This window comes from Hyaena hyaena, unplaced genomic scaffold (genome assembly GCF_003009895.1).
Source record: "Hyaena hyaena isolate Hyena2069 unplaced genomic scaffold, ASM300989v1 scaffold_521, whole genome shotgun sequence".
Taxonomy (NCBI): Eukaryota; Metazoa; Chordata; class Mammalia; order Carnivora; family Hyaenidae; genus Hyaena; species Hyaena hyaena.
In genome coordinates this window covers 659,621-731,255 of record NW_024081153.1, presented here as the reverse complement: position 1 = coordinate 731,255, position 71,635 = coordinate 659,621, and the positions used below count along the sequence as shown (strand labels likewise).

The 71,635-nt window shown below is 47.0% G+C and overlaps 1 protein-coding gene across 1 annotated transcript; it reads left to right on the top strand.

The window, feature by feature from the left end:
* Positions 1–39,675: 39,675 nt before the first annotated feature.
* On the top strand, positions 39,676–69,720 carry KANK4 (KN motif and ankyrin repeat domains 4). Its single transcript, XM_039255281.1, has 9 exons — positions 39,676–39,736; positions 46,363–48,297; positions 49,711–49,822; positions 52,745–52,963; positions 54,303–54,390; positions 56,454–56,673; positions 60,591–60,733; positions 64,523–64,723; positions 67,954–69,720. The coding sequence occupies exons 1-9, from the start codon at positions 39,721–39,723 to the stop codon at positions 68,056–68,058; spliced, it is 3,039 nt and encodes a 1,012-aa protein (XP_039111212.1). The 5' UTR covers positions 39,676–39,720; the 3' UTR covers positions 68,059–69,720.
* Positions 69,721–71,635: the final 1,915 nt, after the last annotated feature.

Genomic DNA, 71,635 nt, shown 5'->3' with positions numbered 1-71,635 from the left:
CTCACTCTTCCACCTCTGCAATGAGGAAATCCCACTGGGGATGTACATCACCTCACTATACTCAGGATTCTGGCACTAGTACTGGGTTCTGCTCGTGGCTTGGGCAAGCTCTACTTTGCGCGATGGTGTCTCTCCATCCGTAAGATAGGATAGAAATGCCCCAACAGTTAGTTACTGTAGTGGCGAAGATGAACTGAGGAAAATGTACGTGAAAGCACTTTGGAGATCTGCAAAGCGCTATATACAGTTAGGAGTTTTCGGGTCTCTTCGCAAAAAGTTTTTCTTCCAAACTCTGTCCAAGGCTAAGACCCTCCCCTCGGTTTCGCAATGCTGCCCCTTCCCACACACCAAAGCCCGCGCCGCGTCAGGAGTCTTTTTTTTCTTCCCCTAGCGAAGGCGGGGACTCGGGTGGTGCTGGCAGCCGGCGACGCCGGCCGCGTCTGGCCAGTCCCGCATCGGCCGCGGTGGGTGTGCCTCACAGGGTGTGTGCCTCACAGGGTGTGCGCCCCGGGCCCAGGCCCAGCCCGCCGGCGAGAGGGCGCCCGAGGGTGTGCGCGCCCCGGGCGACCAGAGTGCGCCAGCCCGGGGGTGCGCGCCCCGGACCGGGACTGTGCACCCGGAGGCTGCGTGCGCCCCGAAGCCGGGGTGTGCGCCGGCCCCAGGCACAGCCGGCCGCCTCGCTCCCGACTTCTGCGGCGCGCCAAGGTAAGGCTCTCGGCGACCCCAGCCCGCGCCGCGCGTTGAGTGGGGCGTGTCAGCTCCCTGCCCCCGCGCGACCCGGGTGTTGGCCCCGGCGCTCGGCCACTCTTCCCTGGCTCCGCCGCCCGCCTCGCCCCCTCCCCGCGCCGCGTCCCCGGCTCCCCTTAAGACACAGGCTGCGGCACGGGCCGACCTGGCGCCCCTGCATGGGGGTCCGCGACAGCGCGGGGAGGGGGCTGCCGGGGCTGCCGGGGCTGCGCGGGCTACCCAAGGGCGGGCGTCGCTCCCCTTCCCGCCCCGACCGGCGCCCCGAGTCCCGGCGCTGGGGAGGGAGGAGACCGGTGGGGAGGGGGAGGCCGCGTTGTCCTTGCGGCTCGGGTGGTGCAGCCCCCGCCCAGCGCTCGCGAGCGGGGCGCTGCGGTCCGGGATGCAGATTGCGGGACTGGGCGCCCGGCCGCCGGCTCCCAGGGCGACCTGAAATCGAGCTCTTAATCTCCTATCTTTAGCAAAAGCCGGCCCCCAGTGTCTACCCTGGTATCCCTTGGCTCCTGGCTGAACTTTCCATAGCTCGCGTTGGGCCACGACCTTGGGTGGAGGCCATGGGGCCGCCCCGGGGGCGAGGGGACGGTGCACTCGCAGCGTAGGGCGCTTTCTTTGAGCCTGCAGGGCACCTGGTGAGATTCCTTCCTTCTCATTGCTCCCTTAAGGTCAAACCTTTGACCCTTAGTACTTTGTCCCTGTAGAGTCGCCCGTTACTTAGCATGGGAGTTGGAAAGGAGAGCCCATGGCTGGTACGCCAGGTCTGAATAAGCGCTTGCTCTGAGCATCTGCGAGGGCTGCAAGAACCAGTGGTTTCAGTTCTCAAGAGACTTAGGGTGCAAGCCTGGAGGGCTAGGAAGAGGCATTTCCAGGAAAGGGAGGAGGAGATTTCCCCCTTCCTGAGGATGACCCTTCGCAGCCTGGGCAGAGTCCTGTTGACCACGTCCAGTCAGATGCAGCCAGTGACCAGGTGGAGGCCTGGGAAGAAAGCATCTTGAATTAAACACAGAACCTCCCTGGGGTGAAACCAAATGTGGGGTCTTTTGAACCGCTCAAGACATGCCACAGAACACAGAGCTACACATGGAAAAGTAGCAGGTTCCACTCTGATACTGCCCTTTCAGTCGAATCCTCCTGCACGTGTCCAAAATTCCTCCTCACCGGACCATAAGGTGAGTTCTGGGGAATGTTAAAGGACACTGAGAATGGGGATGGCTCAGGGCCCATGTGGTCTGTGCCAGGCACCAGTCAAAGTAGTGGGACACAGAAAAGCAGAAAACAGGCACTGTCTGGCCTCGTGAAGCTTGCAGTCCAGTGACCAAGACCAACATGAATCAAATCACTTAAATTTAGAGTTAGAAACAGCGCTAACTTCTTTGAAAGGAAAGGGTCAGATACTATGAGATTCTGTGATAGGTACAGAAGTTGCTCAGTCAGAAGGCTCATAGAAGTTAATTCGTTGAAGAGGATGGAGGAACAGTATGTGGGAAGGCCCTGAGGCCAGTAGCAGAGACCATTAGAAGGACTGTTTATTAAGGGATGACCAGGGGCCTGTATGGTAGGTATCCCATTGCCTGGGCCCATCAGTAATTTCCTTTCTCGGCTATAATAACAGGCAGTTGGAACCCCCCAGGCTGGGAGGACAGAAGGAGAGATGGTCAGGCGGGTGCCAGGCCCGTCCTCACACATGCACTTACTACCAGCACCTTGGTCAGACAGCCCGTGCCCACCCAGGGTGCCAAGGGGCAGCAGTTCTTTCCTCCGGCTGTTCCCTGTTGCCCACTGTGCTCACAACTAACCAAGGTGCCTGCCCAACATTTAGGAAGATTCATGTTGGAAGTGGTGGCGCATCCTGAGACGTTTAAAGCTAGAGTGAACTCTGTCTACGATGTAAAATTCTTTAGGATGGCTTCCGTGGCATTTCCTAATCTGGGCCCTACTGCCTTCCCTGACCCATTTCTGGTTCTACCACTCCCCCATCTCCCCACCATTGCACCCCCCTCAACAGCACCCTCTAGGTTTTAGTCACGATTATACTTCAGGCAGCTCCTGGAACACACATTGTCTTTGCACATGCTGTCCTTTGCCTAAAATACTGTTCCTACATGTTCAACCCATGAGTGCACAGCCAGCTTTCAACTTCAATGTTAACTTTTTAAATGTTTCTATTTATTTGTGTGTGTGTGTGTGTGTGTGAGAGAGAGAGAGAGAGAGAGAGAGAGAGAGAGAGCAGAGGAGGGGCAGAGAGAGGGAGACACAGAATCCGAAGCAGGCTCCAGACTTTGAGCTGTCAGCACAGAGCCCGACGTGGGACTCGAACTCATCAACTACGAGATCATGACCTGAGCCAAAGTCAGATTCTCAATCGACTGAGCCACCCAGTCGCCCCTAAACTTCAACATGAAATGTAAGGTTTCACCACCACCACCACCATTACCACTATCACCACCACCAGTGCCATCCTAGAAGGCCTTTCCTGACCAGAGTCAATGCTGCCTCATCTGTGTTCTGAAGCTTCCTGGACATGCTTCTGTCACAGAGAGCATTAACTGCACTGAGCATCAGAAAAGGAGACCTCTTCTGTCATACTTGTGCCTCAAGTCTAGCACAGAGGATACAGTGAAGGTGTTCAGTAAATGCTTATTGGATAAAAACGGTCTAGGCTAGTATTTCTTAACTTTTTTTTTTTTTAGGGAGGGGAGGGAGTGTTACATATTATATCTTGGAGATTCTGATAAAAATTATGGATACCATACTCGCCTCTGGATGCCTATAGTCTAAAATATCTTCTATACAATATCACTTGATTCACAGCCCTCTCATCACCTACTGACCCCATTTCCAGAACTTTGGACTTGAATTTTACAGGAAACAGAGGCTTAGTGAGGTACACTGACTGCCTAAGCACCCACAGCGGGTTAACAGCATCCCCCCCCCCCATCACTGCACTCCTCCCAACCCCCAGCTCCTGACTCCCAGGCCAGGGCTCCCTCCAGCTCTCTCTGCCTCTCTTAGCCAAGTAGCCTCCTTTCATCCCTGGCACCTTGTGAAGGCCGCTGTTTATGGCTGGAAGATGGATATTTTGGTTTTGCTTCAGTTCAATAGCAGCCTAAGGTGTGACAGGGAGAAAAATCTTATTATGGGCAGAGTTGACAATTAGGAAGACAGATGGGCCATCTCCCTGGCCTGTTTGCTGCCCCTTGCCTGCAATGTTATTACATCTGTTTTAGCTAGAGGAGAGTCACGTGTGCTTCACAGTTATCTGCCGGGCCCTGGATCGGGTTGTGTGGGCCAGGTTTAGAAACGCTCTGGATCACTGGATCACTGGGATCAATGAGATCCGGGACCTAGCTCTGGGTCTTGTCAAGGGCTTCTTCCCTATAGAGCAAACTGTGGGAATGGATGAAGAGAATGGGGTTCTTGCTTCCTGCCCTTGGAGCTCTTGCCGGCCTGCTTCCTGCTTTCTGCAACAAAACATCTATTTCAGGTGATTGGGCCAATAGCTACCTTCTTATCTGTGGATCAGGATTTTCACTCGTTCAGTAATTCACTCACTCATCAAAACTGCACTGAGTCTCTGCTTTGTAGTAGGCACTGTGCTGATTCCAGTTTATGAGGAAGGGTCACCGTTTGAGCAGAGGATATAAGGCTCTGCTCTGTAGGGGGCAAGGAAGGAATAACTCATTCTAATTCAAACCAAACCTTGGGAGGTGTGGTAGGGAGGACAGTTAGGACTTCTTAATGCTGAGAACGTGCTCACTTTTTTTTTTTAAGTTTATTTATTTATTTATTGAGAGAGAGACAGAGAACGGGGAAGGGGCAGAGAGAGGGGGGACAGAAGATCTGAAGCAGGCTCTGCCTTGACGGTAGAGAGCCCGAAGTGGGGCTCAAACTCACAAACTGTGAGATCATGACCTGAGCCAAAGTCGGACACTTAACCGCCTGAGCCACCCGGGTGCCCCTGTGCTCACTTCTAAAACTCTGGTCTCCTGCAAGTTATGTCATCTCTGAGGAGGACTGAATTTTCTTAACTGTAAAATGGGTGTGATAGCAAGCTTGTCTTGCTTATCTCTGGGAAGTGGTGCAAACACAGTTATCACATCGCAGATGGCAGATCCAGTCACTGCTGCATGGGAAACAGGCGCAGTTACACTATAATAGTAGCATGTATGTGTATCAAGCTCTGGCGCACGTAAACCTCAAGACAGTTATAGTCATAACCCCAGATGTACAGATGAGGAAAATGAGGCTCAGAGAGGTTAAATGACTTGCACAGGGCATGGAACTAATCAATGATGAGACTGAGATCGACAGATCTGTCTCTGGATATCAGACGGCCAGCCCCTTGGTGCTGTTCTATATCCGTTTGTGGAAATAGGTGTGCGCTTGAAGGCTAGGGCTTGCCGGGATCGGAGCCTACATCTGTTGCCAACCAACTGTGTGATTTACAGCCAGACCCCTAACCTCTCTGTGCCTCGGAATGTTAATCTCCTAGACCCAGAGTTTAGACTAAGAGGCTTCTAATAGGCCTTCTGTGAACAGTTTCCAGTCTATATGGATAATATTTCAAAGTAGGATTAAAGGAAAGAAGAGGCCATCCCACTAAAAATAGGCCTGTCGCAGTTTCTAGGATAAAATAAATGCTGCCTCAAGATTTCAAGTAGATGGTTAATGTGATATGCAGGCAGTTATAGATCGGTGGTGTCTGAGAAGCTGGCTGAATGTTCCTTCTCCAAGGGAAAGAAATGTATTTTCAAAAGGAATGTCTCACGGTCTTGCCCAAGCACTTCGGGCCTGAGGCCTGGGCCCTGCCCCTCATGTAGATTTCTGGGGACACAGGCATTGTGGGAGAAAATATGAATTCCTATCCTTTCCCCCGTCATTATTTTTCCCTCAAAGTAAATAAAACTTACTGGCTGGATATATATCTGCCTTTAATGTGGCTGTGGCTTTGCCCCCTTTGTGTGGAAGCACCCTTGTTGTCTGCTTTGGTATGTATTTCTAACTGTTTGCTCTGATGTCACGTGACAAGGGGCACAGAAATATGGCGGTGGGGAGAATAGGCTCCACGCAGAGATACAAGAGCAGCCTTTGATGCCCATCCCCCTCCACAGCCTGGTTTCTGCCCTGCAGCCAGAGATGCTGACTCTCAATGAAAACGATTTTGGTTTTCATAGCAGGGTACCAGGCGTCTGGGCTGCGTGTTTCCAGGTGCCCTGCTCATCTCCATTCCTCAACACCCATCCTCTTCGGCTGCAATAAGGCAGCCACCCTACTCTTGGGGAAGGGTTTAGAAGACAGGAACGTCAACTTGGGTAGTGGGTGAAAACAACCTAATATGGTCTGGGTCTACATTATTAGGTGCCATACTGAGTGTGTGTGTGTGTGGAGGGGGTCATTTTATCAGTAATGTTTAAGTTTTTTTTTAATGTTTTATTTTTAAGGGAGACAGAACACAAGCAGAGAGGGGCGAAAAGAGGCTCAGAAGTGGGCTCTGTGCTGACAGCAGACAGCGAGATGTGGGGCTCAAACCCAAGATCATGACCTGAGCTGAAGTCAGGTACTTAACTGACTGAGCCACCCAGGCATGCCTCCCCCTTTTTTTTAACGTTTAAGTTTTTTTTTTAATTTTTTTTAAAATTTTTTATTTATTTCTAGGAGAGAGAGAGAGACATCGTGAGCAGGGGAGGGTCAGAGATAGAGGGTGACAGACTCTGAAACAGGCTCCAGGCTCTGAGCTGGCAGTCAGCACAGAGCCCGACGCGGGGCTCGAACCCACGAACCGCGAGATCATGACCTAAGCGAAAGTCGGACGCTTAACCGACTAAGCCACCCAGGTGCCCCATTTAATGTTTAAGTTTTTTAAGAGATTGTTTTTCTGTATCATTCGTGTGAATTTATTTATTTGTTTTTTAAGTTTATTTATTTTGAGAGAGAGAGAGACAGCGCATGTGCACATGGGGGAGAGGTAGAGAGAGGGAGACAGAGAATCTGAAGCAGGCTCCAGGCTCTGAGCTGTCAGCACAGAACCCGACGGGCTCGAACTCATGAACCACAAGATCAAAGTCGGACGCTTAACCTTCAAGCCACCCAGATGCCCCTCTGGGATTTTAAATAAATAAATAATGAAGGCTATCACCCCTCTGCTCCTCCTCAAAAACAAAAAAAAAAAGGGGGGGGCAAGGAGGAGGGTCAGAGAAGGGAAATGGCTTCATCACGTGCCGGCCCTGTGAGTCTGGGCAAATGACTCACGTTTACTGAACTTAAGCTTTTTCATCTTTAAAATGCTGTTGTTCTGATACAGAAAACAGGGACTCCCTAAAGCTGATTCGAATGAAGAGCAGGGGAGCTGTCAAATGCAGCACTGATATTTAAGAACAGTCCTGAATGGAAGCCAGGCACCCTCGAGGCAGGGTGGAGAAGGTTCTGAGTTCGAGGCTATTCCACCAGTGAAGCTGGTGCCATGGGCTCAGCTCAGCGCCTGCCCACCCCACCCTCAGCCTACTATCAGAGGACCTCTCCTTTGTCACTTAGTACAGGTTCCAGGGAGGATCCTGTTGTCTGAGCTCAGTTCTCTGAATGCAGAGGCTCTCTGTCCAGGCCATGTCTTGGCTGGTCCCTGGCCAGCCTGGGCATGGGTTGCTGTGGAGGCAGGAATCCTCTCTGGACCAATCAGATGGGAGAGGAGGGCAGAGGAGGCTCATGTGTACACAACATAACCTTTTGGGGCAGGAAGGGCTATGAGTGGAGATTCCTGGAGAAGGAGGTGAAGGTGAGCTGGAACCCCAGGATATGCCCAGTACAAAGACTCACGGTGATCTAAGGACCTAACAGACATTCCTCACTTGGGGTTAAGGGCCCCAAGGAGCTCATGTGTAGAATTCAGTTTGTAAATGTGGTTGGGAGAAAAAAGATAACATATTTATTTGGCATTTTCTTTGATTATGTGGGTTGTAGACAACAAATGACAGTGTATTTGCAGTACCTGGGAAGTTGTCACCAACAGAAATCACTAATCTCTTCAGATCACATTTGAGCTGCTGCAGATAACTTGAACTATTATTTATGCCCGTTGCAGCTTTGAAATAACAGCCATTATTACACCCAGTGTTAAAGCTTGTTATTTAATGCATTAATAAAGAACATATATTACTATATTACACATTCATTTTTTTAATTTTAATAATTATATGTCAATATAATTGGTTTTCTTTGTAGTCAAGCTATACATTTTATTTTATATATTCGAAAATGTTCCAAGAAAGGGTCCATTGGCTTTATCTGTCTGATAAAGGGGTGCAAAAAGACCCTCTGACAGGAAGTCAGTAAACTTTAGTTCCCAATTTCCCACCCTCCCCAACCATAATCTTTCATATACGCATCTATCTCTGTCTGATTAGTGCAAGGCATTCTTGGGCAGTAGTAAATTTCATTTACTAGTTTGGCAAATTTGCAAGAGCACATAATTTGTAATTTGGGTAGAAGGTCTTGATGTATATCCAGAGGTTAATTTACAAATTACAGGCACACATGGGCAACTGGTTAGGGGATTCGTCTCAACCCACAAGCCCACCAGCTCATATACTGATTGCTTGGTCCATCCCGTGCAAACAAGTCCATCAAAACAGCCACAGAATGGACAGTTGTATTCTTGAGAGGTTAAGGAACTAATTGATGAATCACTTGATCAAATGCAAGCTAGAGTCCTTAGGAAGGAGAAGGAGCTCTGGGGAAAGAGACTTTGAAGTGGGTTCTGAAAGGGAAGGAATGCAAAGGAAGCAGACAGAAGGAAGGAGGGAGTTGGTGAGCATGTGGGGGGACTGGCCAGATGTCGATTTTGAGGAGGAAGCCTGGAGAGAGCGGGGCCCACTGGAGCACCTTAGAATAGTGGTTGTTTTTTTTTTTTTTTTTTGCTATCTTTTATTGAATACTGAACATGTGCCAGACCCGTGCCAAGCCCCTTAAATATAGAGTTATTCAGTCTTTATTAACTACCCAATAAGCTGTGACTATTATATTCCCATTGTATTGGGTGAGAAGAGTGAGGCTCTAGGAGGGTGAAATACGTGCCGTAGGTCACAGAGGGATTAAGTGGTGGAGCCAGGAGCTCAGCCCAGATTTGGCTAATTCCAGAAGCCAGGGCTCTTAAAAACCACTCTACACAACCAAGGAAGACTCTGGAGAAACTATGGTTGCCATTTTGTTTCAGGAAGAAAGTGCTTACTGTCCTTCTCTGTCTTTCCCCTCATTCTCTCCAGCCTTTTGCCTGTTCTCACACGTTCCCCCCTTTCCCTTTTCCCCTTGCTCCTCTCACAGATGCATATGCATCACCAGTAAGGATAAAAATAGAAAGCAAAAGCTGTGAGGTCAAGCAGAACGGGGTTCTAACACTGGCTCTGCCACCTGGCTAAGACCATGCCGAGCCTCACTTTCTATCTGTGAAAAGGAGGTAATAATGCCTTCTTCATAAATTGGCATGAGCTCTCTTTAGGGCTTCAATGCCAGTTTGGATAGTTCTTTCCATTTGGGTGACTCCATCCTCTACACTGGGTGATGGTCCCTGTCTCCTTGCCACATGGGCTTCTCTGGGAGGGCTTCCCTGAACCCCTCAAACCTGGCCTATGGGCAGCAGGCATCACTACTTACAGCTGTCAGCTCTGGCCTGTGGGGAGAATTCATGAGCGGCACTTGTGAGGCTGTCCCTTCTGGCTGGAAGCTCCCTCTCCCCATCCCAGTGCTCAGGACAGCGTCTCGTCTGGCTTAGAGTCCTTTTCAGGAGAACCTCGGTAAAAGCAAATGAATGGTGTCCTTCGATCCCCCTCTCAGGACCACTCTTGGCACTTGTTCTAGGTCCCGTCACCTAGAGCCTGTCTCTGGGAAACCTCACTGGTTACCTAGACCATCCCTCTCGTCTCACAGATGAGGACCAGCGAGGGCAGGTGGCAAGCCCTGGAGGCACAGGGAGTGAGCTGGGGTGGGCACCCAGGCTCCTGCAGTAGCTCGCAGCCCGGCCCTCACACTAGCACTGAGAGTGTCTCTTCCACGTTGTTAAGCAGGCTGCTATTTGGGGGTGAGGGGACATCGTATAGCACCTGAAATTACATTCTTCTGCAGTTGCTCACTTGCCCCACACTTGTGCCCGCCATGGGGCTGGCCTTCTCTGACCTAATCTTCTCTCTCATTCTACCCCCACGGCCTTGGCCTTGCCAGCTGCTGAATGGGGCCCCGTGTTAGCCAGGCCCGTGGGTGGCCACCTTCGGGTGATGCCTGGTGGTGCCAAAAGTCTCCTGCCCTGAGAAGTCTGCCCACTGGCAGGGCTGAGGCCTGAAATTCCTGGCATTGGAGTCATTCCTTTGATTACTTTGTCTTCTCTAAAGAGCTATTGTTAAAATGCTAGCATGTTACCCTGAAGGGAAGCCTGCAAACTCACCACTGTGGCCTGGTGTGGAAGAGGGGAATGGCCTGGGCCTTGGTTAACTCATACCACAGCCCTGTCCTATAGTTTCTTATCTGTAAAATGGGGATAATAGGAGATTGCATTATAGGTTACCCCAAGAATGAAATGAGATAGTGCACTTAAAGCACTGGGCACATGATAAATACTCAATAATAACCAGCTTTTTCTTTTTCCTTCCTTTCATTCTAAGGCAATATATTATTTATTTAAAAAATTTTTTTTAACTTTTTTTTTTTTTGAGAGAAAGAGAGAAACAGAGACAGAGCATAAGCGGGGGAGGGGCACAGAGAGAGGGAGACACAGATTCCGAAGGAGGCTCTAGGCTCTGTCAGCACAGAGCCGGACGTGGGGCCTGAACCCATGAACCGGGAGATTATTACCTGAGCCGAAGTTGGATGCTCAACCCACTGAGCCACCCACGTGCCCCTAAGGCATAGATTATTTGGTCAGTTTTCTAGCTGAATTCCTGATTCTAATTTTCTAATTAGTTTGTGTGTGTGTGTGTGTGTGTGTGTGTGTGTGTGTGTGTGTGTGTAAGTCTTTTGTTGATTTAAGTAATGTGGTCTCCTTTAAGGTTTTTTTTTTCCTTTCTAATTATAAAATGGCTTTGAACTTCATTTTCTCGTTTTTAAAATTGGGTAAAATCCTATTCTACTGGCTCATTGAGAATTTACTGAGCTAAAGTACCTGCCGATGCCAGGCCTGCCAGGTCTACTCTGTGAGAGCCTGGTATTCTGAGTTATCCTAGAGGCAGGGATCCAAAGCACCTGGCGGTTGGGGGAGGTTCTGGGTGGGTCACTAAGTGAGATGGAAGACAAAGAGGGAGGAGAAGGAGGAAGCACAAGGGACCCTGCTCTTGCACCCCAGTTGCTTGAATGTGGAGTCTAGGTCTCAGGGGGCCTGGGAATACTATCCCGGCTCTGGAAGAGGATGGATCCTGTGACCCTTCCCCAGATCTTTGGCCTTCTAGGCTTGTTCTCAGAGGTTCTGAATTCCCTGGAGGAATGGCATCCTTGGCTTCCCTCCCCGGCTGAACTTTGGTGGAATGGTAGTGGGGAGACCAGAGTTTTCCTTACCCTGATCTCACAGTGGCTGTCAGTAGGTACTGTAAACTGCTCCTTGGGAGGGCAGTTAGGCCTTTGAGAACGTCAACTCAGGCTAGAGTCTCTGCAGTTTCTCCTGAAACCAAGATGGTTCTCTTTGGCCTGGGTCGGGGAGAAGGTGTAACAGCAGGAACAACCTGGCCAAGCCTCCTGGACTGTGCATGCGGAGGGGTTGGGTTGAGCGGCAGTGTCACAGGAGGTTTCTAGCAATCCACAGAGCAGAGAGCCTCGCTTCCAGGGTTCTCTGAAAGAGGATACTCCCCTCTTCCTTGTCTGCCCTGAGCAGTGAGGACTGTGGTCTGCCCTTCTCCCTGCGCTAGCCTGTGAGCTTCTCCAGGGAGCTTTCCTGCGAGCCTCCGGGAAAGGCTCATCCCCACCATCATCCATCATAACTGAAGTTATTCTTCCAAAGCAGAGACTAACCGATACAGAAAATCACTTGCACTGCGGCTGCAAACCAGGAACAAAGAGCAGAGGTGAATGCCAGTTCCTGGGACCTTGAAACCAAGCAGCAACCTGCCACCTGCTGGCCCCACTCTGGTGAGGAGGGAGTGTGAAGGTGGTATAACTTGAGCCTCCCCATGTATCTGCTTTTGGGCTACAAAGGAGCCAGCATCAATTCAAGCCCAGAAATGGGGCTTGGAACCATGCACTTTATTATACCTAACATTTGTTGATTACCTGTGGGCTATTACTATCTCTTCTTTCCTCCTTCCCTTTTGCCTCCCTCCCTCCCTCCTTCCTGCCATCCAATAAATATTTGTTGATCACTTACCCTCAGCTAGGTACTCTGCTAGGCAGGGAGCTTCCAGTCCAACAGAAGAAACAAAGAATCAGATAGCTAACTACCTCTTGACGAGCGCTCTGACAGATGTTCTTACAGGCTGCTGTGGGCACACAGAAGTATAGGGAGGCGGGCCCAGTCCCGACTGGTGTGTGGAGAAGGGAAGATGCTGGTAGGTAAAGCTGTCTTGGTTGAGTAGGAGTTACCAGACAGAGAAGGAAGGAGGAGGAGGGTTCTGGATAGCAGGAACAGACAGAGGTGTAGAAGATGGGCAGAGAGACAATATATGTGGGAAGCTCAGGGTGATCACTTATTCACGGAGTTTTAGTTTTCCGTCCTGTAAAATGAGGATAATAGTACCAAAGTCACAGCTGGCACACACACAAAAACATCCTTCCTTTTTACCAATTTATGATCTACCAGGAAGACTTAAACATGCGGAAATAATGGCAATGAGAGGCAGAATGTGAGAAGTGCCAAAATCAATGGAAATGCAGTGGAGGGGAAGTAGCTTTTGGAAGAAAGCCTTGGAGGATGGGCAATGTTAATTGAGATTAATATTTAGGATTAGGAAGAGCTGGTACCATTTAGGCAGATCCTTGAAGGATGGGGAAGACTCTGGGAGAGAACCCAGGAAAGGGCATCTAAAAGGTTGGTGCATTGTGAACACAGGCACAGAGGTGCTCAGGCACAGGGTGAGGTTGTGAGGGGCAGAGCAGCTGGGGACGAGCCTAGAAAGGTGGGCTGAGGTCACGTCAGTGGCTGATTGGTGGGCACATGGGCAGCACTGGGTTTGCAAATGTGTTTTGACCTCCACAGTGTTTACAAAAAGAAAGATTTAAGTCAACATTTAAAAACCAGATTTTACATAAATCCACATTTTATCTTCTTTTGGAAAAAATCAGGGACTGGCAACACCAGCCTTGAATTAATCCCCACATAGCAGCCCCTGCCCAGAGGGTCAGTGGAGGACATTTGGATGGTCATGGCTGCCCCCATGGCTGGCCAGTAACCCACTGGCCAACTAGCTTGCCTGATATCTCTGCCATTCAACTGACTCTCAAATTCATTCAGTGTGTTCAGAAAGCTCCTGCTGAAGTGCTAATTAATAACAAGGGAAGAGAAAGAAAATTCTAAACCATTAACTTTGTATTTCTTCATCAGGTGAGGGAATGGATTCTACTGCTCGGGAAAATTTTTTTATGGAATAGTGGGTAGGTGGGGGCAGTGGGAAATCTAATGCATGATGGCCTGAAGGAAATGCTCAGAAGTGGAAAATGGGAGCAGACACTGGAAAAGATGGAGATGTTGGCGCCGGGCAGTGAGACATTTGACCACTTCACTCAGCCATGAGCTCTGGTGTCTTTGCTGGAAGGACCAAACACCTGTCCTTGGCAAGCAGTTATTGCATTGTAAGATATTACCACCTTATTTTATTAACCTTTTAAGCTTAAAAAAAAAGTTGGACTCTTGAAGGACAAGGTGAAATGTGTATGCTTAAAAAAGCAATTAAAAAATTGATAAAGAAACTAATGGAAAAGAAACTTTTTCCCATTTTAAAAATCTTTAGAGTGTGTGTGTATGTGAGAGGATTGGTCTTCTGCAATTTGAAAGGTTCAATAAACCCTATTGGGAAAATTTTTATTAAAAATTATTTTAAAAAATCATGTTAGTGAGTGGCAAACAACTAAAATAATATAGAAACGTATGAAGGGGAAAACTGAACTGTTAAGAATTGGTGGTTGGGGTTTATGGGATAGTTTGCAGTGTATTGTTCTAGACTTGGCATTACACCCATATGATGTGTAACTATATCCTTATATAGATGTAGGTATAAATTCATATATATATAACCTGGATAGACATTTATTTAAGTTTATTTATTTATTTATTTTGAGAGAGAGCTTGAGCTTGAGTTGGAGAAGGGGGAGAGAAGGGGAGAGAAAATCCCAAGCAGGCTCCACATTGTCACTGTGGAGCTTGGTGTAGGGCTTGAACTCACGAACTGTGAGATCATGACCTAGGCAGGAATCAGAGTTAGATGCTTAACTGACTGAGCCACTCAGGTGCCCCTATTTATTTATTTATTTTGAGAGAGAAAGAGAGAAAGAGAGAGAGAGAGAGAGAGAGAGAGAGACACGGAGGGAGGGAGGGAGGGAGCATGTGCAAGGGAGGGGCAGAGAGATAATCCCAAGCAGGCTCCACACTGTCAGTACAGAGCCTGACACGGGGCTTGAACTCACTAAACATGAAATCATGACCCAGTGAAACCTAGAGTTGGAGGCTTAACCAATTGAGCCACCCAGGTGCCCCTAGATAGAAACTTTTTTATTAAAAAAATTTTTTTAATGTTTATTTATTTTTCACACACACACACACACACACACACACACACAGGTGAGCGTGGGAGGAACAGAGAGAGGGAGACACAGAATCTGAAGCAGGCTCAAGGCTCTGAGCTGTCAGCACAGGGCCCGACACGGGGCTTAAACCCATGAATTGCAAGATCATGACCTGAAGTTGGACACTTAACCAACTAAGCCACCCAGGCGCCCTGATAGACACTTTCTTAAAAGTTTATTTATTTTGCGAGAGAGTAAGAGGGCATGCACACGCACGTGAGTGAGAGCAGGGGAGGGGCAGAGAGAAAGAGGGAGAGAGAATCCCAAGCAGCCTCCCTCCTTGCTGTCAGTGCAGAGCCTGACTCAGGGCTCCATCTCCGGAACCATAAGAGTCTAAATCTCTAAGTCTAAGTCTCCGGAACCTGAGTCTAAATCAAGAGTCAGACACTTAACTCACTGAGCCCCTCAGGTGCCCCTGGATAGAAATTTTTTAATAAAAATGAGGTTTTACATACAATTCTGCTGTTTCTCTCCTAATATTCTATCTTGAATATTGAAGGTCATTACATCACTTCTATGCATATGTAAAGAGAATCTGTGATGGAAAACACTGCCAGATAGATTTTGTTTTGAATCTCCACTGTGCCCCCTCTGAGCCTCAGTTTACTCCTCTATAAAATGGGGATAATAATTCCTTTCTTCAAAAGTTAAGATGAGAGTTAAACACAATGCAAATGTTCTCAGCATAGCGTATTAGATACTTGGTGATAGAGCCCACTGCACCACTGAGAAAAAGCAAACCCTGCTTACATTTTCCATTCTTTGGATGGAATTGGGGGGCAGTGTGAATTACAACTTTTCACAGTGTATGTATTTATTTTTAAAAATGTTTTTATTTATTTTTAAGGGGAGGGAGGTGCAGAGAGGGGGATAGAGGATCTAAAGCAGGTTTTGTGCTCATGGCGCAGAGCCCATTGTGGGGCTCAAACCCATGAACCATGAGATTGTGACCTGAGCCAGTCGGTCATTTAACCAACTGGGCCACCCAGGTGCCCCTTCACAATGAATTTTTAAAAATCCTTTTTTCAGGGTGGCTCAGTCGGTTAAGCATCTGACTTTGGCTCAGGTCATGATCTCATGGTTTGTGAGTCTGAGCCCTGCATCAGGCTCTGTGTTGACCTTAGAGCCTGGAGCCTGGTTCAGATTCTGTGCCTCCCTCTCTCTCTGCCCATCCTGCACTAGCACTCTGTCTCACTCTCCAAAATAAATAAACATTAAAAAATATTTAAAAAAAATTTTTTTTCGGTGCTGAGTAACATTAAAATCTCAAGCAGTTCATTAGCAGATGCATTCAGGTTTTGATTAGGACTTTTTCTCTGGAGTCACTTTTATTTATTCAACTGCAGGAAAATTCCTGAAGCCAGGTATGTGGATAGGAAGGTAGGTCTGATAGGAATGCTGTGACCTGTGCCTGCCCTTCTTAGGGGTGCCCTCTTGACAGGGGGTAAAGTCAGCCCTTCTCAGTACAAGGGGGGGAGGGGTCAAATCTCGTCTTTGAAGTCATCCCCTTCTTGCTACCTACTTTTCATTTTTCACTTGTCTCTTTCCCCTTCCAGCTCTGGACTATACCCATGCCCTGTCTTCCCTCCCAAAGGTCTCCCCTTAATATGTTTTACTTGTGCAAACTCCAACCCTAGATTAAATGTTACTGTCCCATTTCTCTGGTCTTGCCTTGCAACTGATGGATTCATTTTAAATCCATGCCCTTTGACCTCTGCTGCTACTTGGCCTCCCTCGTGTTTATCTCTGTTGTCTCATCCAGTCTCCCCAGTGACTGTTGTAAACCTCGTCCGCCATCCTCTGGCTCCAAATCCATTCATAGGCTCTGCCTCCTAGCACTTGGTCTGTTTCCTGCCTTCCTGGGAAGGTGGAGGTCATGTGGCTTGAACTCTCCCCGCCCCCCACCTCATGATTTCTCCCCATCTTTGTTCTCCTCTCCCTTGCCAGAGCCCAGCCTTAACAGCCTTCCTTTCCCGCCTCCAGAAACACTCTACTTCAAACTGGCTGTGGACTGTGGAGCCAGAACTTCTGGCTTTGAATCTCAGCTCTGCCTGCTGGTAACTTGGGTGAGTTACTTAGCCTTTCTGGGCCCACTTTCTTCATTGCACGATCTGACTAATAAAACCGCCTCGCTGCTGTGGTTCCGGGGAAGATGGAATTTAGCTCTGCTGCCTGTTTTAGCCGTGCCCGGTTACGCGTCGGTTCGTATGCCCCTTCTCTTCCTTGCATCCGTCCGTCCATCGCCCTGGCTTCTCCCCCGGGGCCTGCAGACGTGCTCACCTTCCTCCGAGCTCACCTTACACCTCCTATGAGCTGCTGTCCATTGCTCTCCTGAATTCCACGGAAGCATCAAAGCCTAGCCGCACCTGCTGCTTCTACCATCTTGTCCACGACCCTTGGCATCTTCCCTCACTCCTCTGAAACAGCCCGAGCTCACTGCTTTCCTCAAGATTTACCCACTTTGAATTTCTGGGCTGCACGCCACCCTGGTTTCCCTTCCCGTTGGCGTCCCAAATGTGACTTTCTTCAGGAGTTTCCCTCACACTCCTCCTCTGCTCGCTCTCGCTTCCCACCCCCAGTACCCACACGAACCCGCACCTCTCATCTTTGGGTCTCTCCGCAGTCCCGGGCCCGTCTTTTCCACCGTCCGCTGGGCCACACTCTCTGGGGGACCCCTCTCTGTGGGTGCACCCCTAGTCATGCCCAAGGATGAACGCCCATCCCCTTACTTCCAAATCTCTTCCTTCCTGACCTTCCTAACTCACCGGTCATCCCAACCAGTCTAGTTACCCGGGTTTGAAACGCTGGGGCAGCTGACGCCTCCCTCTCCTTCCTGATCCAGTGCCTGAACAGAGGAAGTGTCCAGCAAACAAACGGTAGATAGCCAATGGATCCCACAGGTTGCCAAGTCCTGCTGTTTTCTTTCTCTCTCACTTATCACCTTTCAACTCCTACTGCCGCCTCCGTGACAGACACTTTATATACTTCGTCCCAGTGAATCTGCATAACCTGGTAAGGAGGAGATTGTGTTTTTCCTGTTTTATACATGTGTGGACACCATGGCTGGGCGACTTAGGGAACTTGCTAAACACACAACGGGTAAGCGGCAGAGCGGGGATTCGAACTTGGACCCACCTTCCTCCAAGTCCACACTCTTAATCTTTATCCTGTCCTCTAGCAGGTCTCGTACCAGGCTATGCTGTAAGCACTGACCAAGCACTGAAGCTGAGTACTACGTATGTACAGGAACACATTTCTCTTGTGCCTATATTGTTTGTGTGTTGGTGTTCTCTTTACCCTACTGCTACCCAAACTCATCGCTGGTTTACTTCAGCGTCTGTTCCTTGACCCTTGGTATTAGCTCCTGAAAGGCTTGACTGAGCCCACATCCCTGCTGTGAAATGCAAGGGGCCTAGAAGTAGGAGTGTGAACCTATCTTCAGATAGGGCACATGTTGCCCTTTCTCTGGGTCTCAGTCTCCTCATCTGTACAATGAGAGAATTAGACCAGTTAAGTACAAAGCCTGTCTGGCTCTCATGCTCCATGAATGGTTTCGTGGTCCTGCTTCCCAGGGCCTACTGTGTGCTCAACACCTGAGTAGTATTGCTGGGCAGTGCACAGAGAGCATCAGAGGCATTGTGCTGGCTGTCAAGGAGATGACAGAGTTATTCTGGGAGACAAAGAAAACATTCAGGAAGCTGCCAACAATGTAAGACATTATGTAATTATGCAATCTCAGATTATATACATTTGTGATGGTTCAATAAAGGAGAAGAAAAGCTGCTGCTCTCTTAAAAGAATGCATAAAACGAGCAGTTAGTGGAAAGCATTAAGTCTGGCTAGACTTCTTGTCAGACCTGCTATATTCTTCCCTCTCGAAATCATTTGTTCAGTCCGTCAATACTTATTGTCCACTGACGGCAAGGCTCTGGGGATACGCCCCCCAGCCACCACACCTCCCCGCCTCACTCAGTGCAGTCGGAGTTATATCCAACACCCAGTTTTCACCTGGTTCCTGTCCTGCTGAAGAAGCTTTGCTGGTTGCCTAGTCTCTCACAGATTAAACTGAGCTGACCTCCAGCCCCACCCTCCCTTCCTCTGCCCCCGCCCTGCAATCAGGGCCTGGTTTGCTGGCCATTCCCCAAGCCCACCACACATACTTTCATGCTGAGTTAGAGAGCTGCTTCCTCTGTCTGCCTGGTTAGCTTGTATTCATCCTTCACAGCCCAGCTCAAATACCATGGCTGCAGTGCTCTTGCGGTCCTTCGTAATCCCTTCGCCCACCTCTGTGACACCATATGGCCTTGATTAGGCTTCTGCCTCCCATTTTTTAAAAAACTTAAAATGAGCAGGGGAGGGGCAGAGAGAGAGGGAGACACAGATTCCGAAGCAGGCTCCAGGCTCCTGTCAGCACAGAGCCCCACACAGGGCTCGGACTCACGAACTGAGAGATCATGACCTGAGCCAAAGTCGGACGCTTAGCTTAACCGACTGAGCCACCCAGGTGCTACACTCTGCCTTCCATTTTGGAATGTGACTTCCTTAAGCAATCTTTATTCCCTGTCTTATTCATCTGTGAATCCCCTATGGCTGAACAATGATTTCTGATGAATAGCTGACTGATCTTTGAACAGGAAAGGCTCCCCTTGCTTGTCTCAAGCTTCTGGGCTCTTTCGCTCGTGCCTTGGGGCCCCTAGAAAGTGGCAGAATGATTGAGAAAGCATCACTGTCTCTTGTCTCCACACAGTAGTGGGGAGAGTCGGCCCAAAGGGCCTCATTTTGGCCCTGGAGGGGGCTTTTAAAAGTAGCGGTGGAAACCACACGTGGCAAAGGGCTGTGGTGAAGGAGGCATTTGTGTTGGGCTTGGCAGGCAGACCGTTCTGTGCTCCAGAGCACAAGTGGGTAAGTATGCTGGGCAGGCTCTGTGCCGCGCACACCCGCCGAGGGGCTGGGCCCCAGACGCCTTCTGCCCTGGGAAGAAAAGGAGGCATTGTGTGCTCTGGCTGGGCTCCAAGGGAAATAGTCCTGTTGTTCTTTTATTTTAAACTGCTCTCTTTTTAAAGAAGGAAAGTCCAGAAGTGAAAATCTCTCTCCCCCTCCAACACATCCTGCTCACCAATTTCAAATCAGGTGCTGCCTTGAAAATATTAGTGAATCTATTAATCCAGCTGTCAATTCATTCATTCAATTACTATGTCTCTAAGGAGCACTGCTCTGGGTCAGCCTGTATGAGGCACCAGGGAGAAAATCCTTGTCCCTTTTTAAAATTTGTTTATTTTTATTTGGAGAGAGAGAGAGAGAGAGCATGAACAGGAGAGAGGGGCAGAGGCAGAGAGAGAAGCTTAAGCAGTACACTGAGCACAGAGCCCAGCTCAGGGCTTGATCCCACAACCCTAGATCGTGACCTGAGCCGAAATCAAGAGGCAGATGGTCAACAGACTGAGCCACTGAGGTTCTGCTCCTCGTCCCTTTTAGATTCTGTTCCTGATTGCTACATGTCCATACCATGGTGGAACATGGCCCCACTCCTTCTGTCAGACCTGATGTCCCTCTGCCGGTTGGCATTCCAGCTGCAAGGACGCCATTTGTCCGTGCCTGTCCCCTGCCTCTGAGCCCGGACCTGATCTGTACCTCCTTGCAGAGACCTAAGTTGCAGCCTGTCCCCTTCCCTTGGCTCAACCCTTGCAGACAAGTGTGGACAGAGCCAGGCCTCAGTCTGGGCAGTTAGAAACTTAGGCAGGAAGACCCACATTCAACCTGAGCTCTACTGTTCACTTTCTTTGTGACTTGGACCAAGTTACTAAGCTCTCTGGGCTTTGGCTTCCCAGTCTGCAAACGAGAACACATAACACCGGACATTGCACACAGAGTCTTTGGGAGAAGGAAAAGACAGTAGTGTACCACCTGACCCACTGCCTACCACACCATAGGCAACTCTCGATAAATAATAACAAACAATTATTGAGCACATATTAGTTGCTTCCTTCCTTCAGAAATAACAGCAACCATAGCTTCTGTTTGAGTGTTTTTCTATGTGCCAGGTGCTCTGTTAGGTATAGGGATGCTGTCGTCTGAACAGCCTGATAAAGTGGATGGTACTGTTTTATACCCTTTCAAAGCTGAAGCAAAGTGGCTCAACAAGGTAGAGTGACATGACCAAGGTCACAAAGTTTTATAAGCATGGGAGCTGGGAATCGTGCCAAGGTCTGTTGGACTACGCCACCCCCATCCCTTTCCAGCCACACAGACACCCATACCTGGCTTCTTGGTGCTGGAACCAGCTGCATCAGCATCTCCTGAGAAGTTGTTGGAAATGCAAATTCTCAGGCCCCACCCCACCCCTCCTGAATCAGCATCTGCACTTGACAAGATCTGCAGGAGGTGTATCTGCACAATACAGTTTAAGATGCACTGAACTATAGTTCCCAAAACGTTTTTTTTTTTGTTTTTTTTTTTTTACAAATAGTTTATTGTCAAATTAGTTTCCACATATAAAACATTTTTTAAAGTAGGTTAGATCAGGACTTCTCAACTCTAGTGCACATAAATATCACCTGGAGGGCTTGTTAAAACGGAGATTCCTGCCCCAGAGATTCTGCTTTTGTATCGATTGTTTGTTCCATTCGTATTTATTATTTTCACTTCAGGGGTTCCTCTGAGTAGGTATAGTGCATTTGAGTAGGATCCTGACAAACTCCTGGCTCAGGTCTTAGCACAAGATGGCTCGTGATATAGCTGCGGGAGCCGTTAGGGGAGATCTGGGCTGGACTGGGTCCCCCATCATCGACAGTAGCATCCCCCTACTTTGGGGGAAACTGGCCCATTGGCAGGGAGGTGGATATCTGCCCCAAGTTATACCAGCCAGGCCCCATGGATTCCTGCATCAGCCACTGCCGCACACCCCCTTCACTGTGCCCTGGAGAACAACAGAGAAGCAAATTTAATTTGTAACTTAAAACCCTTGTATCTGGCTTGGAAATATGTCTTTCTAATGTAAATGTTGACAGAATGCTAGATCTGCAAAGAGCATTTGCTCTGAAACTTGTATTGGTGTAACTTGACCATTGCTATCTGGTTAAATAGCAATTAAACACCTCAAGACTCTTCGGAACTTTCAAGGATTATCTGAAGAGTAAATGTGTTGTATTGATTAAATAATTTTAAGTTAACTAGAAAGTCACTGCATTTCTTAGCTTATTCCTTTGCAAATAAATTTATCTTATAGATAGACCTACTGCATGCCTGAATAATGTTCTTTATATTTTAATAATCATGTGATACTTAAGGAGCATGGGTGGTGATGCAATTGGATGCTAAGACTCTTTCATTTGCCTAAATCTTTCTATCTGGTTCCTTCCTTTTGTATTTAAGCACCACTGGCAACTTGCTCCATAGGCAGTTACAGAACTAGAATCTAAAAGGCAGAGAACACTGTGATCAAGAGCTTGGTCTCTAGACTCAGGCACACCTCAGTTTGAGTTCCAGTGCTGCCGCTTACCAGCTTTGTGCCTTGAACCCGTCAGCTGGGAAAAGGACATAAGAACGCCTACGTCATATGGTCAACGTGCAATTAAATAAGTGATCATTTGTAAAATATCGGACAATGCCTGACTAATAATAGTTATTATTTACAATAATAATGGTATAGTTATTCATGATATTGACGACGCCTCAGTTTTCTAATCTGTAAAAGGGGTGTGACAGAATAAAAAAAGTAAACGTGAGAGTAGTCAAAATTTCTTTGCCTGTGAAAACTTTAAGTAATTCCCTTCTAAGAAAATTTCTGGCATCGTTTTCTTGGCTCTTGCCCCAACTATGCAGCTTGGGGTCACCCAGTGATGAGAAAGCACTGGACAACTTGAGCCGATATTGGGATGCCTGGTGATGAGAGGAGAGAGAGACTGGCAGAGGATGGGTAAGTAGATGCCAGAGGTGAGGGAGGTGAATGAGCCGCTGAGCCAGGTGGAAGAGGTCAGGTATGAGACGATGGGGAACAGAGCATACTGTTGCTTTGCTGGAAATAGAAACTGAGAATAGGAGAGATAGGAAAGGAAAATTTTAAGGCTTTGCCTTGTGCTAAGAATGCACTTGCCCTTTGATGTTTTCTCTAGAGACTGCAGTGAAGGTTTGGGTTGCCTCCAATTCATGTTTTCCTGCTTAACTCTTGTTTTGTTGAACACAACCATTGAGCCACGCCTGGGCCATGAGGTGGCCATCTTTACCGGGTTTACAGGGGACTCATGACAGTGCTGTTCCAGGGCTGAGTGTGGTTGAGTAAAGGGCTCATACAGAGGAAGTGCTTCACAGGTGCTGGTGACTGTGCCTGTTGTTATGCATCATACTTTCTTTTTTTCTTTTTTTAATGTTTATTTATTTTTGGGAGACAGAGAGAGTGCAAACAGGGCAGGGGCAGAGAGAGAGGGAGTCACAAAATCTGAAGCAGGCTTCAAGCTGTCGGCACAGAGCCTGACACGGGGCTCAAATCCTCAAAGTACGGGATCATGACCTGGGCCGAAGTCGGACGCTTAACTGACTGAGCCACCCAGGTGCCCCTGCATCACACTTTCCCTGTAGCCAGAGGCAGCAAGAAACAGTCACCAACATGATTTAGCACCTGCTCTCTGGCACTCTTCACCACAATAATGCCATTATCCCATGTTTAACCTGGGGAGCGCCAGCCACGTTGTTTTTAAAGAAACCATTCATTTGATAGCCTCCAATACCACACTGCAGACCACTGCCATCAGCATGAGGTTTATAAAGGAAAGCACTCGATCAGGAGTCTAGAAAATAGAACCTGACCTTTGTCTTCACCTTGCTGTATGGTATGGACAAGCCAATGAACCCATTTTCCCCTTAAGGAAATGAAGGTGATATCCCAGGTTTCGTTTCTCTGCTCCTAGCTGTTGACTATCAGCAGGAGTGATTGCCATCTACAAGGCCCAAGGCTGGTGCTCTAAAGAAGACCCAGAAGCATGAAAGAGGGGCCTTGCCTTAAAAAGGCCCCATATGGGGCACCTGGGTGGCTCAGTCAGTTAAGCGTCCGACTTAGGCTCAGGTCACGATCTCATGGTTCGTGGGTTCGAGCCCCACATCGGGCTCTGTGCTGACAGCTAGCTCAGAGCCTGGAGCCTGTTTCAGATTCTGTATCTTCCTCTCTCTCTGACCCTCCCTGCTCAGGGTGTCTCTCTCAGAAATTAAAAAAAAAGTGGGGGGGGGCCATAACTGAGCTGGATCTTTATTGTATTGGTTGTTAGAGTTAATCAACGACAAGAAAGCCTGCCTCCAAATGCCCGGCCATTTTGTTTCATCCCTGAGCTGCAGCAGGATGATACAAATATGGGATGTGAATTTTGGAGACACCTTTTTTTTTTTACTGACTTTACCCACATTGTTTTAAACAAAACCCAAACCAGAACAGTATATGACCTTTCTTTCCACTGCTGCTGATGCACTGGCAGTAAATCCCATCTTGTTCAAGGAAAAGTTGAAGATGATAGAAGTTTCTCTCATGGCCTCTCTTGGGTTCATGTATGATGACGCCCACCCTTGATCCAGTTGCGTGCTGCTCGGTGCTCATCCTTGTATGACCCCCAGCACATACGCTTGCTCTTCCTTACACGGTGCCTGCTAGAGGGGCAGGCGGGGCCTCATGAAATAATAAAAAGCCTTTCATCTTGCCTGAAAAATCTGGAAACATCACTGGGTCCACCCAGGTGTTTGGAGATTACTTATCAGGCTCCGTTTGATTTAACTGACTTTCTTGAATGTGCAGGCTGTGCCAAGATAAATCTTCCTCCCAACCCAGAAGGCAGATGCCACAACCCACACAAGCCCTAAAGTGTCTGCACCTGCGACCCATGTTCTGAAGCCAGGCAGATGTCTGTGAAGGCTTCCCCTGGATACTGACCAGGGACAGTGATGTGGAGAGTGGGGGCTGCCCCGAGAGAGTGGGTGCTGGAGGCTGTGTCTGTGCCTACCCTGGAGCCGCTTTCACTGAGGTGACCCGAGAGGGAGGAGGGGAGGCTGAACTCCTTGGTTTACTCCAAGCTGTGGTTCCCAAGCTGTTTTGACTATGGCCCAACCTGGCTCAGCAAAAACCCTTGTGGCTCACTGAGCCAAGGGGCTCCTACTTTTCAATGGGAAAGAATCTGTAATAACAAAGGATGAAGGGGAAGAAAAAAGTAATCAACATGGTCGTGCAGCAAACACTCAGGACAAAACAATCAACAGAAACTCCAGAGCACAGGGGTTCCCGAGTGGTTCTGTTGGTTAAACGTCCAGCTCTTGATTTCAGCTCAGGTCATGATCTCATGGTTTGTGGATTCCAGCCCCACATCAGGCCTGCTTGGAATTCATTCTCTCTCTCTCTCTCTCTCTCTCTCTGCCCCTCACCCACGCTTTCTCTTCCTCTCTCTCAAAATAAACACTTGTAAGAGAAAACAAAAAAGAAACTCCAGAAAGGAATCTACAAGCAATATAAATTAACAGAATAGAAAGCAATGAAAACCCAAGCCAATGCTGATTCTGCATTGTAGCAGGCAAGAGTCATAGCTGCAAACAACAGATCCAAGCTCATGTAGAGCTTATTGTAGAAGAGGAATGTGTTAAAAGACGTCAAGTCCTTCCACCACACTCTCCGGAATCACTTGCCTGTAGCCCTTCCTTTTCTAGGGCGCTTTCTTCCAATCTGAGGTCTGGCCTGCATGCCTCTCTACCTGCAGAGCGCAGGCCCCATGACAGTCCTAACTTATAAATGAGTCGGGCACCGCAAATTCTGGTTGCAGCCTTGGGGAGCTGCGACTCCTAAGGAAGGAAATAACCCAAGTATAGGAAGGGTGTTCACAAAGTGCTGGCTAGCACAAAAAGGCAACAAATATCTTCTGTATTAATAACAAAGCTCCCTCCTGAGAACTGCAGAAATTTCAGCTGTTGGCTTGTGTGCATACATGGGAGTTTGGCCGTGCTATTTCGTGATGGCTGGAGGTCACGCTTCTTCGTAGAACAGAGAATTAATGTTCTCAGGAAAGTCTTTTAATGAACTAATTTTTGTTGATGAATGATGAGGCTTATTAACTCCCAATAACTCACTTACGTTTCTAGTTCCTTATAAAAATGAAATCCCATGTATAGGGTTTCTTTTCTTTTTGGGGTAATGAAAATGTTCTAAAATGAGATTGTGGTCTTTTTAACAACTGGTGCTAGGAAAACTGAATGTTCATATTCAAAGGAATAAAGCCAGATCTTAATCTTAAACCACAAAGTAAAATGACCTCGAAGTAGACCAAAGTCCTAAACTTAAAAGCTAAAACTATAAAACTTGTAGAAGAAAACATTGAGGAAAATCTTCATGATGGTGAATTTGGCAACAATTTCATGGGTATGATACCAAAGCACAGAAACTATAGATAAGTCAGACTTCATCAAAATTAATAACCTTTGTGCACCAAAGGACACTATCAAGAAAGCAAAAAAGACATCCTACAGAATGGGAGAAAATACGTGCAAATCACATATTTGATAAGGTGTTAATATCCAGAAAGAACATTTACAACTCAACAACAAATAAACAATTTTGTGAATTCAAAAATGGGCAAAGGATTTGAATAGATATTTCTCCAAAGAAGGCACACTAATGGCCAATAAGCACATAAAAAATACGTTCAATGGTCATCATCAGTAGGGAAATGAAAACCAAAACCACAAGGAGATAACACTTCACACCTTCTACACTTACTGGGATGTCTATAATAACTTTTTATTTATTTATTTATTTATTTATTTTATAATAACTTTTTTTAAATGGAAAACAAAAACCCCCACAAATATTGGTGAAGATATGAAGAAACTGGAATCCTTATGTATTGCTGATGGGAATGTAAAATGGTGCAGCTGCTTTAGAAAATAGTTTGGTGGTTCTTCAAAATATGAAACAGAATTACCATATGACCCAGCAGTTTCATTCCTACATGAAAGCAAGGGCTTAAACATACATTTGTACACCAATGTTCATAGAAGTATTATTGACAACAGCCAAAAGGTGGAAGTAATTCAAGTATCAGTTGATGGAAGAATGGATACACAAAATATGGTACCTATATACAATGGAATAATATTCAACCATGAAAAGAAATGAAATTCTGATATATGCAAAACCTTAGATGGACCTTAGAAACATGCTAAATGAAAGAAACCAGACACAGAAGGACAAATATTGTATCGATCCATTAATATGAGTTACCTAGAACAGGCAAATTCATAGAGACAGAATGTAGATGTTACCAGGGCAAGAGGGAGTGGGGAGTTATTGTTTAATGGGTTACAGAGTTTATGATAGAGATGAGAAATGTGGGGTATAGTGGTGATGGTGACAGAAGATTGTGAACGTATTTACGCCACTGAACTCTACACTTGCAAATGGTTAAAACGGTAAATTTTATCTTATGTATGTGTATTTTAGCACAATTTTAAAAATTAGGTTGTGGCAATGTTTGCATAATTATGAGTATACTACAACTGTTGAATTGTCCAATGTATATGAGTAAATTATACAGTATGTAGATTACATACAAATAAAGCTGTTTAAAAAAAAATCCAGCTCTGACAGTTTCTATGATCCATCCATTCATTCATGTATTTATTCATTGATTCAACACATTTATGTTGAGTTTCTATCATACCAACTGTTAGGAATAGGGTGATTAATAAATCAAACACAATCTGTGCCCTTCCCTCACTTAAAACACTGTGGGTTTACAAAGTAATCCTAGCTAACATTTATTGATTGTTTATTATACATTGAGCATTGGTACAAGCATTTTACATATTTATCTCACACAGCCCTCATAACCATGGACTGCGCTTAATAGGAACATTTGCTCAAGGTGACATAGCCAGGATTTAAACATGGTCTGTCTTACATCAAAGCCTGTGCTCTTAACCATTCATCATCATATGTGTCAGCTGGGTTCCAGCCACCTGGAATTGGGGTCTTCCTGGAGACCTGCCCTGAGGCCCACCTGTCAGGCTGCCTGATCTGGCAGCATTGAAGAGTGAGTTAAAGATGACGTGGAATGATCTCCAGCAGGGAGTGAGTTTGGAAAATAAGGCCCACGTCAGGTGTATCTTGCACAGGCATTAAAGTAATCATTGTAAAGCAGGTATAACGGTATTTTTTTAATGGCTAGGTGATAGAACTTTCAATATAAAACTAAATTCACAATTGAATTTATATTAATAACTAATATATTTATTATTTGTTGAACACAGACTATATGCCAGCCTCTGTTCTAAGGGGTTGACCTGAATTATCATCTTTAAGACTCCATGACATGTAGGGTGTATTACCATTCCTTTTTTACAACTGAGGCAGCTGAGGCACAGAGAGGTTATGCAATGTGTTCAAGGTTACACAGGCAGTGGCAGACCTGGGATTCTAGCCATGGCTTCTTGACTTGGAGCCCAGACTCTTAACCACCATAGAAGTTGTTCTTTAATTATGTTAAGATACGCAGGGGGCCTGGCTGGCTCAGTGTGGGTTAAGCGTCCAACTTCAGTTCAGGCCATGATCTCCCGGTTCGTGAGTCTGAGCTCCACCTTGGACTCTGTACTGACAGCTCAGAGCCTGGAGCCTGCTTTGGATTCTGTGTCTCTCCTACCTCTCTGCCCCTGCCCCACTCATGCTCTGTCTCTGTCTCTCTCAAAAATAATATTAAAATAAAATTATGTTAAGATATCCAAAGTAGTTGGACATGAAACTTGTTTTTAATCGAGGTGGTAGGATAATGGTGATTTCCCACCTTTTTTCCCACAAATGATTTTTTTAACTTTCTAAGAATATATCATAGTGGTAATTTTAAAAAATTCTTTTTAACGTTTATTTATTTGAAACAGAGACACAGATCACGTATCTTGGTGCGGGGGTGCAGAGAGAGAGATAGGGAAACACAATCCGAAGCAGACTTCAGGCTCTGAGCTGTCAGCACAGAGCCCAATGCGGGGCTCTAACTCGGGAAGGGCAAGATCATGCCCTGAGGCGAAATCGGAGGCTTCAGCGACTGAGCCACCCAGATGCCCCAATAGTGGTTTTTTTATTTTTATTTTTTTTTAAATTTTTTTTTAAATGTTTTATTTATTTCTAGGAGAGAGAGAGAGAGAGAGAGAGAGAGCGTGAGCAGGGGAGGGCCAGAGAGAGAGGGAGACACAGACTCCGAAACAGGCTCCAGGCTCTGAGCTGGCAGTCAGCACAGAGCCCGACGCGGGGCTCGAACCCACGAACCGCGAGATCATGACCTAAGCGAAAGTCGGACGCTTAACTGACTAAGCCACCCAGGCGCCCCCCCAATAGTGGTTTTTTTAGACCACGAAAAGAAATCTCATGTGACTGTGACCCTTTCATCTTCTTACTTCATCATTTTATCTGATTGTATTTGATTTGGAAGCTGCTATGCGCGTGCGCACACTAAGCCAGCGCTGTGGAACAGGTGCACAGCGTAGCGGGCGATGCCGGCAGGTGTCAGAGGTGCGGCTCCGGTTGGTGGCCGCTGCGTGGGAAGAGCTGCTCCTCTTCCAGGGAGGCAGTGTCTTTTTCTCATCACATGCTTACTGACATTGACTATCTTTCTTTTTATTTTATTTTTAAAGTTTATTTTTGAGTGATAGAAAGAGCGCACACAAGCTGGGGAGGGACAGAGAGGAGAGACAAAATCTAAAGCAGGCTCCACACCATCAGTGTAGATCCTGACGTGGGGCTCGAACTCACAAACTGTTGAAATGAAACCTGAACGGAGATCAAGAGTCAGATACTCAGCTGACTGCGCCACCCAGGAAGCCCGCCCCGACGATCTTTCTTTAAAAACAGTTTTTCCCCCTAACTGGTAAGTCGTTGTCAGCGGTGCATAAACTGAATTTGAATCTTGGTGCTGATAGTCTCGATACCTGGGAAACCAACTGCCCTGAGCCTTGAATAATGGAAATAACAGTAGCACCTTCTAGGGTTATTGTGAGAATTAAATTGGATGGTGTTTGGAATGGACCTAGGGTGCCTGGCACAGTGTAGGGTAAACAAAGAGTATGGCATTTCGATGTTATCCAGCTCCTTTTTGATTAATTCATGTGGTTAAACATTTTTCAAATATTAACCATCAGTATTTCTTCTTTTCTGAATTGCCTGATCGTGCCTCTTCTTCATTTGTCTCTTGGTGTCTTGTTTTTATAGTGTGTTTGGGTGAAGCACTGACTGCGAGTGTTCTGGGAGGGTCTTTTCCCTGTGGCCCTGATGCCTTCCACATTCTCTAGGGAACATTTCTCACTGGTTAGTGAAGACTCCTCTCTCCCAGAAATTGGCCCTGTTTCCTTCCTGACAAATTCTCATCCAATTTAAAGGGTCAGTCTTTACAACAGCTGATTCCCCCTGGACAGCCGCACCCATGGGTCTCACGGGCGTGATTTCTTCCTCCTTCCATTTAAGTTGTGTTCCGTCAGAGTGGCCGTGGCTCAGAGGGGCTCTGTTTTAGCAGCATGTGTACCCAACAGGCATGTTCCTGCTTCGCCTGTGTCATCACACGGGTGGCCAAGTAGCTGACCTTCCTGAGCAAAGTGCAACAGCCCAAGGGACTTCTTAGATAAAAGGCACATTCTTAAGATAGTTTCATCTCCTTTTTTCTCTTGCCTACATGTCCATCTTGCCTGACTTGAAGAGTCCACTCTTTTCCCATCACAGGGCAGACAGGACCTGGGCCATAGAAGTTGGATGCTTCTAAACTGCAAAAGGAATCAGGCTTCGCTCAGCCAAATGATTCTTGCCAGAAAAGTTCTTGTGGATAAATGTGTTTGGTCTGGGGGATCCTCTGGATGGCTTGGTGGGAACATAATAAAGTTGGCTACTAATCTTAAGACCTATGTCTGGCACGGCCCAGAAGCCCTGGAGGAGGTCCTCCCCAAAGAAGCACAACCCCCTAGAGTTGTTGGGGTTTCCCATGAAGACCTTCCCTAAATGCGAAGTCACCCTCTGCATGGACAGAACCAGCACCAAAGCTTCCATCCTGGTATTTGTGTGTCTCCTGCACTTGCCTAAGGCCCAGTTCAGGCTGCCTGGCTGAGAGGAGAGGGTATTGGACTGTGAGACGGAAAATCTGGGTTTGAGTCGAGCCTTTTGTTAGCTGTGTGGCCTGGGGAAACTAGCTTTGTGTCCTCATCTGGCAAATAGAGGGTAACATCCCTGGGTCTGCTCACCTCCCTGCTTGACTCTGGAGTGAAATGGGCAAAGTGGGCGAGTTAGACAGGCATAAAAGACAGAAGGACCACTCCTCCTCTTAGAGACATGGTGGTCAGCACAGTATCTGTCCCAGCATCTCAGGTGGAACCCAGAGAAATGAAAGGGCTCCTTGTCTCCAGAAAGAGGTCTGAAGAAGGAGAGGAAACTAGGAGTATGTGTCTTCTTTTCCTGTGGGCCTTCTGAGCCAAGCTGATCAGTGGCCCTGCTGGGGGACTAGTACTTCCTCCCCTCAGTCTGACGTCCTTTTAAAGGTTTTTATTTTTCTTTATTTTTTTTTTTGTAATTTTTAATGATTTATTTATTTATTTATTTAGTTCTGAGAGAGAGAGAGAGAGAGAGAGCATGAGCAGGGGAGGGTCAGAGAGAGAGGGAGACACAGAATCTGAAGCAGGCTCCAGGCTCTGAGCTGTCAGCACAGAGTCCGACACGGGGCTCGAACCCACGAGCCATGAGATCGTGACCTGAGCCGAAGTCAGACGCTTAACCGACTGAGCCACCCAGGCGCCCCTAAAGGTTTTTATTTTTCTTAACATTTATCTTATTTTGGGAGAGAGAGAGTGCACCTGTGAAGAGGGGAGGGGCAAGGAAAGCACAAGTCTGGAAATAAGCTTCTCATGTCCATACTGGACAAGGAAGAATTTTTCTCTGAGAGAGGAAACAAGAATGCTTATCTCCACTAAATAGATGAACCAGAGGGGAAGAGTGGGTGGCTGGAAAGTCATGGGACCAGTGAAATGGAGAGCTGTTTTTCACTCTGTCCTGCTGAAATGCCCATATGCCTCTAGCCATTCTCTGGTCAATCTGGAGAGGATGGCCAATGATCATTTTTGTTTAATGCTTACTTATTTACTTTGAGACAGGAGAGAGAGAGCAGGGGAGGGGCAGAGAGAGGGGAAGATTGAGGATCCCAAGCAGGCTCTGAGCTGTCAGCACAGAGCCTGATGTGGGGCTCAAACTCACGAACCGTGAGATCATGACCTGAGCCAAAATCAGAAGTCGGACTCTTAACTGAGTCACCCAGGTGCCCCAATCAATGATCATTTTAATCTACCAGAGAGGCAGTTTGCTCCTTAGTATAGTTTTCCATATGACCTCAGAGTTCAAGGCATTTTTCTGACTTTTTTTTTTTATTCTAATGGTTTGGTCTGTGTACTCAGTTAACACAGAAATCCTTTCAGTAGTTGAGAAAGGTGAATGGTGGTGTTCTATAGCCTTGTCTATCACACCCACCTCTACCCTTGTGTAACTCTCTTAACCTCCCTCTTGAACAAGATGCTCTAGAATATGAGTGTGAATATAAGTAAGGAAAATAAGGAGCGTGATCCAGTAGAGTAGGAAAAACACAGAATTCTACCCCCAAAATATTCATTTTATCCAGATTCATTCAGAGGTGAGCCAAGAGAAGTCACTTCCACTGTCTGTCTCATTTTCTTCACCGGTACAATGGGGACGCACATCCCATCTGGCTGCCTCAAGCTAGTTTGAGGATAAATGGGATGCAGGATGTCAAGTGCTTTCCAAGTGTATTGGGCTGGATGCAGGCAGCATTTCAGGGTGACACTCAGCTCTGGCATCAATTTCAACGTGCGTTAGACAGGAATCTGCCCTGGCCTTTGAGACGCATCTCGACAGGCAGTGTCTATGAAGGTCAGCGCTGCTTTGACATGTCTTACTGACAGAGCTTCATTTCCTAGGACAGACTCATTTGGCTAGGGCTCATGGAAGGTAAAGGGGATAAGGTCCCCATAATCTTTTTGCTGAGCCTGCATACAGGAGCCCCGATGCTCTCCTGGCTCCTTTTGACCACACCTACCCCACTAGGTAGGGGCATGTCCAGTAGTGGTGCTGGATTTGGAGAGCGTGGAGCCCCTGAGCCCGAGCCTCACACCTGCCTCTGCTCCAAAGAGCCGTGGCTGCAGTGGGCTGGCTGAGACTCGTCACAGCACCTGCCTGGGACACTCTGAGACCGTCCTCCTCCACAGCTGCCTCCCCCTGGGCTCCTCTACCTGCCCTTCTGAACTCACTGGTCCGTGCTGCAGTTAGAAACCTTGCCCGGAGCTGGATCCTTATAGTAGGTATTTCCTTTTCTCTTTCTGCCTGAATAGGGTGTATTTCGGTCCTGAGGCATCAGACGGGTAGAGTGGCAGGTAGCAGGAGCTGCCAGTCTGGTCCTGGGATCTCACTGATCACCGTATCTTCCTGCTCTGCCCCAGCTGACTTCCAGTCACCCATCCAGGCAGCTGGCAGTCTAGGGACTGTTTGTGGAAGCTTTGTACGGTTGCGGGACCCCAAGAGATGGGTGGGGAGGAAGTTTCTACAGCAGAGCTTAGAAGAAAGAGACCTACCCCGGAGGGTCTCAGCTCCTAAGGACAATCCCTGTGTCCTCGTAAGGAACAATTTTATTAATGAGCCACCCAAGCTGCAGGGAGAGAGAAGGAGAGTATAATTAATTATGACCCCTCAGAGAAGCGCTTAGAGTCGGGGCAGTCAGGGGAGGAAGGTGTATGCTGCTTCGGAGTCTTTTAGATGTGGCAGCAGCTCTGGGAACTAACTTTCCAGTTGAAGGATTGGAGCTTTCCTCTTTCTGCAAGATCGGGTATCAGCTTATTGAGCATTGAATTCCTGCCTGACCCTGCTCCCCTCTTCCCGGGAGTGAAAAGGAAGTCAGTATTTGCTTTCCCAGCAAGGTCATGGATCACCTGACCAAATCCTTTAACAGCTGGGAAGCCAGTGCTGCTGTGCTAAACTCACGAGCCATCAGCTCTGGTCCAGGAGCCAGAACCTCGCTTTCCGCAGAGAGACGACTCCTCTCGGTCCAGGTTATGGCAAGGGGAGGATGCCAGAGGAAGGTAATGTGGTTACAGCTTTCCTCCCGACGGTTTTCTCTTCCTGAAGCTCCAGACTCAGCTGCTGCATTGCAGGGAAAAATGACAGACACTTGCCGAAAACTGTGAGAAAAGAGTTAATGAGGTTGGGTTAATGTGTCATTTATGGAGACTGAGTTATCTCTTTGTTTTCTGGGTCGGCGGGAAGGGAGGTGGCTGGAGAACTCCATAGGCAGTCTTTTTTAGGAGTACATCTCACCTCCCCGGGTGTTTGGGCTTCAGCGCTCTGGCTCTCAGTGTTAAGCAGCACTGTCAGATGCCTCCCGCTTCTCAGCACAGGGGACATTTACACTTGAAGGCATGGGGCCCTGGAATGGGGAAACAGGAAGCTCTCATCTTTTTGGCAGGATCCGTAAGAGGTACGGGTAATTTTTTCTTCCTCTTTTGGAAAGACTGCTTTGTCTTTGCAAGTGACTGTGCAGGGATTGACAGGGCTGCTGTTTGGTCCACTACCTTGCTAAATATTTGACTTTGTAAGGTTGAATTCTCCAAGAATCATCATGGCAATACGGCCGTGCTTTGAGCCAAGGTTTCTTTTCAAGGAAATCCAAGGTGCTATTTATTTTGGCATGCAGCCTGTCCTAGGATGAAATACGGCATTTTTATGATTGCAGAATAAAGAGGGGTTTGAAGAGAATAAAAGTGCAGAACTAGGTTTCAATTTCAGGACTAAGTAAGGAAGGTTTCTTTGTATTTGGATTTGAGGTTAGGAATGAGGTTGTACATGGCATCATAAAAGTAATAAATGTGGGTAGGGAGAGGGTGTAAGTATACATGGCAGCAGTCGGGCTGACTAGGGGAAATCAGAACTATTTCTTCTAATGTGGCCTCGTAGTTACACATGGGCTGTCAGACCGTTTGGCTCTGTGGTGAATTTTGAATGGGCAGCCTCAGTTGCCATCTCTTCAGTACCCATTGGCTTTGAGGGGGCAGTGTGAAGTGATGGAGTCACACAAACTGTCATCCACCCCTAATTTACGGGTAACTCTGGATTGGCCACTTAGCCTCTTTGGGCCTTCGATTCCTCATTTGTAACTTGGAGATGATACCATGAACTGAGTGTCTGCCACATGTTAGGATGTGGGGGTGTGGAGGGGGCAGTGAAGGGGACAGAAATGAGTCCTGCAGGAATTCTGACCTTCACAAGCTTACAGAATAGGAGAGGAGAAGAGATAGAGAAAAAGCTATATATACTTGAAACATCTAGAATATGATGAGCTAATGAAAGGGCATTCTTGATCCTGGGATAAGCCAGGAACAGATGAAAAGTTACATAACAGGACTGGGCATTATAAGGTCCTGAATATCAAGGGTACAACTTAATGTCCCTGAGTAATAAATTGCTTTATATCAAAGTTGTTAATGCTTTAGAAGGCTGCAAAATTCCATCTGAAAGGGCAATTCTGTCCAGCAAAGATAATTTTCATATTCAGTTGTATTGCAAAGTAGCACGCAATGAGGTGCAATCATTCTTCCATTCCACTCACCTAGCCACATGAAATAGACACCCTCGGCTCCAATCTAAGATGCCCACCATGAGGATGGTGGGCCAAAGTACAGAAGTCTGGGGTGGGTGGAGGCCGGCAGTGGCATGATGTGGGCTTGACAGTCTCCTTCCTGTGTCCAGCCCTTTCGAGTGCAAGCTTGCTAAGCCCTTTTCTTCATAGAGTTGGAGTGTCCGCTCCATTTGATTTCTGTAAACTTGGAATGATTAATTCCAGCAAAATTCAACTTTAAGAGAACTATTAGAAGTCTCTGTAGAGGTCTTTTTAGTGAAACTTGACCTAATGTGTGCTGCATAATTACTCGAAGCCCTAGGATCTGATATATCAAGGGTTGAATCCTAACTCAAACCAAAGCTGGTGGGTGTGGCTGAACTCTCCAAGGGGATGGTGGGTTTTTGTGCCGAGGGTCCATCTGCACCCAGGTGGCCCCCTCTTGCCTCGGAGGAGCCTAGCTGCTTGGTGTCCAGTCTTGGAGACGCAGATCACACACACCTTTGGCCAAGAGGCCTTACAAGAGAGCGGTTCTCCTCATCCGTGCTCAGAAGGCGTTTTGTGCACACTTGTCAGAGAAGCCGAGAAGCATCCAAGTCAGGAACATCTCCCCCCATGATGAGAGAGCTTGGGATCAGTCACAGCGTCAGGGCTGGGCAAAGGTTTATAAATCACTTCTGTTTCCAGGACACGATTGGAGTTGGCTAGATTTCATGGCAAATGCTGCTCTAACACCTGCTTGTTAGGGGACTTTGGCAGGCCTGTAAATTCCCTCAGCCTCAGTCTCCCTATCTGAACAGTGGGGACAATAATAATGATGTCCTTAGGATTACGGTGCCAACTGCATGAGATAATTTGAGCACTTCAGGTGCTCTGACCTCTGCCTGTTGCTCAGTAATGCTGTGGGGTGGGAGCTTCGAAGAAGAGGGATACCATGATGATGATGGAGAGACAGGCCAAGGGGCCATGTTTAGGGTTTGTGTCCTCACCCTTTCTCCCCTAGGCTTCACTTCAAAGCCTCTCCTGTCCTCCAGCATCTGGGAGGCTCCCCCGCTGACTGCAGACCATGGATTTGTGGCAACTGCAGTGTCCTCTACCTGGAAACCCTTTCTTTTCTTTCTTTTTAAAAAACATTATATTTATTTTTAGATAACTGAAGCATAACTGACATATTTTACTAGTTTTAGGTGTACCACATGACTTGATATTTGTATTCATTGTCAAATGGCTTCCACAATAAGTCTAGTTAACATCTGTCACCATAGTTACAAAGTGTGTAACACCATAGTTACATAGCTACAACTATGTGAGTGAGATATGATGAGAACTTTTTAAAAAGTCTTGCATCGTTGGGGCGCCTGGGTGGCTATGTCGGGTAAGCGTCCGACTCTTGATTTCAGCTCAGATCATGATCTCAGGCTCGTGGGATTGACCCCCACATCAGGCTCTGTGCTGACAGCATGGAGCCTGCTTGGGATTCTCTCTCAACCTCTCTCTCTCTCTCTGCCCTTCCTGTGCTTTCTCTCTCTCTCTCTCTCTCTCTCTCTCTCTCTCACACACACACACACACTCCCCCCCCAAGATAAATAAATAAACATTTTTTAAAAATCCTGTATAGTTAACAGATAGCATCATATCAGTTTCAAGCGTACATTGTGATTCAACAATTCTTCATGTTACTGAGTGCTATCATGATAAGTGTACTCTTAATCCCCTTCACCCGTTTCACCCGCCCCCCCCCCCACCTGCCCCGTTCTGGTAACAATCTCTATAGTTAAGAGTCTGGTTTTTGTTTATGTAGTTTTTTTTAATATATAAAAATTTTTTTAAGTTTATTTTGAGAGAGATAGAGAATACGTGCACATTCACAAGGGAGGGGCAGAGAGAGAGGGAGAGAAAGAATCCCAAGCAGGCTCCATGCTGTCAGTGTAGAGCCCGATGTAGGGCTCAAAGTCATGAAGCGTGAGATCATGACCTGAGCCGCGGTCGAGTCAGACGCCTAACCGACTGAGCCACCCAGATGCCCTTTTGTCTCTTTTTTTCTTTGTTTTTGTTTTCTTTCTTAAATTCTACATATGAATTTGGTATTTTTCTCTGATTAACTTATTTCAGCTAACATAATACCCTCTAGATCTGTTTTTGCAAATGGCAAGATTTCATTCTTTTTATGGTTGAGTAATATTCCATTGTATATGTGTGTGTGTATGGGAGATATATATGTATCACACTTATGATGAGAAGTTTTAAGATCTACTCTCCTAACAACTTTTAAATATGCAGTCAGTGTTATTAACTATAGTCCCCACGCGGCACATTACACCCTATGGCCTATTTATCTTATAACTGGAAGTTTCTACCTTTTAACCACTGTCACTCATTTCACCAACTATCCCCACCCTGCTTCTGATAGCCACCAATCTGTTCTCTGTATCTATGAAATCAGGTTTTTGTTAGGTTCCACAAACAAGTGAGATCATATGATATTTGTCTTTCTCTGTCTGATTTATTTCACTTATCATAATGCCCTCAAGATCCATCCAGGTTGTCACAGATGGCCAAGATTGACTTCTTTGTCATGGCTGAGCAATATTTCATTGTGTGTGTATATATATGTGTATGTATAAAGTGTACCACACTTTATTTATTTTAATTTTTTATTTATTTTTGAGAGAGAGAGAGAGACAGTGTGTGAGCAGGGGAGGGGCAGAGAGAGAAGGAGACACAGAATCCAATGCAGGTTCCAGGCTCTCAACTATCAGCACAGAGCCTGATGTGGGGCTCGAACCCACACGCCAGGAGCTCATGACCTGAGCAGAAACCAAGAGTCATAAGCTTAACCGACTGAGCCAGCCGCGCCCTACTCCACACTTCCTTTATCCTTTCATCCACTGATTTCAGAACCTTTTCTTTCCAGCAAGGGTGACCCTCCCTTGCCCCAGGTTAGAACCTTCCAGGTCCCTCCACCTTCTCCCTCCTTAGCACAACACTTGCCCTTCTTATCCCCAATTTCTCTCTACTCCAGCTCTCTGCCACCCCCAGACTCAAGTACCTGTTGTCCCCAGGTAAGTGAAGGACTTCGTGTCAGCATTCCCTCTGCAGAAGAGTGTCTCTGCACATAGGAACCCGGCCCACCCTTCAGGGCTCTCATTCTCCCACAGGGAGTGCTCCCTCTGGCAGCTGCATGGAAGGTGGTTGGGAGTGCTCACAGAAAGGGGACACATGAAAATTTGCCAGGCAAACTTGAGACTTTCTCTCACTTGGTGAGCCTCATATTTCCCAGCCTCCTTCTCCAGTTTACTTGTTCATTCCCCTTCTTTTCCATCCTGGGTTGGTGGGGGCCGCCCCTCATCCATCTCTCACTCCCAGTTTTCCCCAACCCTTCCCTCGTCCCTGGTATGCTTTTCTGTCTAGAATTCATTGTCAAGCACATTGGAATTCCTAAACAACTCCACTTCCACTGCTGAGGTGTCACAGATAATTCATTGTTATGATGTGTGTGGAGCTAGAATCATAAAAAGACAATTTCCTGGGTGATTTATTATAAGGGGGGCAGAAGCCAGGTTGTTTACCATTCAAAGAAAGAGTCCAGGGAATGGATTAAAACTTTGGGGAGAATTTATGATTAAACCTCAAGGTATCCTAATTCAGAGTCAGGACAGTATTCCGCTTGAATAGTTTCTGATGTCTTTGGACCACCCAGTTTGAACTTCCCCTGTTCTGCCCGTGGTTAGAAATCACTCCTAAGGAGCAGCTCCTACTCAGTACTTGGCAATGATCTCACCCCTGTCTTGAATCTGATCGGGATGTCACAGATAATTTATAGGTACTCTGATTCCAGTATTTAAAAAAAGGATTATAATTCTTTCACCCTGATGGAGGGGGGTAGATTACAGCTTTTGGTGTTATGGAAGGAACACCGTTGCCTAGTTGTCAGAGCCCTGAGTCTGGCTCCAGCTCCGTCACTAGAATGCTGAGAGGTCCTGCACAGAGCAATCAACTTCTTTAAAGTTAATTTATTTATTTTGAGAGACAGAGAGGGAGAGAGAGAGAGAGAGAGGAAAGACAGAGAGAGAGAGGAAAGACAGCAAGTGAGCATGAGTGCAGGAGAGGGGCAGAGAGAAAGGGAGAGAGACAACCCCAAGCAGACTCAATGCTGTCAGTGCAGAGCCCGGCATGGGGCTTGAAAACTCATGTACCGTGAGATCATGACCTGAGCTAAAATCGAGAGTCGGACTCATTAACTGACTGAGCCATCCAGGTGCCCTGAGAGCAACTGACTTCTGAGCCTCAGTTTCTTCATCTGCCAAGCAAGGGGGTTGGGCCAAATGCTTCCTTTGCGGTCAATCATTGCTAACATCCTGTGAAGTCATGCCCAGAATTGGACACACTGTAGAAGGGAGTGTGGAGCTCATGGGAGGCAGGCAGTGATGGGAGTTCTTTGATGTTATATTGCCTCCACACTTATGCTAACTGTAATAAGACTCCACTCTTCTGTCCTTTCTTCCAGGACTCTTCAACGAGTTTTACAGACTTCCTGGATGAAGAGTGCCTGAGAGACTGACAGTCCACGTTCCCTAAGATGGAGAAGACAGATGGTAGGCAGGCTGCTCTGTACTCTCTGGTCTAAAGTGAGCACTTGCGTTAGAAAGGGATTGCCTTCACAGATCCTGGAAACAGTCTAAGGGAGACCCACAAGAGACAGTCCCCAAACAGACAGCACTGGGAGACCCAAACCATGTATTTCAGATATGAGCAAGAGAAGGTGGTAAAGGATGAAAAGTGTTGTTTGTGTCGCATTTATGTATTTTTGGGCAGGTTTCTCATCTCTTCCAAGCACGGAGAAGGGAGCAGGATGCCCTCACTCATTACCCTCATTTTTTTTAAACATTTATTTATTTTTGAGAGAGAGAGAGAGACGCAGAGTGTGAGTGGTGGAGAGGCAAAGAGGGAGACAGACAATCCAAAGCCGGCTCCAGGCTCTGAACTGTCAGCACAGAGCCCAATGTGGGGCTTGAACTCATGAAGTGTGAGATCATGACCTGAGCCGAAGTCACTTAACCAACTGAGCCACCCATGTGCCCCTCATTACCCCCATTTTAAGGATGAGGAACTTGAGGTCTGAGAAAGAGGCACAAGATGGTAAAAGAGCCTCCATTCATACCTGGGTGACTCTCCCTGTCATTTAACTCCTCTGAGCCTCAGTCCCCTCATGTATCAGTTAACTTTGCTGTGTCACAAACCGCTCAAAAATTTATTGACTTAAAATAAAGACATTGAAAATTTCCCAGAAGATTCTGTGGGTTGTCTAGACCATTTTTCTGTTCTGATATTTGATATTTGCTGGGCTTATTTATGTGCTTGTGGTTTTCTGGGTGACTTGGCCAGATGATTTAGAATGGACATACTTATATCTCTGGTGGCTGACTCCATGTCACCTGGGGCACAGGTAATGATTTGGCCATGTGCTTCTCATCATCCAACAGGCTAGCTGGGGCTTCTTCACACAGTGGCCAAGGTACAGCAAGCACAGCAAGAACAGACACCCCAAAGTGCTAGCAGTTTTCAAGTCTCTGCATTTGTCACATTTGCTGTTGACCTACTGGGCAAAGCAAGTCACCAGGCCAAGCTTTGGGTCGGTGTGGGAGGGGAGTGCCCAAGAGTGGGGTATGACTGTGGCTCTTTTTGCAAACAGTCTACTTCCCCTTATCCTATAAGCAGGTATAGGTATAAATACCTACTTCACAGGGTTGGTAAAAGACTAAATGAGATAATGCATGCAAAGCTGTTGAGTAATAGCTATCTTACACAACAATGGCCTTCATAAATATTCCCTTCTTCCCCAGCCCAGGAAACTTGCCGAAGCTTATAGAGGAGATCCGGATCTCCTGCCTTCTAATGAAATGCTTTTTCCAGATCAGCCAATGTCAGGAAACAGGAGTGCCTGTAATTCCCCTGAATCACATGACCCTTAACCAGCACAGGACTTGGGGACCAGATGGCGACTCCAGCCCTGCCTCCTCCTTCTTTCCAAATGTAGACACCGTTATTTCAAGAGTCTGCCTTTCTCCCCAGACAGCTGCCTTTTCAGTGCATCCAGGGAAGTGGTCCCACAGAACACCAGCTAATTCTCTTAATGCCCCAGGGGCCTGTCATTTCTGCCTGCCTCATCTGTCCCTGCTCAGCACTCTGGGCCCCCGCTGTGCACTCAGCTCCATGTGATTACCCACAACAAGCTCAACAAAGGCACCCCTCCCTTCAGGCACAACCCCCTCACAAAATAAAGGCTCAAGAGGGAAAAGCTTCGGTGGCTGTCTTAAGCCTTCTGAAGAGGCTCATTAAATCTCCCTTCCTTCCGGCTGTGTTTTTGGCTGCTTTCTCTGTAGTTTCTGTTTTTCCTATTTCCTTCAGAAACCGAATATAGGCTTTTGGGCTTTCCTTCCTCACTTTAAATAAGCTCTGATTGGTTAGCTCACCTGCTGAACTTCACTGTGTTCCTCAAGATAGCCACTCTGGCATCTCCCTCCTTCCCTGGTCCCCTTCCGATCCCTTTTCTTGCACCTGTGCCTGAGTCTTAGGCTCACGACTGTTTGCGGGTCGTTTCCAAGGTTCTAGTGATCTGGCGTGCTTTCGGAATCCTGGGTAGCTCTGTCCCTATATATCTTTTTTCTTCTCCCCTGACTCCTTTTCCCAGCTTCCCAGAATTATCTTCTTGGACTCTTGAGGCTGTCATTCTAACACAGAGCTAAATATTTCAAGGAATGAGCACACCCTCAGCAGATCCTCCCCTGCCTCACTCAGCACCACCCTATCTTTGCCTTTCTAGGGTCCCTGCTCTGTGTCCTCTCTACCGCATTCATGCTAACAACTGCAACAACTCTGTAAGTTAGGTATTATCATTACCATGTTACAAAGGGAGAAACTGAGGCACCGGGAAATTAAATAATTAAATAATGTACCCCGAAGTAGGAAATGACATGTGTTCATTTATCTGATTTGAAGCTCATTTTGAGCAAAGACAGTCCTGTTAATTAATTCTTGCCCTGGCCCAATGCCTGGAATTCTGAGGTCCTGCATACCTGTCACCAGGTAGAATTAAGAAGAGCAGAGCCAAATGTGAGCACAGGTCTGCTGGCATATCGGATCAACTCCCTCATTCAACATCCAGCATTCCTCTTACACTGGGAGAAGGAGAAGGAACACAGTGGTGGGTGGCAGGTGGAGCAGGTTGTGTGTGTGTGTGTGTGTGTGTGTGTGTGTGTGTGTGTGTGTGTGATATACCCCTTAGGGCTAGTTTAGGAAAGCACCTATTAAATCCATCATCCTGGATGGCTGCTCGGTCTCCAGACTCCTTTGGTTTCCTTCCATCTCCCTTGTGGAAGATTTTGCCTTTGAATCTGCTGTTTCTTATTTGATGCTATTATTGTATTTGTGCTCTGGACCTGCTCCCAGAGGCCACTGGGTAAATCAGCCTCAATTGAATTGAGGCAATAAGCAGATAAATAATGCAGCCTCTCCTTTAGGAGAGTTCTTTGCCTTCTGGGTCATAAATCTGCTCTCTACTTAACTTGAGACAAATACCTCCTTTCTGGTATGGTCTGTCCCTGTAATCCAGGAGGCTGCGGGGTCGACCAGTAAGCTTAAGGGTACAGATGCGTGTAGCCTGGAAAACTAACAGGAAAGCAATGTCTCTCAGTTACTGAAACTATCAGTGTGCCTCTTTGAGGGGGAAAGCAGGTGGGTAAAACAATGGGTGGGCGAATGGGAACTTATCTGTTGCTTCTTTGGGGGGAGTGGAGGAGCTTGAGAAGTATTTACTCCTCATTGCCTGAAGTTCATGTCCCTGCCACAGAAATGGTAGAATCCAACACAGACTGTCCTGTGGGTGAGCACCAGTGCCTCCTTTTGTTCCTTGCTACAGCTGTGATGTAATTGTGTAAAGCCTGTGGCTTTACGAGCCTACTAGGCTTGATTGTGTCAGTGTGCACACCGGGAGCCTTTGTATGTCTAGTTGGCTTCATTTAGTTCTTTGGAGGTAACTGTACTTCTCTAAGCACAGAGGGCCACCTGAAAAGCATGTGACACTGACCAAAAGGAGAGGTCAGACAGGCAAGTGGGAAGAGCTCAGGACCAATATGCCATCACTTGTGGGGGGAAGTAGCCCCCAAAAGCTACCCCAGGTAGCACCATCATTTGCACCCTTTTCTTTCACGTGTCCCTTTCCCTTCATTCCCTTCTCTTACCTTGACCATGTCAGCCTTTAGCTTCTCTTACCTTGACCATGTCAGCAGGCTCCCAGCTGGCCTTGAGGCATCTGGTTTGTCCTTCTTGCAGTCCTCTGCAAGGACTCTCTTTGAGAAACCACAGTTGATTACCTGGAGAGTAAAGTCAAGGCTTGTTGGTGTACATGTGAGCTGCTCCATGACCTGGTTCTTGGTGACTTTTCCACTTGTCTCTTTCTACTCTTCACCCTTCTCTACCTCACATGGAGCTCCAGCCATATCAGCTGTATTTACAGAACCCCAGAATACAATGGCATTGCATACCTCCATGCCTTTGCACATTCTCCAATGTGTATCCAGAATCTGCCCTGGCTATTTATTGCTGCGTAACAAACACCCTAAAACTTAGTGGCTTAAAACAAGAATGTATTATTAACACAGCTTAGCTGAGTGGTCCTCACTTAGAGTGCCTTGCTGTCACTGAAGTCAGATGATGGCTGAGGCTGGAGTCATCTGAAGGCTCTTTTCTAGCATGGCTGGAACAGCTTGGGCTGGCTAGGCATCTCGCACCCTCTTTCCCCATCTCCTCTGTGTCAGGCTCTTTGGGCTTCCGCACAGGATGGCAGTCTCAGGGAAGATGGACTTCATACATGACATCTGTCTTTCCACTGAGTGTGCATTCTAACAGACCCAGGTGAAACCTGCAGGCTCATGACCTAACGGTGGAATTCCCTCAACATCATTTCTACCATATTATTTTGGTCAAAGCAGTCACAGGCCAAATCAGATTCAAAGGGGTGGAGAAACAGACTCCGCCTCTCACTCTGGGATTCCCTTACCTGTATGGAGGGTGGCAGTGATGGTGACTATCTTGCAGATGAACAGCTACAATGTCTTTCACCCTCTTGTTCTCCTGGTAAATTCCTGTTTGTTCATTTTATGTCAATCTTAGGACACTTTTGAAAAGTCATTCCTCTCCTACCAAGGCAGAATTAACCTCCAATTCTAAGAAAAGTATTTTTTAAGTTTATTTATTTTCTGAGAGTGAGAGAGAGACAGAGCACAAGTAGGGGAGGGGCAGAGACACAGGGAGACACAGAATCCAAAGCAGGCTCCAGGCTCTGAGCTGTCAGCACAGAGTCTGATGCAGGGCTCAAACTTACAAACTGAAGTCAGATGCTTACCAACTGAGCCACCCAGGCACCCCTAAGTTTATTTATTTATTGAGAGAGAGAGAAAGAGAGTGAGAGAGCATGAGCAAGGGATGGGCAGAGAGAGAGAGAGGAAGAGAGAGGATCCCAGGCAGGCTCTGCACTGTCAGCATGGAGCCTGATGCAGGGCTCGAGTTCACAAACCACAAGATCATGACCTGAGCTAAAACCAAGAGTCAGACATGACTGAGCCACCCAGGTGCCCTCTAAGGAAAGTATTCTGAAGAAACTGGGAAAATAAGTCAGGAAGGAAGACTGTCCTTCGAGCATGTATCTGTTACCATCCTTGTCACACCATATTGTACCTATTGGTATTTCTCCTACCTGACCATGTGTTTTTGAGGGCAGGGCTGTACCTGATTTATCTTTGTGTCCTTAGGATCTAGCTTAGCAATATGTAGGTGCACATACTGAATTACTACTATTTTGTAATTTCGCCCTCAGGGCCTATTACCCTTAGAGCCAAGCAATCAGTGAGTCACAAGGAATTTGTGGAGACCCTCCTGTGTACCCACGCAAATCAGCTTCCATTATGGGGCTTCAGTTCTCTATATTTTGTGTTTCCACAAAGATAATAGCTAATAGCTACAATATTGAGCATGGGTTGAATATTTATTATTGTTCAAAGCACTTTATATATCTTAATCAGTTCTCACAATAATCTCATCTTGCTATTGGTATTCTCATTTTATAGATGATGAGACATACAGTGGCTAAGTAATTTCCCTAAGGGTTGAAGTACACACCAGGCTTCTGAATCTGTATTCTTGACCTCTGTGCTCTCCATTAATGTTCTCTCCTGAGCTAAGCATTTTTGGAGCACGTTTAGCAGAATGTCAGGGCTATTACATGAGAACAGATGATTTAACCTGAAAAAGTCCTCATGGATGCAAACAGTTGAAGGACTGACTTGTTCTCAGCATTCTCTGCTGGAGTCAAGAAAATCAATGGTGCCTTGGTGTGATGGAGAACTTTGTCATCACAATGTCCCCTGATGGTTTGGGCAGCCCTGAAAAGTTCTAAGTCCCACCTCTCTTGGAGGATGTATGCTGATGTTCCTTTTGACATGGCCCTTTTTCCTTACTAGCTTTTATCCAGTTTATGAAGAATATGGTCTTTCCTCACCTGACATGAGCTTTTGGAAGTGAAGTTCATGTTTTTTAAGCACTAAACAGTTTTCAGGTGGAAAAGAGCATCAGCTGTGCATAATTACATGTTCCAATTCTCTCTGACCCTCCTGTAGCAGAAGGCTGACCCATGTGAGGTAGCTTAAATGATGTAGAAGGTGTAACTCCTTGATAGCTTTGGCTTTGGCAAGCTTTACTAGTATCTATTTGAATAATGCAGGCCTCTTTCTTAATGTTGAGGCGACTGTGTATTTTATCCTTCAAAACCTTCATATTCATAATTTCCAATTAGTACCCTGATGCAGCAAATTCCTGGCCACTTCAGTTCGGCAATTACCATGACTCAAAACCAGAAAAACAGTATGAGACTATTTTATTTTGCTGGTCTGCGGGCAGATTCCACAGCAGTAACTGAGATGAATGCTGCAAATTGGAAACTATTTCCTATACCTATTTCCTTGCAGACATTGGCTAAGTACACATTGATTTAATAACCTGGAATCTCAGCATGGCCGGAAGACTGAGAGAATCTCGGCTTTAATTTAGAGGCTGGGACATTTAGGAGAAGTCTCACGTGAGAGCGTTAAGTCCAAATCACACATATTCAGCCTCACCACCCTGCAATTCTTATTAACATCGTGCTTCTTTTTTACATGTCTCCCAGCCAAAGACCAGTCCTCTCAGGGGGAGGAAGAGAAAGACCCTCCAAAGAGCCACCCCTATTCTGTGGAGACCCCGTATGGCTTTCATTTAGACCTGGACTTCCTCAAGTATGTGGATGATATTGAGAAGGGAAACACCATCAAAAGGATTCCTATCCACAGAAGGGCCAAGCAGGCCAAGTTTAGCACTTTGCCCCGCAACTTCAGCCTTCCCGACAGTAGGGCTCGTCCCCACGCCGCTCTTCACCACCAAAACTGGTCCCCCATGGTGCCAAGGAAGGTGCCACTGGGGACAGAGGAGCGCGCCCAGTCATTGCCACCTGGTGAACACGTGCAAGCCTCCGGCAGCGGGGGTGAGGTGAGCTACCACAGGAAGGCCCTGCTGGCGGAGACAGCCAGACACTTGGAGGCTGCAGCCCCCAGCGAGGCCGAGCTGGCCTCTGGGAGTGCACGGCCCCAGCTCTTGAGGGCATCCAGCATGCCAGCCACACTGCTGCAAAACAGGGCCTCAGAGGACCCAAGTCTAAACTCAGGTTCCCCCACACCTCCTGCCCTCCCTCCCCTTCATGGTGAAGGCGGCGTCTGTGATGACACCTTTGGCCCTGCAGATGGATTTACAGGCTTTCAAAACTCCACCCCACGAGCAACAACTCAGCCCAAAGTCAGAGAGCTTGGGGACCTGGTGCCAGGAATCCCAGAGCTGGTCCAGGAGGGCACTGAGCCTCCAGAGGATGCAGATGAAGAGGAGGCTCCAAATCACCTCTCTTTTCCAAGTCCTCCCTTCTCATCCCAGGATGCACTTGTAGTTCTCAAGGATGAAGATGAACACAAAACCCGAGAAGCAGAGGTAGTGGTCTCCCCTGGCTCTCCAACGCCAAGCCCCCCACCCCTGCCATCACCCATCCCTGAGAACGAGATCCCCCTAGAAGAAATAGAGCTCAACATCAGCGAGATCCCACCCCCACCCCCTGTGGAGATAGACATGAGGAGCATTGGTGTCCGGGTCACCGAGGAAAGCCTGGGCCTCCCCACAACGGATCCCGGAAGCATCTCCAGCCTGAAACAACAGCTGTCTGCCCTCGAGAGTGAGCTGTCTGGAAGAACCGAGGAACTGGCCCAGGTCAGAGCTGCCCTCCAGCAGCAGGAGGAGGAAATCAAGGCTAGAGGCCAGAGGATTCAAGAGCTCGAGTGCACCGTAGCTCAACTGGCAGATAAGCTCAGCCGTGAGAACACCAAAGATGCTCAGGGCCAGACTGACGCCATGGTCAACACTGACCCCATCGATGGACTCTGGGCCAAGTTGCTGTGTGACAAGAGCACTGAGGTCAGCCTTCTGGGCAGCACAAGATCTGAAAGTTGGAGGGCCGGAGGAGAGGAGAATGGGCCATTATGGGCGCAGGACAGCCACAAACCAGGGGACTGGAGCCCAGCAGAATTCACGCCACCATCTCAGCTCTCACTGCCACAAGGACCCGAGATGGTCCTCACTCCCTCTTTACATAGCTGCCTCTCCACTGAGCTGAGGATCGAAGAAACCGGCCCCGAGCAGGAGGGAGGCCCTCAGGTGGGAGCTGAGGGTCTGGGCAAGGGAGCAGGAGGCTCTCCGTGGAGCAGTGACAGAAAGATTCCCCCGGCAGGGAGGGAGGAGGCCAGTTCAGAGCTGCCAGGGAAGGAGAGCCCAGGGAGGCCACCAAGCTCGCCCACAGATGCCACTCTTGGGCAATATGTTAAGAAGATCCAGGAACTCCTGCAGGAGCAATGGAGCTGCCTGGAGCACGGGTACCCAGAGCTGGCCAGCGCCATCAGGCAGCCTGCCTCCAAGCTCAGCAGCATCCAGAGCCAGCTGCTCAGCTCCCTCAACCTGCTGCTGTCTGCCTACTCGACCCACACTCCGCCCCAGAAGGAGCCCCCGGCCACCGCCTCCTCCCCGCCGATGGGTAAATACTGGTCCCCAACCCAGGGAACCATTTCTCCTTTACCTGCCCCGTCAAAGGGAAAAGGGATTTTAGGTGCATGCATATGTGTGTGTGTGTGTGTGTGTGTGTGTGTGTGTGTGTGTGTATGTATATATATGCATGCAATGTATATGTGTATATACACACACACACACACACACATATATATATATATATATATATATTTTTTAAAGGTTTAAGCACCTCGGGGAACCCAGTGGAATAAAAACGGATCTATGTAACAGTGGAGGCTCTGTGCCCCTACTCTTGTCCTTGCTCTAAGGTTGGGCCTGACTGCAGGCCCACCACGTACAGCTGTGCAGATAGCACAAGGCACAAAGATGCCGGCCAGGGAAGCTGAACACTCACTTGCCAAGTCAGCAGCACCGTGTCTAGCCAGAGGGGTGCCTGTTTCTCATTTGCATGGTGAAAGGCAATGTCTAGGGCAAGAATGGCCCTGGCTGTGTGTACTCTATGCCTCAGCCTCCCTTCATGGTTTCCTGGGCTCTTGCATCCCCGTGGTCCTCTCTGGTTCTTGCACATTAGAGGTTTTCTCTAGCCTGGTTTTGGAGGGGCATGATGTTGAGATCTGAAATATTTCACTGAATGTTTTCTCTGTGTGTGTGTGTGTGTGTGTGTGTGTGTGTGTGTGTGTAAGAAAGAGACTGAATGATACACGTGTAAGTCAACCCTTTGGCTGAGCACACTTCCTCTTATATGAAGTCACACACAATTTTCTGTTGTGTAAAGTGGAACCATATTTTGCTTTGCTCGACGAGAAGCGTGCAAGCTGCTTCCCGCCGCAAATCACAAACTCGCTGCTTTTTCGTGATGTTGGTGCTACTTCCAGTCCTGCTCATTGGAAAATGCCTCCTATAACCGTGAGCACAGCAAGAGAAGACATGCTCTCGCTCACGTGTCTGCTCTACCTGCCCCACATCACCGGGGTCACCTGGCTTGAAAGCCAGGAAAGACGGCTGAGGTGCCCCTCCAGCAGAGGTGGGTGCTGGAGCAGAGCAGAGGTCATGTGCTTACACTTCTGCTCCTGTTCTGCCATTCACTGAGCACGTCTGAGCCGCAGATCCCCCGCATAAGACAGGGACGATAACGGCCGCACACCACATGGCTCTTCTGGAAGAGTGCTCTAGCAACTCCACTCTATCATCCACACTCAGAAGGGCTTTGTGAACAGGGACAGGTCAGCTGGTGTTGACCAGAAGGCCAGGCCTCCTCAAAGACCTTCACGATATTTGATTTACATTTTCTAGTGCCCAGTCCCTTTCTACCTCCTCACACGCCTTCAGCGTGTATCCCGCTCAAAGCAGGAGTCCCGGTTTTGCTGCATTCTGGGGCATCCCCAGGATCATTCTAACCTGTGATGTTGTGTCTGCCTAGAGATCTCCCCGTCGACCAGCCTTAAATCCATAATGAAAAAGAAAGACTATGGCTTCCGTGCAGGAGGTAATGGGACCAAAAAGAACCTTCAGTTTGTTGGGGTTAACGGTGGGTAAGCATCGCTCGTGAAGCCCAGACTGCCCCCTCCACACTGCCCATCCCTCTGTTGTCCTTAGTCCTCTCTTTTCCTCGGGGGACGCATCTGGTTTTCATTTTCCTTCAAGGGAATTAAGGGCCCTGTAAAACTCCATCTTGGGTTTGCATGTGTTTGGCTCCTTGCCAGCTGTGGTGGTCTGTCGGATCCTGTGCTTTTAATGTCTTGCCGTTGGTGCCCCCGGGGCCAGGATTCCAGGTGGCTTCTGGGAGTTGGGGGAGCACGTGGGCCCTTTACAGAAGACATTTAATCTGAACAACAGACACTGAAACCAGGACAAACTTGTAATTTGTTGAACTTCAAATTTCATCCATTTAATTTTTTTTCTTCTTTTTACTAACTTCTGCAAACCAATCCAACATCTTTTAGGTTGAAGAAACCCACCAATGCCTATTGACTCAGAACATGAATCAAATCTTATATATTCTAGAGAGTAAATCATTGCATGTAGAATATTTTCTTTCTTTCTTATATTACTTTTTGAGAAAGACAGAGACAGTATGAGTGGGGTAGGGTCAGAGAGAAAGGGAGAGAGAGAGAATCCCAAGCAGGCTGCAAACTGCCAGCACAGAGCCCAACTCAAGGCTTGAACTCACAAAACCGTGAGATCCAAGAGTCGGACACTTAACTGACTGAGCCACTCAGGCACCCCTGGATTTAGAGTATTTTCTAAATAGTCATTCAACAAACATTTATTAAATGTTGACAAATGTATTAGGTATCAGGCATAAAAAAAAGTTAAAAAAAAAAAAATCATGGTTCCTGCCCTGAGCTCCTACTTTGGACAGGGCAGAGAGAAGACAAGAAATGACAAGAAAATGCTGATATGCTGAGATGAGTAGAGGAGGGAGTGTAGCCCCAAAGAGGTCGGAAACTCTGCTTAATTCAGGTCGGACCAGAAGGAAGACACCAGATTCAAACAAGAGTGATGGCACTGTTGCAGGTTCTGTGAGGCAAACGTCAGATGTAAGGAAGTGGGATGTCACACGAGAGCTGCCGTTCTCATTCCCACTAACATCAGACGCTGTGAACCCGGGAGAAACCATTTTGTTTTCAGTTTTCACCAGCTCATGCACAGAAAAGGAGAATCAGCCTAATCTCAAAGTCGAAAAGCAGGTTCTCTCTCTCTCTCCCCTGCTTAAACGTCCCCTACAGTGCCCGCCCTGTGCCCAAACCTGGAAGTCCATCTCGTAGCTACAGCTTCCCCAGTGTCTGCCATTGGCTCGTCTTTCTTCCCTAAAATGTGCCAAGGTGGGTCCCTGCTGGGGCCCTTGCATGTGCTGCCTGTCCTTGTATCCATTTCCCCCGCCTCTTAAAGTGCTCCTGTCCCAGATATTCTTCAGTATTTGCCACTGTAGTGCAACGGTTCTCAACCTTGGCTGCACCTTAGAAACCCTGGGGGAGCCTTAAAAATACCAATGCCCGAGTCCCCTTCCTGAAAACTTCAGTTTAATTAGTCTGGGGTGCAGTGCAGATTTTGGGAATTGATATCCCCTCAAGTGATTGTAATGTGCAGCCACAGTACAAAAACTTCTGCTCTAATTAATGTGGCCCCTCCTCCCATTACTCTATCCCATGGTCCTTTACTATCTTATTTAGTGTTCTTATCACTATGTAATTATACTATTTACATGTTTACTTTCTGATGTTTTCCTACTAGAATATAAACTCAATTAGGACAAGTACTTTGGTATTGCATTAAGAAGAGTGTGTGGCACTTAGGTGCTCAATAAAATTTCTGTTGCATGAATGAACAGACATCCAGGTGAAGTTTTTATGGAAGCAACTGTAAGACAAGAACAGCTTGGTAAATGTAACATGTCCCCTATTCCCTTAATCACAAAAGTAAAAGGTTGTTCCAAGCACAAGAGAAGGGATATCTGCAGTTTAAACAAGACAGAATGTGAGCATGCCAAGGATCAGGCTGGGTTTGCAAATCCAGTGAGCCGGAGGGAGCTCCCATAGCAGCCATCATTCAGAGAAAGGGCATGAGGGGGTTCAGGGCAAGCCATGGCCACTGGCCTCCCCTGGTCTCTGTGGCAGTGTCCAATGGCCCCAGAACCCGAAACCTTCATCTTAACTGCAGCATCCTCTTTCGGGGGGTCTCCTGTTGCCCACCAGCAGAAGGATCCATAAATCTTCCAGGACTCCTCTCCATGGTGTCTGTCTGCCACCTCAATAGAGTTGCACATAACTGCATATAAGGATCGCTGCTGGGGAAGAGGGGCCACAAGTCAAGGGGCCCGTGCCCTCACTTTTGCTGTTGCAAGCAACAGCTGAAACCGGCTGCAGCCTGGAAAGGCAGATGCTGGCTTCAGGTATCCTGACTGTTCAGGTTTCCCATGGAACCCTGTAGGAGTAGACACAGATGGGTCCCCCACCTTGTCAGATGTCAGCTGGGCTAGAACAGGGGAGCTAAAGGGAAGTCTCGCAATCACCCAGAGACGTAAGGATTTGTCAGTCAACTCAGAGGATTCAGGGTGGGAGTGGAGATGTGTGCCTAGATCTAGACCCCTCTCTAGACAACGCATCAGGATTCCAGAAACAAATGCTTTTGGGAGAATCTTTGGTTGCTTGTCTGGTTCATCCAAATGCATTGGCCAACTAGGATATGGGTTATTTGTGGGTTCACTGCAAAGAGCTTAGTTAATTATCTTTTCTCCCCAAACGGCCTCAGGTGTTAAAGCCACAGCTCATAACCACATCTTTCTCTGACGTAAGGTTCCTGAGAGCCCCCTCACCCAGGCCTGCAGATATAGAGAATGGAGATGTGGTTAGCAAGCTGGGAATTATTATCCGAAGCCCACCTGCTTCTTACATGTGTTGACCTGGGCACTGGGTAGGAAGCACAGAACAAGTGACCTTTGTCTCGTTCTCCAGCTATGAGACCACCTCGAGCGAGGAGACCAGCGGTGAGGACAGCTCCCTGGAAGACTTGTCTGACAGCGAGACTGAGAAGAAATGTGATGGCCCAGAACACAGGCGTGGCAAGGAGGCCCACCTCAGCTGCAAGGCCGGGCAGGCCATCCGCGAGGGCACCAGCACCTCAGGCCAGGACGGTGGGCCTGGGGAAGAACCCCCCCATCCCAAGGCTGAGAGGTGAGTCAGATGGGCACAGATGAGGGCATTGATCCTCCGAGAAAGAGCAAGGGCATTTCTTCACCCTTTTATCCCATTATTTGTTCATGTGTTCAACTTCCTCTCCATTCACCAGTATTTACTGAGCTTCTGATCTATGCCAGGCACAGACGTAACTAAAGCTAACATGGTCCCAGCACTGGAAATGGGAAGGACTTTATATGTACTATCTTAGATAATCCTTTTAAGTATCTTGCAAGGTAGAAATGATTATAATCCCCACTTTACAGATGTGGAAACAGAGGCTTAGAGAAGTTAAGGGACACAGCTAGCAGAGCAGGGAGTCTAACCCACGTCTTTTCTCATTCTTACCCATATGCTTTTCTGCCTCTCCCATTGGCCATGTTGCCATAACCTCGTCTTTGAAAGAGATGCAAGGTCATGTCACATGATGAAAAGAGTACTGTCTGTAGAGCTAGACACAGTTGGATTCAAATCCTACGTCTGCGACAGGGTCGCTTTACACAAGGCACCTAAACTGTGGTTGCCTCAGTTTCCTCATTTGGAATAATGTGGGTAATAGCCACCTGATAGGTTTGACCTGAGGACTGGATAAGAAACAATATGTAAAATACCTAGCACAGTGCCTGCCACACAGTAGGCTCTCACGAAATAGTAGAAATAAGGATAATAAGTACCATAATCATCACCACCACCCCCAGCCCAGGGGAGTGACGAGCAGCAAATGGGATCTGACTGCTAAGCAGGTGCGCAGGGCTGTTCCAACATGGCAGTACTATAAAGACATGACGAGGGTGGAGCTTCCTGGTGACCAGTGCCATTAAGTCCCACCCAGGATGGTCTGTCTGCCCTTATACTAACACAGGAAGAGTGCCCATCACTGAGAGCATCCCAGCTTCACTGATTTTCATTTTATTGACTCCACTAACATTGATGGTGCCCTTCATGAAAGAATAACCTGACAAAATTTGCTAGTATGGATTGGGTTCTTTGGATTTTTCAAGTCGCTGAGGCAGAAAATGTTTTATCCAAAGTCAGTAAGACAGCCCTTCCTTTCCCAGCATGTCAGGAATTGCAGTTAGTCCCATGGCCCCCAGAATGCTTTGGTGATCTGCTCCCACCTCCTAAAAACAGCAGGATTTAAAGGGCAATGTGCTTGACTCACTCTTCAGAAGGGTTCAGAAGCCGAGCCTCGTGGGGGGAGGCTCTTTTCATTGTAATGCCCCTTGTCCTGGACTTTGCTCAGTGTGATGTTTCAGCTGCTGAGAAGCGAAAGTCAAGGTGGGGGATTATTATTTTTTTAATATGAGGACTAATATATGTGTATTTTTTTCTTTAGATATAAGCCTTCAGAAGAATTCCTCAGTGCATGCCGGGCATTGAGCCAACATCTTCCAGAAAGTGGGGCCACCACGGACCAACGCTTGGTACTGTGATTTTTCATTGTCATGGAAGGATGTCCATGCTGTTTAAGCTGTTAGTTTCAACTTGGTGACTTTGGTCCCCCACCCCGAGGCAGCAGCGTGGGTGTGCACGGAGTCCCTTTCCTCTGGGTGTCCTCATTTACCCAAAGTCTACAGCCTAGGCGATGGGTTAGGCTGGAAGAGGGGAACTGGTGCATTTGTACCAGGAAGCAGGCTGGTGCTCAGAGGCACTACCGAGGCATATGAGGGATTGCATCTGAATGTCCAGCATAAAATAATCTGTGGTGTGAAAACCAAACCAAACTAAACATGGCTTAGGCTCAAAATCACTGCACAATTGGAGAGAACTGTGGGTAGAGTGAAGAGCATGTGGAATGGGCACTGGGGGTTACAGTCCCAGGACTGCTGTTTGGGAGATCTTGAGCAAGTCAGTTCACCTCTTTAATAAAATGAAGGTGGATGGTGGGCAGCATGTCTTCATTACCCTCAAGCCCTCATATTTAATTCTGTAGTCTTTACTGTTTTTCTCGAAGCGCACCTATGGCTTGAGAGACCAAAAGCATGAAAATACATGTTTGAGCCTTAACACCTTCAAAGCCCACAGAGATGTAAACAGATAACCATTAGGTTCTACTTTTATTCAAGAAATACTGGCACAGACACATTTTCCCAAGTCACGGGAGCCCACTGGTAAACCCCAGTGTGTAACAACCTGTAAGCATTTTTAGAGTCCATTTTGTTCTCCTTTGCAGAGCCTTAGGAGTAAAAACCGATTGAATCAGCCCAACCCATCTTGATTATTTTACCTTAGCTGATTTGGCAAACAACTGTTCCCAGATTGTTAAAAAAAAAACAGTATGTAATGTGGATGGATGTTGATCAAAACTCCTGTTACTTATTCTGAAATGAATTACAGAACTAAGCTATATGTTCCTTAATATTAAGATCTTTCTCCAGATTCTCCTGAAAATTCCACAGGAAAGGGAGATATTCTGACATATAAAAAATATTTCAGCCACAAAAGATTCCACTGTTTCTGCCTAGACAACAGATAGGGGAGGGGCATCTGGCTGGCTCAGTCAGTAGAACATGCAGCTCTTGATCGGGGGTCGTGAGTTCGAGCCCCACGTTGGGCATAGAGTTTACTTAAAAATAAAATAAAAAAGAAGCAGAAAAAGAAAAGTGACAGAGGATGTGCACACCTGACACCACACCCACGTTAGGTTCAAAGCACCCCTTACCCCCACCTCACCTTAGAGACAAAGCAGGTTGTACAAGGACCTCACTCTGTAGAGCCATGGGCAGGTTAGGGACCCAGCCTTTTTTTTCCCATCCCTGTTTTGTAGATGAGACAGTAAGGTTCAAAAAGACTATATGACTTCCAAGGTCATACAGTTGACCAGGACTCAAGCCTGGCTACATTGGTTTAAGTGACCCCAAATCCAGTCCCTTTCCAGTGTGAGTATGAAGTCACATCCCCCATTTGTGGGGAATACTGCAGATAGGGAGGTCCTGCCATGGGTTGTTGAATCATTTTCTCTGAAGGTTCTAGCAAAGCTTAAAAGCCAAAAATAATTCAGGCATAGCTATTTGGGTTTTATTTTCTAGCATAAATTGGGCATGTTGTTTCTCTTAGCTTTCAGCATGCATTTTTCCCATTAGTAAAATGTTGGGACTTGCTAGTTATGCCTGTTAAAAACACACAAAAGTCGTCACAGAGTCTGGGCTAAGGTCACCATAGGCTGGTTATAAAGGACAGGGCCTTGGTTATCCTGTGCATACAAAAGGCGCGATCTAAACTTATAGTAAATTCAAATTGTCACCTAGGACACTGTCACCAGTTATTGTTTGCTCTCCCAGGCCTCTTTCTATCTCACATCGGGGGTTCATCCCACAGGTGCAAACTCAACCCCACTAGCTATGATCCCTCCAGGAGTAAATCATGTGGAGTTAGAGGGAGCAGAAGGGATAGCCGTGGAAGCGTCCCAAGCTGACTTTTACCAGCGGGAAGGAACCAAGCCCAGCCAGGCCAGGTCATCTGGAATTGGAATCTGTTGGTATTTCAGAGGCAGAGCTTGAACACCATCAGTCAGGAGTGGTTCCGCGTGTCCAGCAGGAAGTCGTCTAGCCCTGCCGTGGTGGCAGCCTACCTCCGTGGGGTCCAGCCCCACTCCCCGCACTTCCTGAAGCTGCTTGTGAACATGGCAGATGGCAACGGGAACACGGCTCTTCACTACAGCGTGTCTCACTCCAACTTCTCTGTCGTGAAGCTGCTGCTGGAGACAGGTCAGAAACAGTGCATCTGCACAGCCCGGGTCCTCCCTGAAGGGCAATTTTTGTACCCACTCCCTTCCAGACAGGAGATGCTTCACTGTCCTGAGTTCCTCCTGTATTCTAGGAACTGGACTAGACTTCTGTGCCTTTGTTACGTTGCTTATGCTTCACACACTCTTGAAACGTAGGTATTATTACCCTCACGTTGCTATGTGGGACAACATCAAGCAGCCTAGGAGTGACAGTGTGGACAGGTGGGTGATGAGGCAGACTGAAGGCATGTCCAGGTCCAGTGTCTTCTGTGAGTTCAGGAAAGTTGTATGTGGGATATCTAGGAGGGCATCTATAGGAGATGTAACACCCCAAATGGTGCTCCACAGATAGGCCCTCTGCCAAGCCCCTGGCATATGAGGTCTCATTTAATCCTCATAACTCCTGTCAATAGGGATGATTACCTCTATTTTTTATACGTGATGAAAGTGATGCTCAGAAAAGTCAATAGGCTTTTGCATGACCCCAAGATCACATAATGACTAAGTGTGCTACTGGGGTTTAAAATTGATACCGTTGACTCATTCTTCCCATTCCTGGCATCCAGGGATTGGTGCACATGCTAGATCTGTAACCCTTAAGTAGGAAGCTAGAGGAGGAGTTTAAATGGGCGTCAGGAAGTCTCAATTCCAGATCCAACAGCTTTACCCCAACTTGGACCTTATCCCTCATGGCTTAAATCCCTCCCACGGCTTTCCATGGCTCTTAGGATGAAAGGCAACGTCCTCAGCCTGGCCTTCAGGAATCCCAGAAATCCTGCACTTGCTACCTCAGCCACCACCATCCATTCTCCTTCCATCCACTCCAGTCATATGGCCTCAAACCCACCAAGCTCATTCTCTCCTTTTCTCTTTCTATATGAACCCTTTTCCCTGAAACCCTCCTCCAGACTGGCTCCTTCTCATCATTCCAATTCTCCAAAATTCCCTTAAGCAGCCTTGAAGTTTTTTACCAGAATGAATAGGTAACATACCTAATGACAACCTAAACTTCTTTCTGCTTTACACATCATTAGAGGAAGATAAAGTTACAACACTAACATCGAGTCAGTTTTAACTAGATTTCAGTTCTTCATGGATTCATGGATACCATAAAAAGGGTAGCTCGATCGAGAAAGGCACATAATTAAATGGAACATGCCCTTTTGTGTGAAGAATCCAAAGACTGGAAATGTAGAGCCCTCATCTTCAAGTAGCTCGGACTTGTAGCCTGTTAGAAGTTCTCCCAGTGGGCCAGGCTGGAGAATAGTCACCCTAAGCTTTGGTTGTTATACATTTCTGCTGGTGTGGACTGAGAATCTATTCAGTTCTCATCAACCCTGAAGTGATGTGGAAGCTTTCTGTTTAACATACTGATAGAGGGGCGCCTGGGTGGCTCAGTCGGTTAGGCTTCAGCTCAGGTCATAATCTGTGAGTTCGAGCCCCACATCGGGCTCTGTGCTGACAGCTCAGAGCCTGGAGCTGCCTCAGATTCTTTGTCTCCATCTCTCTCTGTCCCTCCCCTCCTCATGATCTCTCTCAAAAATAAATAATAAAAAAATTTTTTTAAAAACATACTGACAGAACTAAATAGCCACATGCATCAAGAATGAAGATGTGCTGGAGAATGGGCTGAAGGTACCATTACCTTCCCTCAATGCAGAGGGCTGTTGAGGAAGACAGACTGGTCACACTCTGACACCTAGGCTCCCTTCCCAGGCAGTTGTGAGGCATCCAGAAAGCACACTACAAACCGTAAGGGGCTACACTGAAGTGACTTGTCATTTCTGAGAAAAGAGCCAGCGTGTGCACCTCTACCACCTTAGTCCTTTGTGATCCCTCCTTTAGTTTGCCAGCACTCCGCTGCAGGGGAGAAAGCTGGTTGAGGTGCAGCATGCTCAAGCCTTTCTCCTTGCTTCCAGGGACGGTTGGCTTACTCCCTGTAAGTAATAATACCTTCTGTGGGCTGCTCAGAAGAATCTGCTATGAAACCCCTGGGTCTGAAGCCCCTTCGCCCCTTTCTGAACCCTGGGGGAGGAATCGGTCCTCACTCAGCTGAGCTACAAGTCATGTTTCTGAAGAGAGTAAAAAGAGCTGTAACCTGAGGGCTGTTTACACCTCTTAAAAGCAAACACAAAACAGCCATGAGGTAAAAATAAAACAAGTCATGAACAAGGCAATGCAGATATTGCCATCTTTATCAAGGTAAAGCTGTGAGGCAATGAGTGGAGTTACATTCAGCTTTCATAGCCCAGCTGGTCATGACAGTAGTCATAGTGGCTTCAGGGAGGAAACTGATGATAAAAGGCCCAGACTGATTTTCTGTATCCACTGGCATCCTGGCATCACAATGGCACATTCTGAAAAATTGTTTGAGGTGGAGTGGACCGAACGTCAAACAAATATTGTTTTTTTACACCAAGTACAGAACGTCTAAATAAATCATCCTAATTGACCTTTTTTTATAAACCAGATTTGTTACAATGAATACCTTAAGTTTTCATGAGCAAGTAGCAAGGATATAGAAGCACGAATACTATTCTAGACAATAATAGTGAAACGGTAAATACTTACTGACTGTTTACTATGTGCTAGGTACTGTTCTAAGTTCTTTCAATATACTAACTCATTAAATTTTATGGTAACCCCATAGATTCTATTATTATCCCCGTTCTATAGAGGAAGTGCTAAGAAAAGCTAAATTACTTGATCTATATAGTTTAGTTTTTTATCGTCCAAAAGAGATACATAGTTTTTTTGGACAAGCAACAGTACAGGAAAGATTTTGTTTTCCATATGGTATTGCCCTTAAGAGGCAAGATTGTGGGGCACCTGGGTGGCTCAGTCAGTTAAGCGTCTGACTTCAGCTGAGGTCATGATCTCACTGTTTATGAGTTCGAGCCCCACGCTGGGCTCTGTGCTGACAGCTCAGAGCCTGGAGCCTGCTTTGGATTCTGTAACTCCCTCTTTCTCTCTGCTCCTCCCCTACTCATGCTCTATCTCTGTCTGTCTCTCTCTCTCTACCTCTCTCTCTCAAAAATAAACATTTTTAAAAATTTATAAAATATTTAAAAAAAAGAAGTGGGATTATTTATACAACAGGTAACAGGCTGATGATCTCCTGTGTCACCTTTAGTGCAGAGAGACATGAATGCATATCCCAGGGTTACAAAGCAGACATTTCCTTTGAGTTCAACTAATACTTTAAAGTATTTAAATATTTAAAATATACTATTTTTCATTCTACTTTGAAATGTATATTCTCAATTGTTTTAACCCAAAAATGTATGGATACATTCCCCCCCCCCCCCCCCCCCCGCCGTTTTTCAAATAAGATGCTTATTCCTGGAAGATTTCCTGTGGCATTTTTCATGCCACCTGGCACACTACCCAGCATATTACTAGGCCTTTGGAAAAGACCGGAGAACGCTGCCATCAGCTTCAAAGTTATACACAGACCTAGAGTAAAGCCTAAAATGACAGTTGTGGGTGATGTGTGGCCAGGTGAGTGGTAGGCTCGAGAGCCAGACTTACCTGAGTTCTGGTCTCATTTCATCTTCACTCGAGCAGGTTCTGAAGCTTCACCGACCTTCAGTGTCCTCATCTGTAAATGGGAATAATGTCATGGGCTCTGCTTTAGGAAACAATCCTGGTCATTTTACCCCTTTGCCATCTCTGACTTTACTACCTTGGACCTTCCTTGCTGAGTGGCTTCAGAAAACTTGCAAAAACACTAGCCGCTTTTAAAGGCTGCTAAAAATGTAACCACTGACTCCACCACTTGGAAAAAATTGCTCTGCCCCAATGCCTTTTAGCTAGCAGGCAGTGCGTTGAACAGGGTACAGCAGCTCACTCCTGCTCCCCCATGAGTGATCCCAGCGCCTACTGCTCCTCTTGCAGGTGTCTGCAATGTTGACCATCAGAACAAAGCTGGCTACACTGCCGTGATGATCACTCCCTTGGCTTCTGCAGAGACCGACGAAGACATGGCTGTCGTCTGGAAGCTCTTAAGAGAAGGAAATGTGAACATCCAAGCTACTCAGGTAGGAGGTGTGAACATGATCCCTTCTTTAATAAATAAGGCACCTCTCAGTTTTATTCTGCCAGTGGGGTGAAAAATTCCATGCGGATCCATGTAGTTTTTAACCTAAGAAGGCTGGGCCCTCCAAATGACATCTGTCCAAAGCCTATACATTTGGTTTCCTCAAAAGCTTCTGAAACCCAGGGAGGCTAGGACAGAGGTCAGTGACCTTGTAATCTGTGTCCTGGTCTGGAACTGGGCAAAGTCTATCTGGACTGGACTTCTTGAACCAAATGTTCCCACAGTTAACACCAGGACATGAAAATGCTAAGAGGCATTTGTTAGTTGGCTATATAGGAAGCCTCTCCAGGTGATCCACCTCCATCATGAATTTGAAAGCAGTTCAAAGGGTTGGCATGTCTGTTTAGCTTCTGGGCCCCTCTCTTTGTGAGCATAGCATAGGGGCATGGTCCTAGTCTATAGGGCTTTGAGTTAGAGAAGGCTCTGTACGGAACAATGGGAACTCCTCAAAAGACCACTTACCCATCTTTGACCAATAGAACAACGGAGTGCATGCAACTCCCCCCCCTACCCCGCCCCCAGAGTGATCAGAGATGTAGCCTAACTACCAAGAACTGCGAAGGGTCTGAGATTGTACTCTATCTTAATGCTAACAAGTTAGTATGCTACACTGTCATGGATGCTAGCAGAAAACACGAAACTCTTGTGTCAGAGATGGACAGTGTATTATTCACAGCAGGAAGAGTAACCATCATATCAGTATTTACAACAGTTCCCTGAGCCCCAGTTCCCAATTCCCACAGGTGTGAGGAGGGTCAGATCCCTGTACATGGAGTGGGTTGAATTATTGGAGGGGAACCCTGAGCTTAGGGGACCTGAATCTTTTATACTGGATAGCAAGTATATTTGCCCTCTGTTTGGAGAAGACAGTGTCTCTGTCTTCCAAGGCTGTTAACTATACAAGCATCTTTAAAAAGATAGTCTAGGGGCGCTTAGATGGCTCAGTCAGTTAAGCATCTGACTTTTGATCTTAGCTCAGGTCTTGATCTCAGGGTTGTGAGTTCAAGGCCCGCACTGGGCTCCACACTATGTGTGGTGCCTACTTAAAAAAAATAAAGTCAAAAATAAAATGACAGTCTAGAACAACAGCATAGATAGCGTCTTGCTCACAAAGTATGCAGAAAACTTAGAGACCCATAAGAAAGTGCCTCCCAATATGTTTAACTCCCTTGTCCCTCCCACCCTCAGAAAGTGACTGCAGACGGTAGCCTACCCCAGATGGCAAAGTCACTTTGCACCCTTTATCTAAAAGCGATCCTACTGATGGCAAGAAACAGACATTTATAGATCACTTTCTGTTTTTCAAAGTATTTTCACCTAGAGCTCCTACCCCACGGGATTTAATAAAGCTGTTTTCATTATAAAATGTTTCCTATAAATATGTTAATTTTTTTCCAAATTGGCCCTCTTGCAAGAAGGGATGCTCATCAAAATCAAAATCAATGCCTTTTTAATAGATGCTCTAGGAGGGCAAGGGGCTCATCCCAGGTTGCTAAGGAGGGAAGGGAATTCATAGCTATTGCTGCTCCCTTCAGCTCCCTCCAGGGCTTTTACATATTTTACCTGCATATGAGCTGCAGGTACCAGGTAAATAAGACAGAATTGGGAGGCTGGGAGTCTCCTAGGCTAAGCTGTTTATTTCTCTTTGTATCTCCAGGATCAGCGCCGTGCCTGGCATATAGCAGCACTTTGTAAATACTGTTGAATTAAATTGCATTGAACTGGACCAGGAGGGAGGTGAGGAAGCCAGGGTCCCCAAGTTAGGCATAGGGGCAGACAAGAGGAAAATATACATATGTCATCTGGCTTTAATACCACTTGGAGAGAGGGGTCTAGATGGAAATCTCCTGGTCTCATTAGTCCAGTAAAGAAAGAACCATTACTTCAGGGCTGAGTATAAGCAAACCAAAAGGCAAACAGGCTTCTCTGGAATGATCTGTCTGGGTGCCAGAGAAATGGAGAACCAAGATACCTAAGGATACAATCCCACGTACTGAGTATTTGTCACACATTATCCCTCATGCTCATAATAACAATAATAGCTAACACATGCACAGCACTCGTGAAGCACATGAAGCTCACAATAGCCCCATGAGGCAGGTAATATTATTAAGCATTCCCATTTTCCTAGATCAGGAAAAGTCATTGAGAGGTTAACTTGTCCAGATTCACATAGATAATAAGCAACACAGCCAGGATTTTCCTGATTGCAAACCTCCTTTCTTTTCTCTAAGTCCCAACATTCTGGGCAGGGAGGCATAATCCATCAGTGACCGCAGATTGGCCCTTGATCAGTGAGCAAACATATCAGCAAACATGTCCTCAGCACTTTTACACATAAGACTCAGCACTGAGAGCCATGGGGGATCTGAAAAGAGGGAAAACATAGTCTTTGCCTCATTCTTACAACCTTAAAAAAGCCTGATGTCCAGTGAGAGACATAAGCCTGACCTACGTGGAACCCAGGAGAACCATGAGGGAAAACATAATCAGGTCAGTGATAGGACTATGTATATAAAAGAAAATCTATGAGACATAATAATGGCCCATTATAATCAGTAAAATTGCTACCATACATTGTTCTGTTCACCCCCTTATTTCACTGGGTTCCCACAAAAGCTCTGTGAGGTACACAGGACAGATTATTATGATAATTTTTAAGAAAACAAAAAGGCAATATTCAGGGACTACAAGTAATGGGGCCAAGGTCAGGCACTAGGAAACCGCAGAACCAGGGCCTGGACCCACTTTCTTTTTTTACTTTTAATTTTTTTAATGTTTTATTTATTTCTGAGAGAGAGAGAGACAGTGTGAGCAGGGGAGGGTCAGAGAGAGAAGGAGATACAGAATCTGAAACAGGCTCCAGGCTCTAAGCTAGCTGTCAGCAGAGCCTGATGCGGGGCTCAAACCCACGAACCGTGTGATCATGACCTGAGCCAAAATCGGACGCTCAACTGACTGAGCCACCCAGGCACCCCTTAGACTCACTTTCTGACTCTAACCCACTGCCACATGTGCTAATGATTACGGGGACGTGAACAGTTGTCAATGGCAGGGTGCCTGGCTGGCTCAGTTGGAAGTGTATGCAACTCCTGATCTTGGGGTTGTGAGTTCGAGCCCCACGTTGGGTGTAGAGATTACTTAAATAAATGAAAAAACTCAAAAAAGGTTTAAATGGTTATGGATTAGAAATGCATAGGACCATGCAGGCAGAGGTCTTGCCAAGACAAGAGAGTTTTAGGTATCACTGAATTGAAAATACCAGGGGTTTTCTGAGCAGACCAGGGCTTCCGGCAGGAAGTTAGGCTGGGGCAGGCAGTAAGAAGCCACAGTACAGAAGCATTCAACCCTTTGTTGACTCTGTCATTGCACGTTTACCAGCACGTACTTGGTGCCAGGCCCTAGGGAGGCAGAGATGAAAAGGACTTAGTCCCTGCCATCAAAAATGTCACAGTCCACGAAAAGGAGAGAGATTGACAGGTTGCAGTACCAAGTGGTAAGTGCTGTGTGATGAATCCCGTGCCTGGGGTGTTAGCAGAGGGCTCTAGAGAGGATGTGGCATTTGACTAGTGTTTCAGAAAAGCAGGAGTTTGCCAAGTAGAGAAGGATGTGTCCGATACCAGGGGCAGGAGGAGATTCAGATCAACGGTCATTTTCTGGAAACGTCTTGCCCCAGCATACCCAGGCTGGAGAAGGGGTCCTCACCACATGCCTGTGCTCTGTGTGGCAGGGAGGCCAGACTGCCCTGATGCTGGGGGTCAGCCACGACAGGGAGGACATGGTCCAGGCACTGCTGAACTGCCAGGCAGATGTCAACCTGCAGGACCACGACGGATCGTCGGCCCTCATGCTGGCCTGTCACCATGGCAACATCGACATGGTGCGGCTGCTCCTGGCACACCCGGCCTGCAACAGCAGCCTGACCGACAAGGTAAGACTTCCAGGCAATTAACAAATAGGTGTTTCACTTTCCTTCCTTCCCGAAAAGTGCCTGGCCGGCCAGCAGAATTCAAGGAAGCACATGTCAGAAGCAACGGAATCAACCTCATATAGCTGTTGGGGGACTTAAATGAGATGATCTGTAGTAAATGCTGGGAACCTCCAAATCCTAACCTTTCACATCAACCTGAGGAAATGTGCCCAGGCCTGGCCTTGGCCCTGAACTGGTCACAGCAATAATGGCATCTGGGCTTTGGAGCAGCAGCTTGGACAAGGGAGCTCTGCTGCCCACGGGGACTTGAAAGGCTGGATGGAGAAACCAAGTGTAAGTTACATCCACTCTCTGACAGTGATCTGCCTTACAGCGTGGTGCATGTCATCAAGCCGGCCCACTCGAGGTCGCAGTGCCAGACACACGCTGCTTAAATAAACATCTTTGTAAGGTGATGGTGATGATGATCACAAGGATGATGGTGGTGACGGCTGGCATGGTAACAATAAAGATGGTGGCCAGCATGTCTCTAGGGCTTGCTCAGTGCCCACTACTGCACTAAGCATTTGCCGAGGATCACGGCACTAAAACCCCACAACAACCTTCTGAGGTTTGTTTCTGCTGATGCCACCTATTTGCTTGTAAGGAAACAGAGGCACTGAGTGGTTAAGTGACATATCCCAAATCACACAGCTAGTGCAACCCAGCTCCATCAAACTCCTTAGAGGACTGTCAGGAGCCAAACCCTTCCCTTGCATTATCTCACCAATACTCTCGATAATCTAGTGACGTAGATATTTTGATCCCCATTTTCACTGATAAGGAAACAGAGGCTTAGAGAGTTTATGAGGCTGTCGTAAGGTCACAAGGTGCTGGTTCTTGGAGCAAGGATTCAAGCCCAGGTCTGACTTCAGTGTCCTTATTGTTGGAACTATAATGCTTTACAGACTCGTCTATACTTTAACATCCACAGTTTGAAGGGGAAAAAAGGCCTGGAGAAGGGAAGAGTTCCTCCCCTGCCCAAGGACAGCCCCTCTCACTGGGCCACATCTGAACTACCCGATACTGTTCCATCAGTGACTCAAGCTGCTGGGTTCCTCACACCACAGCCAGGAAGCACATATGCAGGTCCAGTGTCTTTAGGTTCCCTGAACCCCAACTCCACCCTACTTGTGGCCCACTCACCTGCTGCCTGCTTGGGTCACACCCCAGTTTTCCCAAAGGTGACTTGGGTGAGACATTTCAGAGGGACAAGGGGACTGCTGACTGAGGTCCTACCAACACCAAGCCTTGTGCCTCCAGCTTTACCTTGAAGGGTGGGGTCCAGCCCTTGCCATGGTCACCATATTGTTTCAATGGGCACATTTCCTAAGGAGACTTAGATGCAGGTTTGGGTGACTTAATAATTTCCTCGGAAACCTGAGAGATAATTCATGTCCTAAAATCAGTTACCCCACCCTACCACCATTGAAAGGTTGATATAAATGTGGAACCCCCCAGAATAGCCAGCAAGGCACTTTCTCTAGGTTTAGAAGGGAATTTGAGAAATCAGTCACCCAGCCTCCTGGGGGCTGATCAAGAGATGAGGAGGAGGAGGTGGTGAGGACTGGTCTCTGGACCGCAAGGCTTCCCCTTTGAGGGACTTACTCTACCAATGGGTGCCTCCAAAGCACCTACCAAATTTATGGCAGAGACTATGCCTTGCTCATTTTTGCTTGATACACAGTAGGTTCTTGTCATATTGAAAGAACCCAACCACCACCACCACCGCCACCACTACCACACACACACACATGCACACACGCATGCAGTCATGTGCTGGCTGCCTGAGCCCATCCTATTTCTTCAGGCCTTCAGTGTTGCCCAGCAGGGACTTGCCAAGCCAGGTTCCCACTAGAGCTACACAGTGTCGCCCTGTTCCCAGGGCTCTGGCAGAAGTATTTGAGGCATACGCCCTCCCCAGGTGGTCTGTCTGGCCACACTTTCTGAGCTGACTGGGGTCCCTCACTCTCCAGGTCTGCAAGTAAGAAGCCCACAGATATGGGCTGTCATCTCCAGAAGGGCCCTCTTCAGGGTACGTGGGTCCCCTGGGACTGGCCTGTGGCTCTTTCCCATAATAATAATAGTCATCCATCTTTGTGTTTACAGAGAGCCACAGGGTTGACAAAGTGCAGCAATGAAAACCAGGGGCCAGGGGACAGGCCTACAAAAACCCAGGTCCCTCTCTTCAACCGAAACTATGCAGGAAGCTTTTAGGAGACCCCCCACCCTGCTTAAAATTTTTGCTTTGTTCCAGACCCACCCAACCTAGGAGGATACTCATTAGGAGTTAGAGTGCTCAGGCTCTTCACCAGCTTGAAATGAATGCCTGTTACCATCCAGCATTCCCTCTTCCAACAGTGCTTACTGGCTGCAGACCAAAGGGCAGGCACTGGGCCAGGTGCTGGGATGCCCTTGCTGGGCCAGCAGCCACAGGTCAGATCTAGAGTCTGACCTTGCAGAACAGATTTATCAAGCAGCGCCACAGATACCAACTGACAAATGGTGGTAGAAGGAAGGTACAGTCACGAGGCCTTTTCAAGGAAATAAGCAGATTTGGGGGGCGCCGGGGCAGCTAAGTCGGTTAAGCATCTGACTTCAGCTCAGGTCATGATCTTGCAGGTCATGAGTTAGAGCCCTGCGCCAGGCTCTGTGCTGACAGAGCAGAGCCTGCTTGGGATTCTGCCTCTCCTTGTCTGCTCCTCCTCTGCACCCACACGTGCGCGCTCTCTCTCAAAAATAAACATTAAAAAGTCAAAATAAAACAAAAGCAGATTCAAAATTGATATATAGTATCATTCCTCTATTTAAAAACCAACAACAAATTTGCACAGGAGAGAAGACTGGAGGGAAACATACCAAAATGCTAACTTTCATTAAGGTCTGGGTAATGGAAAAATGAGAGAGTTATTTTCTTTCCTCTATTTTCCAATTAAAAAATAAATATTAAAAACCAAGCAAACAAACCACGTGACACTTCACAGATTTCCCAGAAGTGAATGCCCTTTCTGTGAAAGGGGACCCATGTTTTGTGAGCCTCATGCCATTCCAATCTCCACCTCTCCTAGGGTCACCAGATGCTTGGAATAGAGTTCCATGCCCCATGCCTACAGGGTCCTCCCAGCTCACCCTTCTCTGGGGCAAGAGGCAGACAGGATAAAATGGTTTCTCCTTTTCTTTCTTCCCTGTAGGCTGGCCGAACGGCTCTGTCCATCGTTCTGAAATCACCCGCCCATGTGGAAATTGCAGGGCTTCTGCGGGCCCACGCAGAGCAGGGCAGGTCCCTGGGGCCTTAGGGGCTAAGAAGAACTGGCAGCTGGGAACAAAAGACTCCTTCTCTGGACTCCTCCTAGGCCCTTGGAGAGGGCATGGGTCAAAGCCAGAGGGCCGCCCTTCAAGAGAAGAAACTATGACAAATATGCACATACATTCCTGTTATATAATTCTGCTCATTAGAATGCTTTGTAGTTTTTGCCTTAGGCCAAGCCCCAAAACTCCACAGGCTGCAGAGCAGGGTATAAGGTGCAGGGTGCATCAGTGTTGTCTAAAAATCCCAAACATCTTCAGCCTTGGATTCCTCATGACTCTCTCCCTTGTAAGCACCATGTAGCGAGCAGACAGGCAGGAGCACATTAGCAAAGCAATATTTTTTACATGGAATTTTAAAGTGCACCATCTTTTTGTTTTTTAATCAGTTACATGAATATGTCCCATTGAATATGCATGCCTCGAGAGGATTGGGCGGGGTGGGGGTGGGGGGCTTGGGGGGAGTTGGATTTAAGCAGCCACCCTGGCAATCATTCTCTAGAGGACCCTAGGAAAATCAGCATACTGATGGCTGAAACTGAACAAACCCAATCTGGGGCCTTTGTTTAGCTGGGGTTGATAGAGAAATCTTAAATTCAGGCAAAGTAGGAAGAGCATATTGGTATCAATGCCAGGTGTACAGTCTTGACCATTTCTGAGTCATTAAGTGGCCCCAGTTTGCACTAGGGAAATTGGAATATATTAGGAAATTTTATCCAGTGAAGCACACCACATGTATTTAGGCAGAGTCTAGTTACATCAGCTATTCTGAATCTATGAAAGAAACAAATGGGAGTGAGCATCCTCCTGGGGACAGGCTGTTGTCATCCAGAAGCCACCACATTTCCTCTAGAGCCATATCTATGGCCTCATGGGAGTCCTGGTCCCTTTCCCCTCCTAGACCTAGCCATGTGCATGGCTTCTATTCAGTAACTCACATAAAGTTATCTATGAATTTGTTCTTAAAGTCTTTTATGCAAAAAAAGAAAAAATCCTGTTTATATAAAAAGAAAAGACATCAAAATTTGGTGAGCCTCACCCTAGAATCTCAAAACCTTGAGTTCTCATTTTGACTAATATGTCAATATGCTTGGTGTCCCTTGGGGGAGTCACAAGACCTCCTTGGGCCCTGGTTTCATCATCTCCAAAGAAAGGAAATCCTCATACAACCTATCTCCTGGGGATGTTGTACAAGGAACAGCTGATGGAAGTTTGGGAATCCAATTTGTAACCCATAACGACTGTCTACAGAAATGGCGCAGCAAACTTCCGTATGCTGTTGGGATTCATGAGCGCCTCAAAGTCCCAGAGCAGGACACTGACACGTGACAGTGTTGCTCAGAGGTAGAGAGAATGGAGCAAATAATGAGCTACAAATACTTTAAGTGGATTTACTTTGACCTCAAAGCACATTTTAAGGGCAAAACCCCATCTTAAAAAAATGTTCCAATCCAGTGCTTCTCAAACTTTGATATGCATACAATCACTTGCAGGTCTTATTAGGGTGCAGTAGGTCTGAGGGGAAGGGAGCTGCGAGTCTACACTTCTAACCAGTTCTCAGGGGATGCTAATGTTCCTGGGCCCCACCACACTTGGAGTAGCAAGGCTCTGGCCTGGCCTGACTGTTTATATATTAAAATGCTGCCCCTCAATCTTTTGTCTCAAAGTTATTTCTTTGCATCTCTCTAGTCTTGGTTCTTGGAATTTGCACTGTGGGTCTTATTCGCTATTATAGTTCTGCAGACAGCAAGGAGGGGTTTGGTGTCCTCTGTTGCCCATTTAGTTATTTCTGTATCTCACACTAGGGTGGCAACTTTCATTTGGGTCACATTACCTTTTAATGATCTCATCTGAGTCCAGCTATTAAGCACAGCTTATCTACCAGAGAAGACAAACTGGTTTTCCTAAGGGTTTGAAGCCATTGGGTCACTATCCAAAAGGCTTTTGTCCATCCTTTGTCAGATTTTTAGTATACTTCTCCTCATCTTGAGTTCAGAATGTGAACACATTATCTCACTTCTTTTTTTTATGTTTTATTTATTTCTGAGAGAGAGAGAGGCAGTGTGAACAGGGGAGGGTCAGAGAGAAAGGGAGACACAGAATCTGAAGCAGGCTCCAGGCTCTGAGCTAGCTGCCAGCACAGAGCCTGATGGAGGCTCGAACTCACAAACTATGAGATCATGACCTGAGCCGAAGTTGGACGCTTAACTGACTGAGCCACCCAGGCGCCCCATGATCTCACTTCTTATAACTATTCCATTCTATCGGAATATCTGAGCCCAGAACATGGTGAGATTGAACAAGTACAGCCTGCCTCCCTGTCATTGTCTCTCAGTTCCAGAATTCACTCAACAAACATCTACTGAAACCAGCCAGGTACCGGACACTGTTCCTGGTGATGGCTTTTACTTATGTATTTATGTATTTTAGTCATTTCAACTTTATTATTCTTTCGTTATTGAAGTACGATTGATATACAATATTATATTAGTTTTAGGTATAGTTTTTAATTTATTTTATTTATTCTTACTTTTTTATTTTTATTTTTGAGAGGGAGAGAGAGAGAGCAGGAGAGTGCACAAGCTGGTAAGGGACACAGGGAGAGGGAGAGCGAGAATCTTAAGCAGGTTCTGCACTTGATGCAGAGGGCTTGATCTCACAACCACGAGATCATGATCAGAGTTGAAATCAAGTCAGATGGTTAATCAACTGAGCCACCCAGGTGCCCCAAATATGTTAACGCTATACGTTACTCAGTGTTAACTATAGTACAGTCATCATCTGCCACCATACAACATTATTACAATATTATTGACTATATTACCTATCTGTACTTTCCATCTCCATGACTTATTTAGTTTATAACTGTAAGTTTGAACCACTTAGTCCCCTTCATCTGTTTTGCCCACTCCCTCCCCAACAATACTCATCATCAGGGAGATGCAAGTCAAAGCCACAATGAGCTATCACCTCACACCAGTCAGAATGGGTAGTATCAAAAAGACAAGTGTTGACAAGGATGTAGAGAACAGGGAACCCTCAGACTCTGTTGGTAGGAATGTAAACTGGTGAGGCCATTATGGAAAACAGTATGGAGATTCCTCAAAAAATTAAAAAGAGAAATACCATATAATCCAGTAATCCCACTACTACTTATTTGCCCTAAGAAAACAAAAACATTAATTCAAAAAGACATATGCATTGGCACTGGCTTCAGTCACATCTCAAAAAACAGTATCGAAGGTCACCATGATCCCAAACCCAGGTTTCCAAGTCTCCGCTGATTAATAGATTTGTCAAGTGCCTGACAAGCAACATAAATCAGGCTTACTGGGGACAGATAATTAAGCTCAGGCCTCGAGAAAGGCCCTGAGAGACCTTAGCTTCCCTCATTGCCTTCAAGGAGTTTCCAACCTGTTTTTGGAAGACAGGAAACATGCACCAATAGTAAGGAATAGGACCAGGCAATACAGTTCACTCTTCAAATATTTCAAGCGTGCCCACTGTACGCAGGCACTGGGCTCATATCACAGATACTGTTGTTCAGGCTTCCACTTCACTCAACTT

What these genes read in the sequence shown, in the direction of transcription:
- KANK4 (XM_039255281.1), top strand. An exon ending in CCACCACGGACCAACGCTTG is followed by an intron (nt 54,391 to 56,453) that starts GTACTGTGATTT and finishes TTGGTATTTCAG; the next exon opens with AGGCAGAGCTTGAACACCAT. An exon ending in GAAGCTGCTGCTGGAGACAG is followed by an intron (nt 56,674 to 60,590) that starts GTCAGAAACAGT and finishes CTCCTCTTGCAG; the next exon opens with GTGTCTGCAATGTTGACCAT.